Source organism: Melitaea cinxia, chromosome 19 (genome assembly GCF_905220565.1).
Source record: "Melitaea cinxia chromosome 19, ilMelCinx1.1, whole genome shotgun sequence".
In the NCBI taxonomy this organism is placed as follows: domain Eukaryota; kingdom Metazoa; phylum Arthropoda; class Insecta; order Lepidoptera; family Nymphalidae; genus Melitaea; species Melitaea cinxia.
This window is the reverse complement of record NC_059412.1, coordinates 6,814,685-6,886,773: the sequence shown is the minus strand read 5'-3', so window position 1 is coordinate 6,886,773 and position 72,089 is coordinate 6,814,685. Positions and strand designations below refer to the sequence as shown.

Genomic DNA, 72,089 nt, shown 5'->3' with positions numbered 1-72,089 from the left:
TTCTGAATCTCCAAATGGATGTGCAGTCCCAAATGATTCTCTCTCTCCTAACGATAACGTTATTGAACTTCTTACTTCTCTCCTGATCAACTTGCTTTCCCGGTTCAGTGATTCCGAGCTACCGAACAATATTCACAAAAACTTAACTCAGCTTGCAAACCTCATTCCCAACAATGGAGCACATCATCCTACAGTGGAACTGTCGTAGCGTTAAAAACAAAATCCATGAATTATTATATTTAATTAAAAAGCACAATCCATTAATTTTTGCCGTTCAGGAGACGTGGCTAAGACCTGGTTCTCATTTTAGGGTCCCGGGCTATACATGCCTCCGGGACGACAGGTCTGATGGCAAAGCTGGAGTAGCCATACTGGTCTCCAGGAACTGTATATATTCTTCCGTTTCCATTCCCTCACACAGTGACTTAATCAATATTGTGGCTGTCCGCATTTTAAACATTACTTTCTTCTCTGTGTATATACCTGAACCCAATATTAATGTCCTGTGTGAATTCTCATCTATCCTCTCCTCTATTTCTCCCCCTATTGTTGTGTTAGGTGATTTTAACATTCATCACACATCTTGGGGTTCCTATTATTGTGATTATTTGTCCCCATATTTTTTAGATATCTTAGATGATTATAACCTTGTTATGTTAAATGATGGGTCCCCCACTCGCAGAGTCTCCCCTCTACAAAACCCAAATAGTGCTGTAGACTTATCATTCTGCTCTGCATCCCTTTCTTCCCTATCCTCGTGGACCATTCTCCCTCATTCTTTTGGCAGCGATCATTTTCCAATTGTTATATCACTATCATTCTCTTCTAGACCTACTGTTATCCCTATTCCCCCTAGATTGAAATTTAATGTGGCCAAAGCAGATTGGTCACAGTTTGCAGTAGTTACGGATAATGAAGTCAGTCATATCCCTCCTGTCCAATCAAATAACGTCCACCTAGTATATAATTATTTTAAAAATGCACTCTTGCAAAGTGCTGAAAAGGTAATTCCTTTAAAAGGGTCTGGCACTTTTAAAAGGACATCCCCTCCTTGGTGGGATGCAGATTGCTCAAATGCATGTAAGCGTCGCAAAGATGCAGAGCGACAATACTCTCTTTCTATGAGTCTTGATAATTATTTAAATTATAAAAGAGTGGCAGCTGAAGTGAATAGACTGCTCTCTAAAAAGAAAAAGAGTGGCTGGTACCACTTTTGCGAAAGTTTATCCCCTGCCTCTCACCCTTCTATTGTTTGGAAAAACATTAGGAGATATAGAGGAACACTTTCTGCTAGTGATAACCATCAGTCCAATGATACATCTACTTGGATCAATGCCTTCTCGCAAAAGTTGGCACCTCTATCAGTCCCTTCATTGGAAGAGTGTACAACGTATATAACCTCAAATCATATCCCATCAAATCAATTCGATGCCCCCTATTCTATGGAGGAATTTCAACTGGTTTTGCAGTCCTTAACAGACTCCTCTCCTGGTGAGGATGGGATTCCTTACTCTTTTATTGTCAAGAGTGGTCCAGCTACTCAAAAACTTTGCCTAGATATTTTAAATTATATATATCAATCGGAAGTTCCTCCAAATGAATGGCGAAGACAAATAGTTTTGCCTATCTTGAAACCGGGAAAACTTAGTACAGACCCATATGGCTACAGACCAATAGCATTATCGTCCACTATCGCTAAGATCCTTGAACATCTTATTAAAAACCGATTGGAATGGATTATGGAAAGTGGAGGAGTCCTTTCCAAAACTCAATTCGGTTTTCGAAAAGGCTTTAGTACTATGGACAGCCTTGGGATCTTCATGACAGACTTACGCATTGCATTTTCTAAAAAAGAAACAGTTGTGGGAGTATTTCTTGATGTGGTATCTGCATATGATAATGTTCTTCTTCCGGTGCTCAGGCAGAAAATGCTAAATCTGAGTATCCCTGTGAGGATGACAAATTTTATCTATATCTATTTTTCTTCTCGCTCTATTATTATATCTACAAGACATTCTTCTTTCCCTCCAAGAATGGTGTGGAAAGGACTCCCTCAAGGCTCTGTTTTGAGTCCTCTCCTTTATAGTATATATACTTACGACTTAGACCTCTCAGTTAATTGTTTTTGCAATGTCCTTCAATATGCAGATGACCTATCACTATATATTTCCTCCAAAGACATAAATGAATGCACTACTCGACTTAACTCTGCCATTGCCTATTTGAATGATTGGTTAGGTAATCATGGGTTGTCTATATCTATTGAAAAAAGTACTGTAGTGGTTTTCTCTCGTTCCAGACTTGTTCCTGACATTAATATAACTAGTAACCAACAAGTTTTCCCGGTTAAAGATAGTGTAAGATTCTTGGGTGTTTATCTGGACTCAAAGATGACCGGTATACATCACATTAATCACATAAACCAGAAATGTGAAAAGAACATTAATATGTTACGGTCCCTTTCAGGAGTATGGTGGGGCTCCCATCCTTATTCCCAGAAGCTACTTTATAATTCCCTCGTCCGTAGTCATTTAGACTATGGATCTTTTCTCTTAGAACCCTGTAATAAATTATCTTTAAAGTCATTAGACAAGATCCAGTCCAAATCACTACGAATCATTATAGGCGCCATGCGATCCTCCCCAGTTAATGCTCTCCAAGTTGAATGTGTTGACCCTCCTCTTCATCTTCGTAGACAATACCTATCTGATAGATTCCTTTTTAAAGTCTTTCAATCTCACTATCACCCACTTATTAGTAAACTCCATACTCTTTCCCGACTCTTCTCTTCCTCTAATTATTGGTTGCACAAAGATCCCCCATGCCTCTTAATTAGTTACCAAAAACTGACTAGTCTCCCTTGCCCTATCTATCAATGCCGACTTAATCCCCTTTTTGATACTCCTTTTGAATCTCTTATATTCCCACCTGACATCATCCTTAACTTTTCTATTGAAAAAGGCTCACCTATTGCTAACATTCAATTTAATCAAATAATAAACGAACAGTTTAAGGACTGGATACTTATTTTTACGGATGCATCAAAATTTTCTGTTCATAGCTGCGTTGGTGTATCCGTCTGGATCCCTAAAGTAAATGTGATTTTAAACTTTAAATTACCTGCCATGTCTTCAGTTTTTACAGGGGAGTCAATAGCTATTTTAGAAGCACTTTCTTTTATAGAATCACATCATTTAGATAAGTCTATTATACTGTCAGACTCCAGAAGTGTTCTTCAAGCTATTGTGTCAAACCCATTTCGGTCAAAAAACAAATTTTCTTACATCCTGAAAATAAGACAGTTACTTTTTAAATGCCACTCACAGAACATTCGGGTTGTGCTTGCATGGATTCCTGGACATAGTGGGATTGTAGGTAATGAAAGTGCAGATGCTTTTGCTAAAGAAGCTACAATATCTGGTATCCTTAGTCAATTTAGAGTACATTGCCAGGATCTCATCCCATTTGCAAAGTCCCACATGATGACTAAATGGAATAACCTTTGGTCTCAGTCAAGCAGATCCTGTGGCAGATATTATGCTGAAATTCAAGACTCCATCCCTCCTAGACCTTGGTTTTTCCAATACCGTCAAGCTTGCAAATTTGTCTGTTCAACAATATGTCGCCTTAGACTTGGACACTCATGTACTCCTGTATTTCTTGCAAAGATCAGGATCAGGGACAACTCCCTTTGTGAATGTGGGATCGACGAAGGTACCCCAGAGCATATCTTTTTCTGTTGCCCAAAGAATTATTCTTCTCTCTATGACCTACTTCCTCCATCTATTCCCCGTCCTTGTAATTTCAAATCTATTTTATCGTATGTACATACCCCTTTTATTGATATTTTATGTTCGTATATATCAACTAACAACATTAAATTGTAATGTGATGTCTATCTAATAAATTAACAATTTGTGTTTGTGTTTGTTTTAGGTAATTCAACAGTGAAAATCTGCCACTTTAATACCGTATAAATATTTAACACTTGTACTCTCATGACACCAATATTCTTAGCAGAGCATTTACCCTAAACATAAAATCATAGACTCACTCTGACATTGGCAAATCCTCACGGAAGCCATTATACAAGAAGAAGAAGAAGAACGATCATATCTCATGGTTGACAATAATTAACCGATAATTCGCAATGTTGCAATGGTTGATTAAACTTCAAACTGTACTCAATATAGACGAGGTCTAGCTGTAAGAGTCTAGTTCAATAAATAAAGATTGTTCAAGCAGCAATATATATTTTAAATGATGATACTACGACGCAATACTGTTTTTATAAAACATATTGACCATTTTGATTTGCCTGCAAATATTTATTATGATTTTACATAAAAGTGTATGCATCTATTAGTGACCATAAAAATATTTTTTGTTCTAAAATAAAATATAATATAAAGACGCGTTAATTTACTGGCTTTCGATAAGTTCCACTCATACACATCACTTTTTAATTTAGTTCTACTTTTAATTTTTGAGATTTAGATAATACGAAACCACCTAAAAGTATATCACACACATAATCAGAGCGATAATATCTTAAGTAATATTTTAAATGTTTGTGTTGTTAGAACAAATGATAACCAAAAAATATTTATTTTTTTACGAAAACAAACCTGGATTGTAATTATGTTAGTAAATTTTCTTTTATAACAGTGACCTAGTTTCGACCGTAAATCTTTGGTACCACATGCTTTACTTTACTTTACATAATTTTTTTTAATTATTTTGCAACTTGCTAAAAAAATTTAGTAAATTATATTCAAATAATATATATTTTACATTTATCATATATTCATCGGTTTTATCGGTTTCTCTAACTTTTCATAGAAAAATGTATTTTAATTACACATAATTAAGGCGAAGGAAGTGTCTGGTCCAGTGTGGATGAGAACAGCGAGAGAGAGAGGCCTCTGTCGAAGAACAAGTTTTTTGTTATTATTATTATAAAATTTGCTGAGTGGTTACGGCATCAAAGAATATAGCCACCCCCTCTCTTCCCGTGGGTGTCGTAAGAGGCGACTAAGGGATAACACAGTTCCACTACTACCTTAAACCGGCCGACCGACGGCGGGATAACTATCCAACTGCTGGCTTTGAAAAACACAGGCCGAAGATGGGCAGCAGCGTCTTCGGTGCGACAAAGCCAGCCCTGCGGCCACCAACCCGCCTGCCCAGCGTGGTGACAATGGGCAAAACATATGAGTTCATGCCATTTTTGGCGTGAACTTGTGCAGGCCTATGTCCAGTAGTGGACTGAGAAAGGCTGGTCTGATGTGATGATTATTATAAAATCCAATTATTTCTAAACATTATGGAACAATAATAAAGGGTTATTATTTATTCTTTTAATAAAGATTACATACTACATACTTTTACTACGATTTACATACTTTTGGATTCGGAGCGTTTTGAATACAATTTATACTAACGAACTTATAAACTAACATAATTTAAATTTAAAATAATAAAGGACATGAAACCGATTTGGTGGTTTTAATGTATCTAACTTAATTTTTACTTCTCGGCCTAGTAGATGTCGGGGGGCGCCGACCAGAAGCTGTGTTTGCGTCTCTTGGTTATTCTATGAATCTTATTTTATGTGTCTTAATCTAGGGCGGATAGACAATTCTTAATTATAACTACATTGTAAATATTATTATTATTCACCTGATTCCAAATTGATTGCAATCTTACGTCAATCTTTATCAGTATTTAACAAAAATGAAAAAAATATATACAAGATTACTTATTGCGCATTTCATAACCAACAAAAAATAGCAAGGTAACTGAAAAATAATGTATTTCTGCTTCATATTGTAAATAGCTTGCCGTTGTAGACGTTGCAAGGAATCCAATACGGGAATTAGGAAAACGTGCTCTGCCACGGTCTTATGAGGCTTAATTGTGAGATAAAACTATTTATAACGTTTTATGTTTAAGACACCGTCTTCTATGAGTATAGTGTAGAAATGATTTCCTTCAGTATTACTGACAAAGAAATGAAAACAAGATTGTCGCAGGTTCACATTTAGCTTGTACAAAGCAATTCGATTTCTCGTCAATGTTTTGATATATACACGTGTATATTCTTCTATATATAAAAATATAGTAAAACGTCGAATGGAGTAATTGAAGTGGATTACATTCCATTCCATTTCCATTTATAATAAAGAGCTCTGGTATCAATAAGCAGTTTACAAACTATCATGATCAGTACACTAGTGTGTATTTAAAAAAAAAAATACTACTTGTAAGCGACCGGACCAATAAGTTTTTTTTTTTCATTTTTTCTAATAAAATTGCAACTACACGCGTTTAGCGATAACATCTGTCGGATTAGCTAGTTAATAAATAAACATCATACAGTTTAAGTGACGACGCGTTTGCACAACGGTCTCAGCACTGGTCTGTGGCTGTTTCGCTGGCGGTTGCAGGTTCGATCCTCGTACATGACAAACATTTGTATTGGTTATACAGATGTTTACCGTGATCTGGGTCTTTGTGCAACCCTTGTGAGTCTCGTGCCTTGGAGAGCACGTTAAACTGTCGATCCCTGTTATTATCATCTACACCTGATAGCGATCGTTACTCATAGTAGGGAATATATCCGCCAACCCGCATTGGAGCAACGTGGTGGATTAAGCTCTGATCCTTCTCCTACATGAGTAAGAGGCTCAGCAGTGGGATAATACAGGCGTATACAATATATACCTACGTCTATATATCGTCCATTGTAACATTTAAAATGTAATTACCGTCATCAACATATAAGTAACAATAATTTCTCAGAAGTAAGCAAGTTAATCCAAACTTGTAAACTTAAATAAATATATATATAAAGTAAGCAAAACAAATTGATGGCGATAAATGAAGAGCCAATTAAATTTACAAAAGTGTCTTGCAAATAAAATACGCGTCAATTAATTGAGAAGAATACTTTGTACTGTACTTATTTATTAACTTTAATTGGCTCCTTTGTAATAAATAAGCCTTATTCCTTCAAGCATCGATAATTGTTAATTATTTATGACTTACAATAAATAACGTACAGTTGTTCGAAGTTCACTTATTATTATTAATTATAAAGTTGAATAGTGTATCTGATTATTTACAAGCACATTAGTGCTACTGTGTGTACTTCTTTGTCAATTCTTGGATAAACTCTTTATAGGTTAGGTTGTCTGTTTTTATATGGGTACATAGAACATAGATTTATACCACACCATAATACCCTGGAGTGGTTTACTCATCCACGTATCTGTGCACGCCCAAAACAAATGTCATTTGTTACGGCATCATTCGAAATCCTATACGAAATTGGATACGATTTTAATGGTTGTGATTCTGAAGATATAATTTAAAATATGAAATTTCATATTGACAAATCGTTTAGTTTTTATAGTAGTTATTGCAGTTCGATCGTAATGAAGTAAATTTGATGATTATTAATAAAATAGTAAACCAAACTTGTTAAAAAGTCATTCTTATACAATCAATTGGTAAAAGGTGTAAACTTAGTTAATACTAAATCAATTACGAAGTCAAAACTCAATTTATAATATTTGATTGCAATAGGGCGAGTACAGTAAACTTCCTAGCTTCGACAAAAATATTTGGCAAGATATTTTGAATAATGTTTTGTCATCTATATTAGTTTTAATTAATAAAGATACTTACTATATTGTTTTGAATTAATAGAATTCTTCATATATAAAAACAAAACCAGTAAGCTCGACATCTGTATTCTTGACCTACTTCTTCGAATAATAAATAAATTTTATGAAAACAGACTTTTCCAAGCATTTTTTTCTAAGCTAAGCTAGAACCAGATTAGTGTATACTGAACAGAAACACGGTTATTAATTATAATTTGAATGAACTTGCTATAATTCTACATCATCAGCTACTACAAAATAATAAAGACTTTGAGGGAACTTGGTTCTTTTATAAATTACTTACTTTATTACTTTATTTTACTTATTTACTTCGTAGATTTATTTTGTATAAAGAAAAACAGCAACTCACTATGGTGTCATTCCTCTCTAGGAGCAATTGACGTCACTTCAAGCTAGTCGACGATATTTATTACCCCTATAATTCGTTCCTCGTTGGGTCATAATTTACGACTGCCTCATTTTTTATTAAATATCATGATCATGTTTCCTTATACACAAAATAGATATGGTAAAAAGATACACGTGTGTTTACAGGGAGGAATGGTAAAAAATCCAAAAAGTAAAGTGAAGAAGGCGGAAAATGGCACAAAGTACCTATTTAACCTGTTAAATAACACAATTTATTATAAAACTGCTGATGGTTATACGAAAAATAATTTAAAGTTATGACATTTATTCTTTTAAATTTGAATCTATTTTCTTTGTGTTACTTCCTGTAAGGAAGAAATAAAACAAAATTTTTAATAATCTGACTCACTTGTTTAGTTTTATATACGTACAGAAACAAAAACTTTTTCTAAAGTTAAACACATACATGTACCTGTACCTGTACCTGTGTATTGGACATGTAATAAATTTAAAATAATATATGTAACTAAAAAGATGGATTGTAGATATGTACTTACATGTACTTACAAAGTGTATTTTGAACGTTTTTGATTTCTTTTTTGCGTCCGATCGAGATGAAATGTAAACAATATTATAATTACACTAATGTAAAATCGGTCTGGCACAAAATTTAAGACCAGCAGCACTCTAATTTTTTTTTTTTTTTGACGAGGAGAATGACATTAGTTCATACACTAAAAACATTTTACTAGTCAAATCATTATCCAATGATTTAAAAATCAAAAATATTTGTCGTTATAGACTTTGAAGATCTAAAATTAAACTAAACGATCTTGTTACATCTAGTTAGTGCGACGAACTTGATACTTTAAGTGCTCGCCTTTGGCTGTAATTTATTATGACCTTCGCTTTTCTTGAATAAACTATAGACAAAGTAATAATACACTAGTTATAAGAAGTAATTAGTATAATAACAGGCTGTTTAGTAAATGTTACAAGTATAATTATCCTATTATAGTCTAAAATAGACGAAATAAATAGATAAGAATAATAACAGGCATAAAGTTACAAAATTCTATATCTTTATTTAATGTTTCCTCCCCTCCCCCTCTCTTCCCGTGGGTGTCGTAAGAGGCGACTAAGGGCTAACACAGTTCCGCTACGACCTTGGAACTTAAAAAGCCGACCGGTGGCGGGATAACCATCCAACTGCTGGCTTTGAAATACACAGGCCGAAGACGGGCAGCAGCGTCTTCGGTGCGACAAAGCCAGCCCTGCGGTCACCAACCCGCCTGCCCAGCGTGGTGACTATTGGCAAAACACATGAGTTCACGTTATTTTTGGCGTGAACTTGTGGAGGCCTATGTCCAGCAGTGGACTGTATAGGCTGTAATGATGATTTAATGTTTGTGCTTAAATTCTTAGTTTTTTTTTTTTATTTGGATAACAACACTCGGATATCAATTATTTAAAAACGTATTTAAACGAAATTAAAAAAAAATATTATGTGGCGTCATGGGACACCAGGTAGGAACGAAGTTTCGCTCGGATAGTATAGAAGCAACACAATTTGAAAAAAAATGTTGAATTTTATATATATTTTCTAGTTCTTGATTTTTTTTAATTTTATTGATTGGTTTTTAATTAAGTACATAAAAGTATTTAGGAAATTTAGTATTTTAGAAAATAACAAATACCGTAAAAAAACAAACAAAATAATAATTCAAACTATTAAGTGAAATAAAAAAACATGTTTCTTTATTTTTTCGACAGTATAAAATTACATAAATAATTTTAAAAAAAGTTTACTAGTAATATTTTAGTTTTACAAACGTCATATTATACAGTCGTGTGACTGATATTACGTCACTTCCGTTATATATTTTTCTTACGGTTTTAGTATCACATTTTTTTCAGTTCGGTTGCCAAGCCAAATTTCAAGCCTGCCGTAAAGAGCTTCGTTCCAACAAGTTTCTCTAAAAAAAGGTTTGTGACCAAAGTGACAGAAAACTTATTTATTTATTTATACTTTATTGTACACCACAACTACATTTTAAACAATAAACACATTTAAAAAAATATTTACAGACTGTGAAGTAAAATGGGCGGACTTATGGGTATTTAGCCATTTCTTCTAGACAAACCAAACCTTAACTTTTAACTTAATAAAAGCCCATATGGCCAATACCTTAAAAATGTTTGTCTTTTTTATGTTATCTTATTGTTAGTTTGGACTCGAGATTTAAAGTTTTAGCTTAATTAAATGTATTAAAGAGACTGTAAAACACAAAAAAATTAAAAACAAACAAGTAAAACGGTAGTGGTACGTATGAAGTTCGTAATGAATTCTCAAACCTATTTATCAACAGACGGTCCGAGTTAAAAGGAATTTAAAAACTAATATACTTCTTATTCTTAATCTAAAACTAAATTAGTAAACGTTTTATTCGAATATCAAAAGAGGTTTATCAGAACGAACACCGGTATTATAATTCAAACTTTGCAAATTATTTCCTACAATTGTTTTCGTAGAGTAGAGCTCTACAGAATCTCTAATTAGTTTTCTACAATGCTAGGTTGCATTAATTGCGAACCTTAAAAATCCAACCACAAAACGAATCCACCGAAAAAATGAAAATGAAATGAAAAAATCATAAAAGTAAATCTGTATTCAAATAAAAATTGATTACAATGAGAAAACTGGGATAGTAAGATGTTCTTAATTCGTGAATTTTCGGTATAATTATATACGCCTGAATTAAATGAACGCAATTTATATGTATCCCTTATCTGAAAATATTTTACACCCTGACGACACTAAAAAGGATAAAGTCACGGTCCCTCGTCAAAATCTGTGACTACGTGACAACACGCTATTAAACATGAATTTTCAATGAAAATAACTAAGAATATATTGTATTACACACTGTATTCTCCTAACTTTAGAGTATATTCTCCACTGGACATATCATATTTCAGTGTTCATTCATTACGATGCGTTCATGAAAATCGCCCACGTGACAGATTTATGATGAAATATGTCACGATGGAAACAAAAGCCATTGACATCAAATATAAGAGTTATTTTTAAAATATCTTCAATGTGAGATCACTTTGCGGAACCAGATTTAAAAATTAGTTTCCACTGCGTTTTGTGTTTCCACCTTTATTAGATTGGAACTAGCTATTCTACTGCGTTCAAATGAGCCATAGGATGGATTAATCAAAGCCTGTAATTATCTTAAAAGTCTATCTGTATAAGTATTTGAAGAATATACCTTAAATAAAAATAAAAGTCAGTCTTGTAACTTCTGAGATACGTCCATTAAAATCAATTTAATAAATTCTGAATATTGATTATACTAGAAGAATTAGCTATAATTACAAATAGAGATATAGATTCCTGATAAGTATTTATTACAAACTAGCTTTTACCCGCGGCTTCGCCCACATTAAAAACTATTAAATAAGTATTAGAGAGAGATTTTAACTTTCTCATTTTTTTAATAAAAAGTATTCTATGTTACTTCTAATACCTCGAAGAATACGTATCCAAAGTTTCATGATGATCGATTAAGTAGTTTTCGCGTGAAAGCGTAACAAAGAAACTTACATTCACATTTATAATATTAGTAGGGATTACTTATAAACACTACTTGTAAAAGTTAATACCACATGCAACATAAAAAGGAGTAATTAAAATATTATTATATAATTAAAAATAAAAATAAAAGACCAAAAAGAAAAATAGGATTAATTGAATATATCTTAATTGCGCCAAAAAAAAGTTAAGGAATAAATAATTTCAATATAATCGACGTACGGAACTTAGTCGAAAAATAACCAAATGAGTTCAGAGAGGCAAATCGCTTATTGTATAAGTACACAGTGAATAAGTAAAGTAGTACTGTTATTGCTTCCATTTTAAACAAAAATGTAATATCAATAAAATGAGAACTCCCAGAAAAGAAAAAAAATATCAACCACACAAGACTATTACAATTTCGCTACTTATATAGATTTCGTAGAGCCTCTACGGTAACAGCTACAATGGTATCAATCGTAGCATGTTTGGAGTATAAATTGCTATTGCAGAGTATAAATTAGAATAAACAACATTGGTTGGATATTTATTTTTATTATATTAAAACAACCTACGCATACAACCATCATAAACTTCACTTAGTATATCTGTGTGTGGCCTGTAAAGGAATAATTGAATAATTGTAATAAATAGATAAATCTTTATAATCAATCAACTTTTTTGGATTTTATCGTGGTTTATTAGACCCGACGTTTCTGATACTTTACAGCAACCATGATCACGGGAGGACTGAGGTGTCAGACGTCCAAATACAAAACAAACATACTAAAAAATATAACGATTTAGTTTACACAGCTGCATTAAAAGTTGCATAAAATATTACGAAATGCTTATTACCAGATTCACTTAGCATTATTAACTTTTAATACTTATTTCATGGTACCTTACTGAACATTCTTACTTAGACTATAATATAGTTCAGTTTGCTGTTTTAAAATAGTTATAAATTATACATATCTTTTTATCACACATCATACATAAAATAGGAGTAGTATACATAAAGAATATAGCGAAACCATTGTCTAACTAGTGAAGAGGTTCCATTAAATGCAACGTTTTCTAATGTAAATGGTCGGGCCGGATATTTGAATTTGTGCAAATACTTGTATCCGGTCTGGGTCCTTGTGTGTCTCTACATTATGGCTCAGAAGAGCTCAAGAAGCTCGGTTATTTGACAATCAGATTTCGTTTTTTTTTTTTTTTTTTGGTTCGTCTTGGCGGGGGCACTACCGTGCCCCCAGATGACAAAGGCGCCTAATAACGATCATATCTCATGGTTGACAATAATTAACCGATAATTCGCAATATTGCAATGGTTGATTAAACTTCAAACTCTGCTTAATATAGACGAGGTCTAGCTGTAAGAGTCTAGTTCAATAAATAAAGATCGGTTAAACAGTAATATATATTTTAAATGATGATACTACGACGCAATACTGTTTTTATAAAACATATTGACCATTTTGATTTGCCTGCAAATATTTATTATGATTTGACATAAAAGTGTATGTAGCTATTAGTGACCTTAAAAATATTTTTTGTTCTAAAATAAAATATAATATAAAGACACGTTAATTTACTGGCTTTCGATAAGTTCCACTCATACACATCACTTTTGAATTTAGTTCTACTTTTAATTTTTGAGATTTAGATAATACGAAACCACCTAAAACTATTACACACATAATCAGAGAGATAATATCTGAAGTAATATTTTAAATGGTTGTGTTGTTAGAACAAATAGTAACCTAAAAATATTTTTTTAGAACAACAAATCTGGACTGTAATTATGTTAGTAAATTTTCTTTTATAATAGTGACCTAGTTTCGACCGTAAATCTTTGGTACCACATGCTTTACTTTACTTTACATAAAAAATTTTTTAATTATTTTGCAACTTGCTAAAAAAATTAAGTAAATTATATTCAAATAATATATATTTTACATTTACCATATATTCATCGGTTTTTTTAAGTTTTGTGCAATGTGTTACGACTTCATTTCTAGCGATGATGACGCTAATTCACCGTCAAACACGATTTTTATGACTTCTAGTGTGATACTTTATTAAGAGTTAAAAATTATAAAAAATTCTATCATCTGCTTTTTATAATTCTGTAAAAGACGGTACGGATGGTAATCTATGTAAGACGGTTTAAAGAAGGTACTCCAAAATGATTTCTGAATTCAGAACTACGATTTGATTGGCGAAATGAAAAAACAGTTTAGACAACTGAACAGAGTATTATTATATTTAAATCTATCTTCATTGCAAATATTAAAAACGGTCGTTTACTCCGAAGTTTCTGTAATCCCTCATAGTTTTGCCAGTATTGACAGTAAAAGTTTGATAGCAAAAGTTAGAGGAAATCCTCACATATATTGGGTAAAAACTGAATAAGCCAGATGTGAAAGTGTAAGAGAGTTCATGAACATTTAGCAATCGATAAAATTATCTAAAAGCAATTAATATCAACTTAATTAATATTATAATTACACATTATTAACATGAAACGACTTAATATTTTGTTTTCAAAATGTGTCCAAAACTCTTAGTGAAGAACAATATAAAATTTAAATTGTCATCGTGTTTGCACTGTTATCATTTTTATGCTTATATTCGTATAATAATTGATCCTTTCCCTCCTGTTTTTCCTCCTGTTTTTCTCTCTGATAAATATAACAGTATTGAATGTGAAATGTGAAAGTTTTTTATTGGGTTTTATAACAATCAAATTTTCGAAAAATTTTGACACCCTTTTCAAATATTGTCATATGTCGAGACAAAATCTAATGAGCAGACTGTGCAAAAAATACACATCACCAAACAGTATTACAATATTCGAACTCGCCAAGAGTACCTTTGGTATGTTATATCTCTGGCTACATACCTAAAGACGTAAGTAATAAAATATATTTCGAGGGAACAAATATGATAGTAAATATAAATAAAACTTTCTTCGTTTAATATAGAAACTGATATTTGAACTGCTGAAAGCTGATGGCTGATGGACCTAAGCGTCGCTTCATCGATCGATGCTATTTTCAGACACAGAAATCAATATGTACAGTTAGGAGGAGTTCACTTAATGTCAATTTATTTCAAGGTTGTTATTATGAATATCATCTTATCTATATTATAATAAAAATGAATATTGCTAAGCTCATAACTCGAGAATGGCTCCACCAATTCGGCTAATTTATTTTTTCTGTGTTAGTTAAGGCCCACGGAAGGTTTTAATACAAAAATAAAAAATAAAAAAATAAAAAAAATTACTATTAACTTTTGACAGAACAAAGTCTATCCGAGCAGCTAGTCTATATAATAAAAATGAATGTTGCTAAACGCATAACTCGAGAATGGCTCGACCGATTCGGCAAATTTATTTTTTGTAACAGAATGGATAGTAATATATACTTAAGGTCCACGGAAGGTTTTAATAGTAAAAAAAAAAATAAAAATTTTTTTTTGACAGAACGAAGTCTGTCCGGGCGACTAAATAAAATAGAAGTAACAGAGTGGATTAAAATGGTAGGAAAGTCAAAACTGTACATTGAATATTTTTTTAAAAGAATATTTGGGGTGTGATCTACCATCGATACCGAAGCCAAAAATATAGTTTTTAGAATTTTTGTCTGTTTGTCTGTACGTATGTCCGGGATAAACTCAAAAAGTACTGCATGGATTTACTTCAAATTTGGCACGAATATTATTAAGAATTCGGGTCAACATATAGGCTACAAATTATCACGCTATCACCTACGGGAAGCGAGCAGTGAATCTTTATTTCTTCAACGCATTCTATAACAACGTGTAATCTAACGACGCATATTTGAATGTTGTTATTATAATAATAATAAATAACTTTATTGCACACAGTGACATATAACAATTACATAAGTATAAAGCTTAAAGGGAAAGAAAAAATAATAATTACGTCGCATGCAACGGGCGGTCTTATCACTAGATAGTGATCTCTTCCAGACAACCCACCAGAAAGGAGCTTGTTGAATTTAAGGGCTTGTGCAGCTTAAGAATATAATATAATATATAATTAAATAATATATACAATCCATATATTATACGTATATCCACACATGCGCAATACTCACGGTATTAAAAAGTATAAATAGATAAAAAATAATTAAATGTATAATATAATAAATAAATAAATAATAATAATTAAAAAAAAAATAATACTTAAGTGGGTACAACTATAAGTCGTTTTGGGAAAATAATGGCGAATGTTGCGTGTAAGAAATCAAGTCATAGTTTTGTAAAAGTTCTTAACTCGATTTTTGAAGACAGATATAGTAGGGGATTGACGGATTTTAGAAGGAAGGGCATTCCACAGTTTTACCGCCTTTACAGAGAAAGAGCTGGAATATGTGCTCGTGTTATATTTAGGTAAACTTAACTTGTTATCATTTAGAGAGCAAAGATTTAGGTGAAATGTAGGGTTACCTAGGAAAGAAAAGCGCTCTTTAAGGTATAGCGGGGAAGACGTACGAAAAAGAATGGAATAAAGGAGAGTTACGACATGGAGGTTACGACGGTGCTTTATTGGGAGCCATCCGAGTTTTGAGCGGTACTGCGAGACATGATCGAATTTTTTGAGTCCATATATAAATCTAATGCAGAGATTTTGCAGGCGGACAAGCTTATTGGTCAATTCTTCCGACAAATCAGGATAACATGCATCTGCGTAGTCCAATATAGGAAGCATCAAACTATTCACAAGAGATATCTTTGTCTTGATAGGCAAGAAATTTTTCCCACCTCTTGAGCGAGTGAAAGGTAGCAAAAATCCTTTTGCTTACCTCAGCGACGTGAGGACGCCACGAAAGAGAACTATCAACAATGACACCTAGATCTTTTACGACGTTGGAATAGCCTAAGATGGTCCCGTTTAATGTAACGTTCGGTATGTTACTAAAAGGAATTTTAGACAACTGCTTAGATGTCCCAATGATTGAGAGCTGTGACTTGCTGACATTGACTGACAGACCAAAAGACTGACTCCAGTTTATAATGGTGTTCAGGTTAGTGTTTAATGTCTCTACGGCTTTTACAATGTTCTCAACTGGCGTTATCAATTAATAAATCTGCAGGTCATCAGCATAAAGGTGAAAGGAAACAGTAAGGAGTTCGGTGACAGTATTTATGAAGATAGAGAACAAAAGTGGGGAGAACACACTACCTTGGGGAACACCAGCACTGAGACGGCAATATGAGGAATAACGATCTCCGACAGCGATGCGCTGTTGACGTCCAAACAGATAGGAATGAAACCACTCTACAACATTGCTGGATATATTTATAGACTCTAGCACAGCTAAAAGGATGTCGTGATCAACGGTATTAAATGCGTTGCTAAAGTCTAGTAATGCCAATATGGTGACTTGTTTATTGTCCATTCCAAATCGAATGTCGTCAAATACCTTTGCAAGTGCCGTCACAGTGCTGTGGCCCAGTCGGAAGCCAGACTGGAAAGGACTCAGAATATTGTGCTTAGTTAAGAACAAGGTAAGCTGGAAATGTATGATACGTTTGAGAATTTTAGATAGGAAAGGAAGAATAGATATAGGCCGATAGTGTGAGGGTAATGAAGGCTTAGAAAGTTTAGGGATAGGTATAACATTAGCAAAACGCCAAATATTAGGAAAGGTCTTGGAAGTAAGGGAGAAGTTGAAAATATGACAGATGATAGGCATAATCTCATTCAGCACCAAAGTGATCATTTTGCGACTATTATGTTAATAACCATGCTATAAGCTAGCTTCATACTATAAATAAAGATATTCTGTAGTATATTTAGTATTCGCATTGCACCCGTGCGAAGCCAGGGCGGGTCACTAGTACTAACATAAAGATAAAAAATATATTTTATTTACAATTAAAACACAACAAAGTTTTATCTTTTTCAAAAAACGTCAAAGCTCAAACCTCAAAGCTTTGCGATCTTATGCTATCTATCTAGTGCGATCTTTCTGTTGCATATTTCTACTAAAGGCGTTTCCATAATCATATCTTACAATAAAATTTAAGTGTTTGAAATTTGATTATGTTTTTTCTTGTCGTAGATTCAAATTCGTATTGTTATACAGAATGAGCTGTATAAAAGTTTTATATTAAGTATTTAAATATAAATTACTGTACAATTTACAAAATTATCGTTTGATGGGATTTTCTTATGTGTGTCCGTAAACGGAGAAAAAATATATTATTTATTACATAAACTCTTTTTTATACAATATTATATTAATAATCACAAAAAGTTACATTAGAAAACAAACAGAAGCAGATATATTACATTAAGTAAATTCACGTATAAACTTTATTTTAAATTATTTTTGTTTGCAGATTTTGTAGTATGGAATAACCCTAAACGATGTTTCTTCATTTGCGCTACAAATAGATGTCATTTAAGACGAATGAACCGATGCTTTCTGTTACATTAAATCCTTTTCCGACACCATTAATGTACTTAGATTTATTTAGTAACAAATAAATATTTTCACTATTCCGTGTATACACTATTTCTATTTATTCTTGATAGGCAAGCGTAAGAACCATCTAGATCAGGGAAAGGTACGACCCAAGATCGCAATGTGTCACAGAAAGAAGAATCATGACTTCACTCGATTCCTCTACGGAAGTTTTAAAATGTGCACACTACATTTTTTTTTTTAATTTAAATCTGGCCCACCCACATTTTCTAATCTAAATTTAATATATAGCCCTCTGTAAAATTGAATTTGACACCCCCAATCTAGATGTATCGTGATTTGAAGTTTTGCTCTTTTAAGACAAGACAAGATATTTATTTGTTATAACACCTAATAAGATTTACTTCTCAAATATTTTATATCAGTAAATGAAGAGTTGACATTTTAAATATTATTTTGTAAGAAGCTAAGATGATTAATATTAAAAGTCATTGTACCAAATAAATTATTTAATATTAGTAGATATAATGATTAAGATATTAATACATTTATTCATTAAACCTGAGCATTAAACATTATACATATTTACATATACCCTATAAAAGTTATATAACGAAATAAATATATCATATAAAAAATTATGTGTAAGCAAACGAATGCGGTTCTTTTATAATAATGAAATGTCAATCTGCGTACAGTCTGGATCGAGCATAAATATACACTCGCCGGTAAATAAGCGGTACACGACTTGAATAGATGAATAAGAGATATCATGCACAACTCACCAGGCTCAGCAGGAACGGAAGACGGGAGTGATTCTTGACAATATTGTTGCGACTTTTAGGATATATGCCGGCCGTCCACGTTTTAATTTTCAGTTTCAACGAACGCAATGACGACGCGTGCCGTTAGATGGTAGATGTCGTAGTTGTTGGTCGCCGCGGGCGCTGCTTTCTTCGTGAGGCTCGATTGCGCATGCGCGTCGGTGATTCTGGCGCTCTCATTGGTCAAATACACAAAGGTGGACCGTTTGAGACGACATTTTGACATTTCATTGGTTGAATTAATAAGCGCGCTGAAAGTTCAAATTTATAGAACGTTTAACGTTGAAAACGGTTAATTAATATAATATTTTATATATTTAACTGATGTAGAAAAAAATAAAATAGTAATAACAATCCGTGCTGTGTGGCTACGGCACTAAAGAATTTAGCCACCCCCTCTCTTCCCGTGGGTGTCGTAAGAGGCGACTAAGGGATAACAAGGTTCCACAACCATCTTGGAACTTAAGAAGCCGACCGATGGCGGGATAACCATCCAACTGCTGGCTTTGAAATACACAGGCCGAAGACGGGCAGCAGCGTCTTTGGTGCGACAAAGCCAGTACTGCGGTCACCAACCCGCCTGCCAAGCGCGGTGACTATGGGCAAAGCACATGAGTTCACGTTATTTTTGACGTAAACTTGTGGAGGCCTATGTCCAGCAGTGGACTGTATAGGCTGTAATGATGAACAATCCAAGTTTATTTTGCAATAGGACAGTAATATGATATAACTTTCGACAGTTACTAATAATTCCCACATCCGAATACAATAACAAACCTCATATAATTCATGATCATATCAACTCCGTAAGTAATAGAAATATTTCGAAGGAACGTAAGTGGTTCTTAGAGGACGGTAATTTCAGAGTAACTCCAAGTTCAGATAAAGTCGATAGATGTCGTACCGGAACTTTCTCATCTTCAACTTTGTACTAACATTCATTTATTAATTTATTTTAAATTACTTCGTTACACTTTTACTTAAAAATTACAGATCCTATATATCGTATCCTGCATATATTTGTATATGTATAAAATACTATATAAAGTATAGTATTTCTATACATAACTATGCTAAAGAAGTTATTGTTAGTTTCTGTCTATTTGTTTCGCTTACTTGTTTTCTAATAAACTGTCAAATAATAACTGTTTTGGATATTTTAAATTTTGCAAATAGGTTTTTATATTTTTGTATCAACCTGTTTGTTTAATACACTTCCAAAAACTCACAAAAAATGTTATCAATTTAACGTCAACTTATATTACAAATTGTTTTATATTACTTTTCTTTATGACATCATACCGTAATAAGATGGCGCCGCATTCTAGTCACATTTTAGTGACGACCGCTCTGGTCTAATAATGCTTGCGCCTTGTCAGCGGTGCATAAACACCGACGGTGGCGGATTAGATTCCCGTTTGGAATGGATAATAAGTGTTTATACAAATATTTATTTCCGGTCCGGTTGTTAGTCCTTGTGGGTCTCCCCACCGTGCCTCGGAGATATATCCGCCAACCCGCATTGGAGCAGCGTGGTGGATTAAGCACTGATCCTTGTCCTACATGGATAAAGAGGCGTATGCCCAGCAGTGGGATATTAAAAGCTGAAGCGTAAGCACGTAAGCGTAAGCATTTTAGTCATTAACCAAAATCTCACATAAAATAAACAAGTAAAATAAGCCTTATTAAGCCTTTGATTATTATAAAAATTAAAAAAAAAATCATAAACACACGAATATTTTACGATTAATCAGTGTTGTATATTATATTAATTTATTATGTACGATTTTATTTTTGTGTTACCATTATCCACACATTAGGGATTCTAAACATTTTTTGAATATCATATCAAAAATTGACCGCTCCAGCGGGATTCGAACCCGCGTCTCCGACTGACCGTGTCGGCGCTCTAGCCAATTAATTTATTAATTATATATTTCTTACAGAATTTCCTCAGTAATTTTTGTTTAATTATACGGTAATAAATCTAAAATATACACTGAAATACGCAACTCATAGTCTGAGATTCCCCATTGAAATATTTTCCGTGAAAACTTAAGACATTTAGGTGCTAACAAATCGGATCCACTGTCGAACCCATCGAAATCTCCTCCCGGATCTCGATAATGGAAATAACACGTGCACAGATTTTCACTTTATATGATAATTCGGTTAAACATTTGCAAATTTTTCAATGTCGAAGTTTTACTCGTCGTATAAATGGATATAAAGAATACTAGAAAACTCACATGTTTCAGTTTGGTATTTTTATAATCTATGTCTGCTTTTAAACTGAGTAAAAAATATTGTAAGTCCAAAAGATTCAAAGATAATTACAAAATATACCAATAAATTCTTACATTTTAACATAATTCTGGATTGGACTAGAGTAAAAAATCAGTCCATATAAAAAACGTCTAAATTCTAATGAAACAGAACGCTTACTAATGGATTAGTCAGTAAAAAATCAAAGCGATACTGAAGATCGCAAGCCACTACATTAAATCAAGCTCGTAAAACGGTAAATTGAAGGAATGAAAAATTCTTATTCACTGAAAGCGCAAACAGGAGAGACTGAATGTCTAGAGAAAAAGAATATTATGTAGATACACCGCAACAAATAATACGTAAACGAATGTGCGTAAATAAAAAAGCAATGCTAACAATTACTGTCTTTAACTTCTAGAGTATATAATTCTTTTTGGCGAAAATTTGAGATTCGTTGATCTACCCATTTATTAATTGAAGTATTGTGTGTATTGTATCGAGTCGCTATGCAAATCTCTATTTTCTTTATAGAAGACAGTGCAGAATTAGAGAAGCAGAATAACATGATGGATATTGCGAAACTACCGCTTGGCGAATAATTTCCTCCCGGGAGTTATGATCGTTGTCAGTTTTACAATAGCAAGTCGTATCTCTTGGTGCACTTCAAAGCACTTTACACAAACCAACTAGGACAGCACTAGGACCAGAAACTGTTTGTACGAAAGACAAATATCAGATCTAAGTCGAAGAGGAAATCGAATAAGTCAACGAGTCAACATCAACATAATTTTTATTACAACTATATCAGATATACAATACGTGACCGCGACTTCGTCCGCGTTAAATTTAACAAAAATAATTATTGTTTGGTTCGCAGTTATTAAAAAAAAAAACTTAAATATAAGTAGCCTTAGGCTACTTATATTTTACTCAACTGCAAGTGAAAGTCCCGTCAAAATCGATCCAGCCGTTTCAGAGATTAGCCGGAACAAACAGACTGACAGACAGACAGACAAAAATTGTAAAAAATGTTACTTCGGTCAAAACGGTTATTTCAATATTACAAACAGACACTCCAATTTTATTTATTTGTATAGATTATATGTGGATACATTTCTTAATATTATTATTTATACTAACATTACAGGGCTTATGAGTTTGTTAATTTGCTTGAACGCACTAGTCTAATAGATAGTCCATTTACCGAGGAAGGATACAAGCTATATTATGTTTTAGTACGTTTTTTCTTCGAATTAACGCGGGTGAAACCGCGGGCACAGCTTGTATCATATATTTCACATTACCTATATGTTTAATGTGTTCAAAGTAATTTATATTCTTACTTTTATTGAAATACTAGCTGTGCCCTGCACGCGTTGCTACGCATTTTTTTTTTGGTCGTACCAAGTCAGACGCCTTTGTGGGCTCATGGCTCAAAAGATCATGACATGATCAAAAGCATAGTCTACAATTATATAAAAGACATACAGACAAACATTCATTTTTATATATATAGATATATATTATTTCAACATAATGTAAGCTTCTAGACTGATAAGAATTTATACAATTCAGACCCCACTCAACTTAAACAACCACGGTCACGTAACATACGTAATGAATACAGAGAATGTAAAAATAAAACACACGTCAAGAAAATATACTCGCACTCAAATGAATTATAATAAACAAAATACGGTGATAAAATACTTTATACTTTCTTTTCAACCTACCTAATTCAATTCACATCATCATCATCACAGCAGCCTTTCGCATTCCACTTCTGGACATAGGCCTTCACAAGTTCGCGCCAAAAATGGCGTGAACTCGTGTGTTTTGCCCATAGTCACCGCGCTGGGTAGGCGGGTTAATGACCGCAAGGCTGGCTTTGTCGCACCGAAGACGCTGCTGCTCGTCTTCGTCCAGTATATTTTAAAGCCAGCAGTTGGATGGTTATCCCGCCATCGGTCGGCTTTTTAAGTTCCAAGGTAGTAGTGGAACTGTGTTATCCCTTAGTCGCCTCTTACGACACCCACGGGAATAGAGGGGGTGGCTATATTCTTTGATTGAATTGAATTAAATTTAATATTCTTTATTGTACACCAAAATACAAAAAAACACATTAGCAAATAAGAAAGATGTACAAATGCCTGATATGTATTTTTCTTTAGTTCAAATTTATAAAAACAATTGTAAGCATTGTTGTTACATTTTTTAGTATTTCATATTTGTACTATAGTATTATTATTTAAATTGTCTTCAGATATCACATAGACTTTAAAATTTATCCTAATATAACCGTATACACCGTATCTTACGTACAGTACCGAACCGTAAGCAGTAAGTACCAATGTGGAATAAAAAGATTAGACTTTAATTAGGTATTACTAAACTAAAAAACAATACCTCAAACTTCTCAGTAAGGAGTCAATGACCCGATTTCAACTTACGATGGTCTTATTTTGAAATTACCGTCGTCCGCAAATTCGCAATTTTTCACAGAAACTTTTAATTATGGATCGAGCTTTATAAGAATCCCGTAGAGTTCATTTGATTTATGCCTTCATTTTCATATTTTCTTCCATGTCGAAGTTCATAGAGTTAATGAACGTTCATTAATTAAAGTTTTCAATGTTTTCTTTTGTTTTTATTTGTGTTCAAATCAACTTTACTTTGAGTCAATTTTATACATAACGATACTTTTTCATTTCCATATAATACTAGCTGACCCCGCAAACGTTTCTTTGCCATATATGTTATTAACCCGCTTAATCCCCCCCCCCCCCCTTATAACTTAGGGGTATGAAAAATAGATATTGGCCGATTCTCAGACCTACCCGATATGCCCACAAAATTTTATTAAAATCGGTCGAGCCGTTTCGGAGGAGTTCAATGTTTAACACCATGACACGAGAATTTTATATATTAGATGTAGTTGTGACAGCTACTGCATGTTGAGCTAACATTCGGAAATTCGATCGCAACTCAAGATAAACAGTTGTATAAGTATTCAAGTTTTTCGTGGTCTAAACATACGTGGAATACTAGAAGCAATCGAGTATTAATACGAAATAACCTTTATTTTAATTATAAAACTAAAAAATAAGTAAACAAAAAATACTTTGCTGCAGTAAGGATATATAAATAGCTCTTTATAAGCAACGAGATACCTATAAAATAAAAGTATCCATCAACACCGAAAGTATTTACTTATAATACCGTTTTATTTATTCTTTTACATTATTTGTATTCGGGTTTCGGCGTAATCTTGAAATTTCTTTTTATTCATTCCGCCCTCTGAAATTTGAAGGGCTTAATTAATCGAAACAAACTTAGTCCTCGACCCACCTTTTAACAGGGATTAGGAAACCGTAGAGATTATGTCTATGGAATAAAAAACAATTCTCATTTAAAATTATTAATTATCTTTTTTTGCATTGTAGGTACATAGTTTTTGTCAACTATTTGATTTATACTGTAATGAAAACAAATTAACTACATATTATCAAAAATGCATACTTAGGGAAAAATGACGGCTGTAGGCCCGTGGGGTGCCAAAAGTACCGCTGAGAGGACAAGGTGCAGAGACCTGCGCAAGCTGGTGACAGCTGACTGGCGCTAGACAGCTCTAAACCGGAATCGCTAAAGATTTGTGGTGTCGGCCAAGATCCACTACGGATCGCTGAGCCAGAGGAGTAAGTAAGTATCAAAAATGAACATAGAGCTTACTTCAAAATAACGGAATAGAAAATGAGTCCCTTCATGAACGACAGAGAAGAGTTGGAACATAATTTGTCACGCTGCTTTACTCCAGGTTTACGGATAGGCTGGTTTGTTCGCAATATTTCCATAACCGCCAACCACTAGATGTAATTAAATGCAAATTTAGCTCTTGAAAATTAATTAGTGCCAATATGGATCTAAACCAATATTACGTGTTCTCAATTTAAACATTTAGCCCATCACAACACACTTATAAAAATATTTCGTAATTAAATGTAAATAAAACGACGGCTGATAATGAAACAAAGGTTGGCATCTCAAAGTATTTTTCCCGCAGCTCATAATTTGAATTTCAAATTTATCTTAATTTACATACATAATAAACCAGATTCCGTAACGTGTCTATGTATTCGGGCTTCATTGGCGATACTTTACACAGAAATAATACATATATTTTATATAAACTATTAACGTAAGTATAAATTATTTTATTTTACAATTATTAACTTTTTTTACTGAGACGTTCATAAATAATGAATCCTTGTACAACGTAATTTAGTAAAAACTTACGTGTAACAGTTTTACAGTAGATAAATTCAAAGTTCATAAACTTCTTGAGTCAAAACATTTTTTGGTACAAAATTATAATATAAAGTCAAAGTTAAGTTTCATTTTATATTTAAATATTAGTTTTTTCATATAAACTTTTCATAAAAATTAAAATTAAGTAATATTTTTATAAAAAATATAAAAGGCACAAAAAATAAAACATTTTTCATACTAATCCTGTTATATTCCTATGCTGTTATCTTTGACCTTTGCATTTATTTACGCGATTTAATTCCGAATCCGTTGAAATAATGAACTGTAGCTCACAAAAGCTTATCACAATTTAAAAGCTGCAAACAGATTAAAATAAATACATCAGGTGATTCGAATATCATCAGTTAATTTTTTTTTCTTAAATACTAGGCTAGCGCTTAACTGCGATGTCACCCGATTGTAGAAGATGCCTATTCACTCTTGATTTGTTCTTTTCTTTTTGATCTCTATTGTTCTCTAAATTAAAAGATAAAAAAGTGACAGAGTGATTTAAAAAGCTACTTAAATATTTAATTGATTTAACTATTTTTATCGAACGAATTTAAATCCTAAATTCGTTATTCTATTTAGGTATTATAATATACTGAACTTTTTTAGTTTAGCGGAATTGTACTGTGAACTTAAATACATACAAGTTTAATTTTAACATTATCATAATTTTAAACGAAAACAAAAACCGACTTACATCAACTAGTAATACAATGTAGTAGTCAAGTAAATACGCGTTATCTAAGATAACAAGTCGTCATCAAATCTCGATCAAATTTAAATGAAATCACAAGACAAACATCAACATTTTATTAAAATAAGAATCATAAATATCAACCCAGTGAAATGTTATGAGGTAACACGTGGTTCAATAAGTCCCGAGACTAAGTACTAAAAAAAGGTCTTTTTTATAAAATTAATTTTTATTCATCAACATAGTCTCCTCCAAGAGCGATACAGTCCCTCCAACGCTTTTCTAACTTTTCTATCCCATGTGTGTAGAACGATTTGTCTTTGGCTTCAAAATAAGCCTCCGTTGCTGCGATAACTTCACTATTTGAGTCAAATTTCTTACCCTGAAGCATTTTTTTGAGGTCTGCAAACAGCCAGTAATCGCTGGGGGCCAAGTCTGGCGAATAAGGGAGATGAGGAAGCAATTCGAAGCCCAATTCGTTAATTTTGGCCATCGTTCTCACGGACTTGTGACAAGGCGCGTTGTCCTGGTGAAACACCACTTTCTTTTTGTTCACGTGAGGCCGTTTATCCGCAATTTCGTACTTCAATCGCTCCAATAAGCACATGTAATAGTTACTATTTATATTTTGCTCCTTTTCAAGGTAGTCGATGAAAAGTATTCCATGCGCATCCCAAAATATAGACGCCATAACCTTACCGGCCGATTTCTGAGTCTTTGGACGCTTCGGGCGGCTTTCACCAGCCGCTCTCCACTCCGCTGCCTGCCGATTGGATTCCGGAGTGAAATGGTATATCCAGGTTTCATCCATTGTTACATACCGACGTAAAAAATCCTTTTTATTATGATTCATCAGCGCCAAACATCGCTCTGAATCATTGATACGTTGTTCCTTTTGATAAGTTGTAAGCAAACGCGGCACCCACTTAGAAAAAAGCTTTTTCATGGCCAAATTTTTATGTAAAATAGTGAAAACACTACCAGCTGAAATCTTCACTATCTCGGCTATCTCTCGCACTTTTACCTTCCGATCTTCCAATACGATTTTGAGGACTTGGTTAATATTTTGTTGAGTCACTGCTTCATTTGGACGACCTGAGCGTTCCCCATCATTGGTGTCCATGCGACCGCGTTTGAAGTCGGCATACCACCGACAAATGGTTGCTTTAGAGGGAGCTGATCCTGCATAACATTTTATAAGCCATTGCTGTGCTTCAACGGTATTTTTTCCCATTAAAAAACAATGTTTTATCAACACGCGAAACTCGTTTTTTTTCCATTGTATCGAAATTACAACCGTAGCGTCACTTAAATGTTTCAAAATCAATAATTTTATTGTTCCATTTTTAAAAATTTGACACATATTCTTGTATTGATAGCCAGTACTTTTTAAAAATCAAAAGAGTTTTTAATATATGCGCCATTTCCAGGTTAGTCTCGGGACTTATTGAACGATCTAGTATATATAAAGACTAATTTTTAATTGGTCATTTTACAACGTATAAAGAATTCTTTAATTAATTATAGTGAATGAGATGCTACCAACATGTGAAATATCTCATGTGAAAACTCAACAGTAGTAAAACTATAAACACTTTAATTAGATTACGTAAATAATAACTATTATATAACCAATAATATTGAACTTCTTCTATCTTATATAACACCCCTATGTGCTCGTTCGTATGCAAACTATCTTCCCTTAGCAACCTGAAGTGTAAATACTATCACTCAATTTCATCAAATTGCTAGTCTCAACTGTGTAGACAACCTACATCATTAATTAGAAAGGTGAAGCCGGCTATAACGCCTCCCCTAGTGGGAATGAAAGTGCGTAAAATGAGACTGTGTAAATACGTATCAAACGTAAGATCAACGTCAGACACTTCGATTTAGGCCAGGCTGTATAAAAAACTGTTGGGTTTGCGAATACGACAAAGAAATTAGATGCCTCTCAAATAAAATTTCAAAAAGGCTTGATTCAAGTGGGTTTCCAAAACACTTTTGAACCTTGTTTAATAAAAAGGAAAAAAAAAAACAGGGAAACCTTTATAAATTAATCTTTATTTTATTTGCGTGTCAAATAGTAGTGTATTTTACATTTTATTATTGTTTTGCCTTTGGAACAAAGAGAGCATAGTCTTTGTTTACCAATGTTATCATTTTATATCAAGTTTTTTATGCGATCTCATCTAGTTTCATCTCCGGTGGAAATTTGCGACCAAATGGTTTTGAAATATCAATGACACTTTCTGAATCTAGATTTACTATTTAATGTTGGAAGTTTATAGTACTACTACTATTATTTTTATTTTTATACATTATTTTTATTTTATTTTTTAATACTCATTAAATATTGTTCTAACATGTTGGTGTCTCAGAGAGGATTCAAAGCCGGTTAATATATACTAATAAATAAATTCGTACCTAAAGTGTAGGCTTAAAATGCATATTCTATGTAAATATTATTTCCTGTACTAAATATGACTTCCCAATATATATGACCCAAGCTCGGGCCAAACTTCAAACCAAATACGTATTCTTAAAAAATTTAGATTTTATACTACGCACTAACTTTTTGATTTGTCGAGAACGGAAATAGTTTCACATTTTTACGTGAAATAGGAAATTAATCTTTTGACACCGTCAATATGTATGACATAGCAAATCCTATGACGCGGTTATTCTGAGATGAAATTTCGAACAACATATATAAGCAACAATATATTAATAGTAAAGTAAATAAGTAAGGAATAATTTAAAATAGCATTTTATAAACATTTCATTTTCACAAAGAAACCACCCGGATACAGATTTTAATCTAAATAGTTTACCTTTCGTGTCCTTAATATTTCTAAAGAGCAGAGTTGAATTTCATTCCTCTCTGTAGCTTAAAACTAAAAAATAAAATTTCAAATTAAGAATAAAATGGAAAGAAAATGCTATAAATGTTGGCATCGAATAATTATTTTGAAACCATAATTCTGCTGTTACGATTGTTTCACAAATTTCCGTCGGAAATCGATTACTGATAACGTAATTATTGTTTTTATCAATTTAGGTAATCGAGTAATTTAAAACTTTAAAATGGAGAAATAATAAGCTCCTGTAAAATTCATCTTTTCGTCATATAACGCATTGATATTTCATTGAAATGTTGTTAATAACCAGGGTTGGATTTAGAGGTGGGCAGCCGCGGCTACAGCTTCTGGGCCTCCCCAAAAGAGGGGCCCCACACAATAGAGACTACGGAAAAATAATCAAATTCAGACTAGTAAACAGTAGCAAACAACTTTTCTTTCATGTTTTTTTTCGCGTTTTATCTTTTAAAAATTGTTCATTTTATTTGAAATATTATTTGGGCCCATTGGGCCTCTACTCCTTTGTTGCCCTGAGGCCTCCAGACCTCTAAATCCGGCTCTGTTAATAACAGTTCATATTGACGACACGTTGGGGTAACTGTCACAGCACTGGTTTGTAGCTGTTGCGCTGGCGGTTGTGGGTTCGATCCTCGCACATGGCAAACTTTTGTACTGGCCATACAGATATTTGCCGTGGTCTGGCCGTTTGTGCTTGTGTATTGTGTGTGTTTCCGGACCCCCGACACAGGATGCTGGTGGGGGCCGTTGAGTGTGTGGCATTTATTTATTTATTATTTTAAAATACCATTTTTATAACGCTTTCCGTACATAGGGCCAGTTTCACCTCAACTAATAAACAACAATTTTTACTCCACAAGTTACAAATAGACACATCTACAGATACAGTGAAATTTGACAGTGATTACGAAAAATGTATGGTAATCTTTTATCTGTCTAATACTGTTATAAGTAAAATAGCTTTAACAGTAAGCGGTGAAACTAGTCATTATTCTAATAAAATTGTTACACTTCAATCAACAACCTCTGTTGCTAGGCCGCCAATCAACAATATTGTCAATTCGGCAAATTACAAACTGTTGGCATGCTGGCGATAGAGTTGCTATAGCACAATGTTAGAATTGTAAATTTTATAGAAAAAAAAACTGTATTTAAGATTAGACTTAAAATGTTATACGTTGATTTAAATATCACGTTACAAAGAAAAAAGTGAAAGGCGTTTTTATTAACTACTTATTGTTTTTCAGTTTAACTTTCAACTCTAAATATTTTTTACAAAACTTAATACAACACTAAAATAAATTATTTTCAACGTAAAGGTTACGATTACATTACGTTATTTTACATTTTACAGTCTAATTAAAGTTACGCTCGCGTATTGTTTGTTTAAGAATACCAAAAAGATAATAAAACGCTTCAACCATCTGGACGGGAATCATTTGTATGCGCAGTAGTCTTGCGGTAAACAAAATTAACAGAACTAAACATGTTTTTAATGGCTTTTTTTTTTCTTTTGTTCGTCAGATATTTATTCCTTTCCAGTGAGTTAATACTTTTTAAACGTGCTCGCATTTCAATGTTGAAAGAAAAATTTGAATAGAAAAATACTCTCCTTGCAGGAAATTCTTTGAGTATTTTTTAAACTACGGAATCAAAATAATAAACACCATTTGAACTTCTTCCTTTGAAAGAGCATTTGATCGCATTTCTTTGGTCTCAATATCTTCATTGAAAACAACAAATGCTACTTTTAAAAGAAAAGGTTCAAGTTGATGTACGTTTATTCTTGTTTTTATGTAGTTATAATAAAGTAACGAAGTACAATTGGTTATAGCTAGCTAGTTGGTATAAGCATATACTAGTATAAATATCCCTTTAATTTAATATCGAAGATTTGTCTCATTTATTTACATTTGTCACTGGACTGTGTACTGCTGTGTACTGCCGTGGCTATCAGGAATCTATATATCTATAAATAAGAAGGAATCGCTAGATATATGTTAAAAACCGTCATTTCTTTTTGATATATATGACATATATTTACATATACTTCTTCTATTAGTGTTACTGGAATTATTACTACATATTATCTATTGTAAATACCAGTACCATTGCAATTGCTGCTGCAACTGTTACTTTAACAGCTACCACAGGTACCACTGCTACAAATTTAAACTAAAATTTAACAGAAATCAATGAACTTGCGAATGGATAGACGTTTATACTTTTCTCTTGATACAACTACTCAACCGTTTGAAGTTAATACTAGATATGAAGATATATGAAAAATCGAATTTAATAAAAACATCATTTTCACCTCAAAATGCTTACGGCATCTTAAAAAAATATTTAAGTTAGTCGAAGCTTATCACTTGCAGTTTAAATATTTAAATACTATATAATAATAAAAAATACAAAACATTATTGTAATTTGATATTTTGTACAAAATGTCAATGTCTATTAAACATAATTTCATTACCATTAGTTACGAAATTACCTTATCTGTAATTGTTATCTACATAAAAATAAATACAATGTGCCGTGTCTACGTATAATGCGTTTTTGAACATACAAACAACGAGCAGCAACATGAGTAGAATATTTGTTATAATTATGTGGTTTGGGAGAAACTTTCTTCTCGTAAAGATTAATATCTGTAGATACAAAAAGCTTGTCAAAACAGACAAAACTTAATAATATATCACATAAATAAAAGACTTATGTGGTGACAACTTATGTGATAAATAAATGAAACAAAAAAAAATAATAAAAGATTTGAATGTAGAACGACCAAAATATTATTTTATTGCGATGCCTTTACAAAATTACACAGATATAAAATTTTAGTAAGATTAAAAACTCAATGAATAACAATATAGCTAATATGGATACTCGATTAAGTTTAATTGTGTTTGCTCACAAACGAAAAAAAAACTACTTTAATTACATCGACGAGTAATACAACGTAAGTAGACGAAAAAATAGTCAGTAAATACGCGCTATCAAAGATTACTCAAAAAGTAGTATTCAGATCTTGATCAAATTTAAACAAAACTACATAACAAGCATTAGCTTACGATTAAAGTAAGAATCAACAAAATCGATTAACCCAGTGAAAAGTTGTGCGGTTTAATACAACGTCGGGGGACGAAAAAGCAGTCAAGTAAATACGCAATATTAGATATAACTCTAAAAGTACTTGTCAGATCTCAATTAAATTTAAATAGGACCACATAACACGCAAAACCTGTCGATTAAAATAAAATTCATCAAAATCGGTTCACCCAGTCAAAAGTTCTGATGTAACATGTATAAAAAATATAATTCGGTTAAAATATAGTTTTCATTCAATCATTTAATGTACATTAATGCAATTCAATGTACATTAACTAGTTAAAATAATGCGAAATCATATTTGAGACGGGCATACCAATTATGTTTTCTTTTTTTTCTAATCAAATCAATTATTTCCGTCTTTTTATTTGTATGTTCCAATAATATAAATATAGAAACTGACTCCTTGAAAACAAAAATTGTAGAAGCAGCCAGTTGCTCTTTTAGCGTTTTTTTTTTTTGCATTCCCTATGAAATAACATGTTTTTTTTTTGTATAAAGGTAACCACCGTGTTTTCAGGGTCTTAAGCTACATTCATACAAAATTCAATGAGCAGTAGTCAAACTGATGAGCCGAGAAAAATAAACAAACTCACAATCAAACAAACTCAAATTAAGTTTTATAATATACAATAAAAAATTCAGAAGAAACATTTAGCTGCGCAAATTATTTCACAGTGAAAGCAAAAGTTACATTTGCGACAAAGAATCAAATATTTTTCTGTGGTATTTATAAACGACATCGTTTAAGGCTTAAAATATATTCACGGTCTCTTCGGAATATTCTAGGAATATCTGCAAAACGTCAGATGAAAGAGGAAATTAGAGTGTCGTCCGAACGAAATTTAATTATAAAGTACTCAGAAATAGATTTAAACTATATTTAAAGCTTACAAATATTTACCTACATTTTGATATTTTTATTTATTTCAGATAATAAAACGAAATGGTATATTAGTATAATATTGGTATAAAAAAAAGGTTAATTTTACCTTAACTTTTTAAAAACTGTTCCGTAAATATTTCGTGGACTTCAGTTTGGTAGTTTAGAAATTATAAACGTCACAACCTTTAGTATAATTCTAAAATATCTTAAATGTCTAAATGTACGGAAACATTTGTACGTGCGTGATATCCTTAGTTGACATACTTAATTTATCTTTTAAGCATAATGAGAAATGAAAAGGTGCAGAAAGTCGCTAACACAACGATTATTAGATTTTGGACGTGTGTACGTTGCACCTATTATGTAACAATTTACTTGATCACACTTTACAATACTTTAAAGTATGTTACGAAAGAATGTCGTCCATACCTCAATATCAGCTTTAAATAATAGCTAATAAAGGTTACACAAATATATTTCTAACGAAATCAAAACTACACATTAGTTTCATTTATGCAGTGTCACGTAACGACTTCGTCACTTTCAAATAGCCAATTATTAGTTGTCTCGATTCCCGATCTTTGGCAGCAACACAAAGGTAGGCGTTATTGGAGCGGTGAGCAGAGCCAATCTACGGGATACACGTCGTCTCTGCAAACAGCTTTATCTCATGTTAGTTTAGGATTCTCACGTAAACCCCCACACCATTAAGTATAAATATAAAAGGCCCAAATATCAGTGACACGTTAATTTTAACTATTTTCACCTGTAAGTGGGAGGAAGTGAAATATTTTTTAGGCTTTTTTTTATTCTTGTTGTCTAAAAAATAAAAAATTATAAAAAATTTATTTTAGACATTATTTATATAATCTTATCTATCTAATATTATCTGCTTAAAACAGTAATTTGTGCTATTAAGAAGCACATAGTAGTCGCATTTTTTTTTTCTGTTAAAAGGCGATTGAGCTTTTGGGATTTTATAAAAGCTTCAACATCTTATTAGCTAATCTAATCTTTTTTGAGTTGTGTGAGACATTTGATGAATGATTCCTTGTAACACGTATACATTAAATTTAGCAATTAAAATACAATATAATTAAACAACAACACACAAATTAAAAAATAAAAGTAGCTTAAATGAAAGTGATATTTTTAAATATTGTAATGTCATGGATGTATTTACCGTTGGTGAAATTCAATGTCCTAAATGAAGTTAATGATCCTTTTTCATTAATCGAAAAATGTAGACCCAATTAAGAAATATTCAAAGCTCAAAAAAATTTGTTATACCGAATGCTAGAATTTTTTACGGAGCTAGAATGTTAAACACCGTTATACCCGCATTCGTTAATGAACTTCCCGAAGATCTACAAAAGTTATACCTGGACAAACGCAAATATAGAAGATCTCTAAAAGAACATTTATTGAAATCTTTAAGCGTTTAATAGTCACAAGCTTAGTTTAGAATTAGTTGCTATAATATGGTACAGTACGGTAAAGATATTATATAATAATATGGTATGCGAAGCGGCGGCTTGTCCGGATAAATTCTTATGAGTTTTCGTGGCAGGCTTATGAATAAGTGTTAATAATGTGTTTTTTGTATTTTTAAACAAATAATAAATAAATAAAATTACTTGGACTTTCTTACTATGAAAGAGTGTAAAAAAACAAACAAAACTATGATCTATAATATACATAATACATCAAACTCTCTTTCTCGGTGGAACTTCGTATTAAAAAATATTTATTTTTGGAAATTTTAAATTTTCTTATAAACGAATGATATACGGAGTGTCCTGAATAAAATTTTTAGAATACTATCCAATTGAGTGCAATCGTTTGAAAAGTTACATGTGTACCTACATTTCAGCAAATAATTTTTATTAATGCTAAAAACATTTAAAATCCATACATATCTTCCATACATCTTTAATGGAAATTATTATATTTAAATAACATTTGTTTCGTTAATTTTTAATAAATACCATTGAAATTGTACTTCAATATAAGACGGTGTATTAACAATTAATTAAAATCTCTCGCCCAGCTGTAGTTAAATTAATTAAGTGTTCATTCGTAGCGAGTGAGATTTTATTTCTGAATGTTCAATAGAAATCCTGAGCTTGGTTGTGTTTTCTATTATTTATTCATTGTTCTGTTTTTTACCCTGTACTTAAAAAATATGAAATTATTTCTTAAATTATTGCATCGAATTCCACTCTATTTTTAAAGCAAACAAAATTTTTATTATTTTTTAGATTGAGGATCATCTATCGGACCTTTACCTGGAATAACAAACTTGGCACACGCGAACATTATTTGAGAAATATACATTTTATGAAATTTACTTATTGTTCAACATATGAGGACAAAATATTTTATCATTATCAACATCGTGGCCGTAAATCTTGTTTCTCATATGCATTTCTAATATGTATTTATCCGATACGACAATCTTTAGGTGATCCTAATTTATCTCTTATTTCCTTGACGTAATGTAAAATCGTTGGTTGGGGACTAATCTCTGGACGTTTTTTCTGCATTACAAGTATATTGTTATGGTTATGTTGCTATTCAATATGTTAATGTATACCTAGAAAGAAAATAATCGTGATCATAAGTACCAAGGTGACTTGTTAGCGATCGAATCAAGATAGGTGGTGATACGAAGTAGCATGATGATACTTACATCTTTATCTGACATTTATCGTGTGCTTTATATGAAAGGTACTTATTTATAAGACCTGACATCGCTCTGGCCTAGTTGTCTGTCCTGTCTAGTTGTCCTTCCCACCGTGCCCCGGAGAGCACATTGGTATATACACCTGACAGCGCCAACCCGCAGTGGAGCAACATGGTAGATTAAAGCTCCGACCCTTCCACTACACGGAAAAAGTGGTATATGCCGAGCAGTGGGATGTCATAGGCTAAATTGTATCCTATAAGGCTGATCAATTCTCCCGTATCAATGTCCGATATATTTCCGAATCTAAATCTTGCTAATTTTTTTTTAACCGTAGTTAACCAGAAAAAGTTCTAAACAAAATGCTGCGTACAAATTGTAGTCATAATTGTAGTGATTTATGTCACTTCGTACCAATTTGAACTTAAAACTCAATCTATAAAAGCAACAATTTCTACTTAGACGGTTTTTTAGTATAGCAATGAAGTTATTTAAAAAAAAAACACATGACCTGGTACGGAAATAGGTTTGTGATACTCCAGGTGTTGCATGCATCCATAGGTTACGGTAACCGCTTATCATTACACTCCGCTACATCTACACTACTGCTGAGAATCTCATTTCGTTGGAGATCAATAAACATTTGGCGCTCATTACAAGTATTTTAAACTAAACCATTTCTTTTATCTAATATTAGATGTGACCGCGACTTCGTCTGCGTAGAATAAAAAAAAAGTATTATTCAGTTCGCAGAGTTACAAAATAAATAAATTTCTAAAACAAAAGTAGCCTAAATTACTTCTTATTACATCAGCTATCTGACGGTGAAAGTTCCGTCAAAATCGGTCCAGCCGTTTCAGAGATTAGATGGAAAAAATAAACAGACAGACATACAGACGACAAAAATCGTAAAAAAAAATATTATTTTGGTATATGTACCGTGTGCATACATATGCATTTAGTATTAAACGGTTATTTTAATATTACTGAGAATTATTTCGCCTTATTCTATAAATTAACAGGCGCAAAGAAAATATACATTGGCACTTGGTTGACCGTTTATTCACACTCAAATAGCAAGTTCTTAATACCCCCCCCCCACCCCACCCCCACCCTATTTATACATATAGAAACAATGTTTCTACCTGAAATCTACATATATTATAATTACAAACAGACACTTCGATTTTATTTATTTGTATGGATTGTATAGATCCGAATAACAGAAATATTTTATTTATGTCCAAAATGCATATGTCTATATTTTTGATTGATTTTACTCACAATATCATTATGGCATCATAAATCAAATCAATTTAGGTGCTGGTAGCTGACAAGGGCTACGGTTACGGTTATAAATTGCTACATTTCATCTCGCAAAATGTCAGGAACCCGAATAGGGAAATGCAGGCGGTAGTGTGAGAACATCAATGTTTATGAAATAAAGATCAATTAATCATTGTTTAATCTTACGTAATTTACTAGCTGTGAATATCGGTTGGCAACGCCGCGTTGTCGCAACGGTCACAGCCATGGCTTGTACCTGTTGCGCTGGCGGTTGCGGGTTCGATCCTCGCACATGTCAAATATTTTTATTAGCCATATAGAATATATGGGCAATATGCCGTGGTCTGGGTGTTTGTGCAGTCCTTGTGGGTCTCCCCACCGTGCTTCGGAGAGCACGTTAAGCCGTTTGTCCCGCTTGTTATCATGTACACCTGATAGCGATCGCTACTCATAGTAGGGAAAATATACGCCAACCCGCATTGGAGCAGCGTGGTGGATTAAGCTCTGATCCTTCTCCTACATGGGGAAAGAGACCTATGCCCAGTAGTGGGTTATTACAGGCTGAAGCGAAGCGAATCTTGGTTCCACATGAATAAAAGACTTGGTTGTACTACTTATATGCGAACACAATCAATATTGAGCCTGTAACTTCCCACAGCTGAACATAAAACCTTTTCTTTGTGTAGTAGAAGGATCGGAGCTTAATCAACCACGCTGCTCAATTTATAAGTTTAGCTTTTATTTTAATTTTAGATATTTAAGTTATAATATTTAGTATTCTTTTGATAAATATAAGTTACAAAAGAAATTCAAAAGTTTTACCGACTCAATGTTTTCTGATTTTATAACTTAACCAGTTGTACACCGCGCGCGTTGCTACGCTTTTTTTTGGTCATACCAACTCAAAACCCTTTGTGGGCTCATGCACAACACTTTGCTGAAGATCATGACATGATTAAATGCATACTTTACGATTCTATAAAGGACATACAGATAAATAAGACGATAGCCACTATAAATGTTGACTAAATTAATGTCCTTTCTAATACTTAAAATATCAACGGCGCTAAAACATCCTTGAAAATTTTAACCTTTGAAATTTCGATGAAGATCACGTATTCAAACCAATGGCCTAGTGGCTTCTTTTATTATAAGAGCATATATATATTTTTTTCTTTACAATGATATAGTGAGTTTTAAAGTTCCAGTTGTTCTAACAATTTAAAACCTACACCTTGAAATTTCTATCCAGCTGCGATAACAATTGTTTTCCGTTGTTATCGAAACTATGAACAATAGCGATTGTTTGACAAATTTTGCCAAGTATATAAAATATTCCCCATTAGAGTTTAGAAACAATATTCTTGGTTAACGCCAAAACTTTCAGTTGGTGATGTAATATACCTATGAAACTATGTCTGATTTTAATGTATAAAATTAATGGGTAAAGAATCATAGTATATAATAGGATTACATAGAAGTCACAAAGAAGTATGGAAAGTAAGTATTTTATGTACACACATTTTTTCATACTTACGTGTTGATACTTTATATTGTTGAGTTTTAGAGCAAAAACATAAACTACTATGTTTGTGTAAGAGAATACGAAGAGATATGGAGTGAGTTTGAAGCAATTCCTTGCAAATTACTACATGTGATAAAACTTTTTGTTAGTATCTTTTCATATAACTAAGAATAGTAAATATTAACAGTTTTGGAAAACGAAAAATCCCAAATGTTCTTCATAATATAAAAAATATAAAAAGAAAAAAAGATCACATATAATATAGTACGTCATAAAAAAATTAAAGCTTTACAAACGGTTTTTAAATACGTGTTTTACGACACACGCATACCACGTTATCACGTTTTACTGAACGCTTAAAATTATAAACGCAATATATAAGTGCATAAATTTAAATACTACTCCGCCGAAACTCATTTGAATGTTTTAAAATGTATGTTTTTTACTGTTCTACTGAATGTATATTATAAAATTGTTCCGTATACATTAAAAACTTCGTTATATAAAATTGTTTGCTGTTTTTGATTAGAAATATAAAAAATAACGTTATAACATCTTTTTATTATTCGAATATAAATTGTAAATTTAGAATCTAAATTTATCACTATACTACTCTATAAAATGTGTTATTTTTTATTGTTTTATAATATTATCACTACATGAATTGCGGTGATCATAATAAAAACACTAACATATACAATACAATACATGAACATAATTTATTTTGGAATCGCAAAACTTAAAAACTTATTAAACTATTTACAAATAACTGTACCTACTAATAATAATTGAAGTTGATAAAAATTGAAACGCGATAGAAACATCATTTGTTTCCTAAATATATTTGAATTAAAATAATAGCATTTTGAGAACAATATTTTAATATTTTTGAACTAGAACAGTTTGTTACCGTAACGAACAACTCCATACATATGATTTAGAATTCATACTTAAATATGAAAAGTGACATTTTTATCTGCTAGAAAACTTATGAGAATTTTATTTCAAATGCTCCATTATTTAAAACAGAGAAAAAAATTTTATTTTTATGATTCCACTACTATTTGTACAACTTCGTCCCTAACTTTGATCGTTTCAGTTCTACGCATCCTCGCAGTTTTATCTTTAGGAATATCGGTGAATACTTACCAACATAAGTTCTTTTCCCAAAGTTTGGATACTGAACCATCGCTATCGATTCAATACGCTCGCGACAAGACAAGTGACGTCATAACCCAGGAGTGCCTCATGGAAATGTACCCGCGCAATTTATATAAATATCCTCTTCGTATTGACAGAAATGATATACCGTGCATCATTCATTGTGTGCTAAAGAAGTTTGGTATCATGTCGAACGATGGTATAATAAATATACGGAACTACTACAAGAGGGTTCAGGCGATACATAGGTATGATCCGAGGATTTTGATATCGGATGTCGGCGATACATGCGCTCAAAATATAAACGGGATGAATTTGGATCACGATGTGTGTAAGAAGGCGAAAGTTTTTAATGACTGCACTCAGCTCTATGTGATTTCGTACAGAGATCCGGATGAATAGTATTCTTGTTTTGTTTGTACTTTTGTATTCTATTTGTATTGTTTAAAATTATTTTAAGGAAATATAATTTAAATTGAACTTTCACGATGTTTGTCTTGTTGTTTTTGCAACATATAAAACCACAGTAAAATAATTATTTACTATCTTTAAGACTTTTATCTTGACTTTGTGATTTTAATATAAAATATCCAGTGACTGACGTAAGACATTAAATAGTATTGTGATAATCAAGATAGATATTGATCGCTTATTTATATATTACATTAATTTATTCGTTTATTATGATTAATGACTTTAAACGGTGCCAGATTAGCACGGTTGGTTTCGACAACATCACATAAAATACATACAACACATCCTGAGATTGAATTATAAAAAACTGTCAATTGTTTCGTTCAGTTAGTACGTAGATTGCAGAAAAATTATTAATTCAACTGCAACGACTAAATACCTTCTTCCGGTACTACCCACCGTACGGGACATTGGGAAATGATTTGTGTTCTTTAGTCACCATCGAAGACCAATAAACTAAATAAATTAAAAAAAAGTTACACTAATTACATATATATAAAACATTTCATTCTATATTTAAAACATGTAAATTTATTTAATTCTGATCTAAATTTAAACAACAATGATAGGGAAGTGATGTACGTAATCTCACAGTAATTGCTCCGATAAGAGGCATGAATTACAGTGCGTCACGTTTGATGCGACCATTCATCACGTCTCACATCCCATCACAGGGTTATATAACGCACAAAATTTATGACAAATGGTCTATGACTAGAATGTGTTTTATGAAATAAAATATATCGCTGCCTGTATATGTCAAATGTTTTAATGTAATAAACATATATATATATATTATTTATGTATATTATACTAGGCGTTTGTAGCGGTTTTATCCGCTTAGCATTTTGGTGCTTGCCCATGCTGATTACTTTAAAATACAGTAATAATGTATTACTTACAATATTTTTCATCTGAAACTTCCTGTAAATGTCCCACTCATGGTTGAGAATAAACTACTTACAAAAAATAATCTCCCATATAAAAAAAATATTACAATAAAAGTTTTTTTTTTATATATAAATATAGGAAAGAATAGGAAAAGTAGATGAAATAACTTTTTGTTAAAAATTATTTTTTTTCCGAGAAGAGATGGAATTGATTATGATTGTTACTCATACTTACTACGCTGGACAACTTTTCTACCAGCAAATGTAACTAAGTAATTAGTTTAAGTAATAGTCGGGACCGACCACTTTACGTACACTCCATAGCCTGGAGTTCATATCTATAGACAAGAACAAACAATCAGTCTAGAAAAAATAATCTTATAGATTCAAATAACTTTAATTTATAACTCTGCTTTTTTCATTTTTTTTATTGACCAATAAAGTGTTTCAATAAACAAATACTACGAGTATTGGTACTAAAAAACTCTCTCTTTCTTTTCTCTTTATCTCAAAATTTGTACAGCTGTACATATTTCAGACAAAACTTTATTATTTACTTTTAAACATCAAAAATGTATACCCATATACGCGATAAAGACGTGCCTTTAAATACTAAATAAACTACAAATAAGAGCGCCTATAAATAAGACTCAATAGAACATGAGACAGCGAAAAACATGCGATGTACTGGAATTATAAAATATAGTATAATCTGTACAAATAAATAAAATTGAAGTCTGTTATATTAGAATAACCGTTTTTTACTAAATGCTTATATGTATGTATACGCGGTATATATACCAAAACAACATTTTTTTAAATTTTTGTCTGTCTGTCTGTTTGTCTGTTTGTTCCGGCTAATCTCTGAAACGGCTAGACAGATTTTGACGGGACTTTCACTCACTGGCAAATAACTGATGTAATAAGGCGTAACTTAGGCTACATTTATTTTAGAAATTTATTTATTTTGTAACTCTGCGAACTGAACAATTTTTTTTTCAAGTCCACGCGGACGATGTCGCGGGTACAGCTAGTTTTTTTTTCTAAAATTTAGTGTAAACGAAATTAACATAAAAATTAACATTTAAAATACTGAACTATGCATTCTTCGTGTATACTGTATCAACGCTATTTCTATTTTCTGAAAGTTAAATATATATATTTCAAATATCTACATAACATATAAAGGCTTGTAATGCCCTTTCAGACTTGCTGACGCTCACCATCCTCTTGCTGCCGTGCACGCTCGCTCGTATCTCAGTAATGTACGCACACGAGAAGATGTCAGACATTGTAGCAGAGCAGTGTCTCAACGTGATGTTCTCGAAGAGCAGACGGGTCGAGCTCCAGGAATCAGACGAGCCTTGTATTATCTACTGCGTGCTGAGAAAGTTGGGCATTATGAACAGTATTGGGCAGATTAATATTGATATTTATCGGTATGAAGTTAAATAACCTTGCAAAGACACACTCATATTATTTAACGCGTTGACGCAGCTGTATAGAACTGGCTGTGGCACTGATGGTGGCATATTCGATCTGTCTTCGTGGCTAACATTTGTATAGGCTATTTAGGTCTTTCTCGTGGTCGAACTTTTATTTCTTAGCACGCAATGTGCTGTTTATTTTTACATAGGAGTAAATTTTAGTAAAGGTCATTGAGTGTTGTATTTATTTTTTATTCTTTAACATGACTCTCCTTCTCGCTCCGGGGTTGCGAACTCGATTTCTGAATAAAAATAGCAATACCAAGAAAAAACAAATTTTAACGTAGATTTACTTATAATGTTTGATATGAGTCCATAAATCTCAGTCGTTGACAAAATATAACGCAGAAAAAATATGAAAGGAAAAGAAAGTTGTTTAGTAGTGTTTACTAGTCTGAATTTAATTTTTTTTCCGAAGTCTCTATTGTGGGGGCCCCTCTTTTGTCGAGGCCCCGGGGCTGAAGCCCCAGTTTTCCTCCCTTAAATCTGGCCCTGATACATAGCTATCACTTGCTGGTGAATCAATACTATCTTTATGTAATCTATCTTAATATCGCCAGCAACACTTTGAGACTACAAAAAAGGTACTTATTTGTATAAGATTTATTGTACACCACAAGTAAGTTATTGATTCCTTACAGATATTAGAAGGTACTTTAACGGGTGGATTTATGGCTAATTAGTAATTTATTACAAACAACAAAAATAAAAGAAAATCACATTCAATTATCAATGTAAAAAAAAAATTGTATAATAACGCATATTGTACAAAGATTTTAACATAATGAAATGTAAAATTTTAATTAAGGTTAATACTTATTATACTAAAATAAATCAACATGTATATACCGTTTTGGTTTACTAATCCCAGGGTACTAATGCTGGTGGTATTAATATTTTATTTCATTATACCTTATTAATTAACAGCCTACCTTACAGTCATTCAATTCGAAATCCATTCAACTTATTTCAATTCATAAGCCAAAATATACAAATAGAAAATTATTTCGACGCCCGACGACAGATTAATATCTTTTAACTTCAAAGTCTAATTAATATTCTCAATTTCAACTCCAGGAAATTTTTCTTAAGGATTAAATATCTTGTTGTATAATTTAATACTAAACTTATATAAAATTAATATTCTTTTTTTATTTTCACTACTCGAAGTATATGTACAAGAATTTAGCTGTAAATTATTAGTAGTAAATAGAGCTTATATGTCTGTACTCAGCTCGATTACGACTGAAGTATAGTTGGTACCACACTTCACCACTAGACTACGATGTTCATGCAACTACCAATAAATCAAAAGCTGCATGTTCATTAACTCCCTTCCACTTACATTCTTTTTTCAAGTAAAGCATTTATAACTACTCTTTTGACAACAGTGTTGATGGTGGCAATAGCTTATTGTCATAGATAGGATGTTACTTGTTATCTCCATTAAGACTTATTCATAAATATTGATGAGCCGTCAAGGCTTCATAGAAACAATTTATAATTGAAAAAGTTAAAAAATATTTTACTGGACTAATTTAATAGTCTAAGGGCCTGTTTTACCAGTAATGGAAACCGCTATTTGACGGACGATGATATCCAGCAGATAAAAGTTTGTTTGTATTATTCTTTTACACCATCAAATTCCAAACTATTTACGAGATATTTCTGTTCACAAAAAGGAATCTAAAAGCTGTAATTCATTAATTGAGATGAAACAGGTCTTAATGGCCTATTCCACCTGCTACTGTTTTAACAGTGCTTTAACTTTGGTCTAATCGTACCTTATTTGCGGGATAAACTTTAACCACCACTAGTGAAACAGGCTCTAACAGTCATAGTATTCGACGTAGCCCATAGAATTTGCAAGTTAAAGTGGCAGTGGGGTCATCTGTTCGTGTTATGAGACGTGTCCTGGAGTGGAGACCGCGTGTTGACAAACGCGACATGGGACATCCTCCGGCCCGCTGGACCGACGATCTACATAAGATTTGGAGGCTGGATGGGGATTGCGGAAAACTGGGATATTGGCGTGAACTTGGGGAGGCCTATGTCCAACAGTGGACTGCGATAGGCTAATATGATGATGATGATGATGATGATGATGATATTTTTTAAATTGAAACGCATTTCAAGAAAAATGATAGATTTATAATATTCGTATATTTTCAGGAAACGAGTCCAACAAGCACATCAACTCGACGGTCATACAGTAATAAACGACAATGGCAGTTCGTGCATCGAGAGTGCTGAGGCTACACAACACAAACAAGATGTGTGCAAGAAAGCGAAGGTATTCAATGACTGTACGCATCTCTATAAAATACTTTTTAAATAAAATACTTAACAACTTAATAGATTTTTTATTTTTGAATTCGGCAAAGATCAGTCTTTTGCTGAGCGAGTTATAACAACGCGACCCGTAGAAGCGTAGTTAAAAATATTTGAAATTCTGTTTCACGTTCCTCTACTGTTTTAATTCATATTGTCTATGCGTTGTGGTATACATGTTACTAAGCTAACTAGCATCGTTTCTTTTTTTTACAAAACACTGTAGGATTAAAAATGTAGTAATAAGTAATAAAGTTTAAAGTGAAAACAAACAGCCAGAGGATATATAGACAAAGACCTTTCTCCATACAAAAGACACTTAAAGGCAATGGAATGAAACTCCGTGCGCAACGAGTAAGTACTCAATTGCTAGAATGAACTCTCTTACAAAATATACTGTTTGAACTCAATAGCATACTTCTACAATCAGGGTTTCAGTATTTAGCTTAAAATCCAAGCTAAAAGGCATACAACGTATAACACAGTGAAACGATGCGACCAAGCGAAATCGTTTAATGATTTAACCCAGATTTGTGAAATGAAAATACGTCAAATTTTTTCAACTCAATCTCGACTATATTTGGACTATATAGTTTTAGACTTAAGAAATTATAAATGTATTTTCTACGGAATGTATTCTCAATTAGAGATTCCATTTGTAATTTATTCTAATGTTAAAAATGTTTAATTGTCATCAAATTGGATACGCTACTAAAACTAAGGAGTAGGTAATGTAGGTGAATAGAATGAAATATTTGTGTATACCTTAGTCACACATATTTTACAAGATTTAAGACTATTTAAATGAACACCGATGTACATCTGCGATTGATTTAGAAATATGATGGAGAAATTAACAGAAATTAGGAATTCTTGGACCTCCTAATATTTTAACATACATAGGCTTCCACAAATTTGCGCCGAAAATGGCGTGAACTCAAGTGTTTGCCCATAGTCACCACGCTAGGCAGGCGGATTGGTGACAGCAGGCCTGGCTTTGTCGCACCGAAAACGCTGCTGCCCGTCTTCGACCTGTGTATTTAAAAGCCAGCAGTTGGATGGTTATCCCGTCATCGGTCGGCTTTTTAAGTTCCAAGGTGGTAGTGGAACTGTATTATCCCTTAGTCGCCTCTTACGACACCCACGGGAAGAGAAGGGGTGGCTATTCTTTGCCGCCGTAACCACACAGCCCATAACTATCATCTTATATAAATAAAAATAGATCGCCGATATTTATGTACTTTAATAACTTTCGAAATCTGCATCTTATTCAACGATATTTTCACGATCATTATAAGATCCACATGACTTTCGAATTATAATGAAATAATTATTGTAAGAAAAGTACTCATAATAATGAAAGCTTAAAGAAGTTATAACTTACGCCAAATTTGAATAAATATACAATGCGAATAATATTCAACTTTGCTTTAATTATTTTTCTTTTTAAGTGTCATTTAGTAGATTATTTCGATAACGTACTGAATAATTTGAAACGCGTCAATAATATCTCATTTATTTACGCGTTACTGAGAATAGTGAAATTTATTTTTATGACAACAGTCCGCAAACTGGATTATTAACTGTAATGTTAAATTACTAGTACTGCTCATAAGCCTTTACTGTACAAAAAGAGAAATAAATGCGCTGCTGAAAACTGAAGTGAATTTAATGAATAGGACAGATTTAACATTTAAAAAATTCGAAAATATTAACTTCTAGCTCTACCACTAACTAACAAGACGAAACGCATCTGCAGTGCCTAACTACTTTAAATCGAAATTCTATTAGTGTGTGGTCCTCGATCGATCCATCCGCAAACGAACTGTGTCACCGTTTACCAGGCTCGACTTATTTTGGCTAACTATTTACTCGACTTATTTTGACAATTATCAAATAACGAACCCAATAATAAATAGTAAATTCTATTGGAATGGAAATCTATAAAAAATACTGCCATAAAATTTATTTTTAAATTGTATTCTAACATTATACAAGTAATTTCTGTGACAAATTGCGCATTATAAAACTTGGTGTAAGCAATGCGTTATCCGTAAGTCTATCACCACTAGAATTTAATTAAGTGCATAGCAAAGTCTCATAAATGCTTTAGTATCTACGTATAATGTTTTGTGGTGACTCTATGATAACCGTAAAAATAAAATAAACATAACAAAACAAACAAGTGAAAATCGTCACAGTGGTTTATTCAAAATAATTAGTTGCCACTTAGAAGTTGTGAAATAACAAACATAACGATCTTCTGTATCCAGCACCAGATGGAGCAGCTCCTCTTCTGCGGTGCTTCTTCCTCTTCTTCCTCTTGAGCAGTTGTCGCAGGAGTTGTCGACGCATCGTCTTGACAGAACGCGTACGACGTCAACGAAATGAAAAGAAATATAAACACTACTTTTAATATAACTTGTTTCATGTTTAATGTAATTTTATTTTAAAATTTTAAAGCGTCTATGCTTTCACAAATCGATGACTGAAATAATATTATCATGACGGATCAAACAGAGCTCGTAGCGTTTTAGATTTTTATCTTAATGTTATTATGATTTGGGTACGTCAATCTATGTCTCATTATTCCTTTGTTGTTGGAAATAATATTGTGCTCGAATTATGATTGCAAAATTTGTATTGTATGGTGTCATTTAATGAATTGCCCTAAAAAACTGAAATAAAGCAAATTATGTTTAAAATTGAAAAAAAAATATTAATATTTTCGAATGTTTATATCTAAACAGGAAAAAAATTGTGTCCCTGATGAAAATATCTTATCAAAGGATTGTAATAAAATTCGACAAATTTATTTTGAAAAAAATTTCGAGAACGTAAAAAATTTCTTCACATTTTTAACCCAGATGTGGTAAATATCTTGTCAAAGAAATGTAAAAAAAAATTCGACTTTATTTTGAAAAAAATTTCGAGAACGTAAAAAATTTCCAAATTATATTGTTACCCATTTATAAATTATTACTGTTCCACGAAAAATATTTTCCTTTTGATTCGTTGATAATGAAGTTATAAAGTAACAAAAAAAATACAAGCATTTTAACATCGTTTAAAACAGAATAATCTGAATATTTTTAAAACTCCTCGTCAACAATAATTATTTATAATTAATTATAGAATATTCATGTACATTGAAAGACGCTATCCACTTTAGATATTTGAATTTAACTTAAATACAGAAATGCTTAGAATTGCATCAAAAGCAATTTCGCTGCGGAGACCTTTTAGTGAAAGTTGGGAACCACTTTGAGTCGACTACAACATAGCAGAAGTTACAGTCATATAAAGAGCAAGCGGATCATTTTAGACCCAAGATTTTGCAACGACCCAATCTCGTCCAATAGCAGTCATGCCATTTTTAATTTTCAAAATGTGTTCTTGTATACTCGTTACACAATCTGCATCTATTGTGTACGGATATTATGTGTTTCATTTCCAACTTTTACCTTCAGAGTAATTTAATTTTTCAATATTGAAGGAAAACTGATTAAACGCATATAATATGTCCTATATATATATATATTATCTATACAAATAAATAAAATTGGAATGTCCGTGTGTAATAATAAAATAACCGCTTTTTACATGCATATGGATGTATACAAGATACATATACCTAAATAACATTTTTCACATTTTTTTTCTGTCTGTCTGTTTGTTCCGGCTAATCTCTGAAACGGCTCGACCGATTTTTAAGGTTATTTCACTGCCAGATAGCTGGTGTAATAAGGAGTAACTTAGGCTACTTTTATTTAAGAAATTTATTTATTTTATAAATCTGTGAACTGAATAATAACTTTTTTGTTAAATTCTATGCGGACGAAGTCGCGGGCACAGCTAGTATATATTATAAATAAATATTTTTATGTCCACTTGCATTTCCTATCTTTCCTATCTTTTATATATATGTCTCAAAAATTATTTCTATAACTTTAGTAAAATAAAACCAATTCAATAATTATTAGGTATATATGTTGCAGTCAAAACTCTTAACCAGTCAAAAGCACTATTGACTAGCAAAATCAGTCAGAAGTACTTTTGACCGTTTGCTTTAGTCAATAATACTTTTGACTAAAATAACAGTTAAAAGTACTTTTGCCCAATGGAGCTGGTTAAAAGTACTTTTGACTAAATGATTCCGCCAAAAGTGGTTTTGACTGGTTGTATCAGTCAAAACTCTTAAAAAGTTAAGGTGGTCGATAAAAATAACGACAAACGCACATATAAACTTTTATATTACTCATAATTAGTGGAGAACGTGCTGATATTAGAACAAAAATGAGTGACTACTTTTTGCAAAGAATTTTAGCGATGGAAGATATGAAAGATAGTCATTTCAATGTGATGACAAAAAAAAAATTTTTCAAAGTTTGCAATGGATGTGGAAGACGCGAAATTTAATGAAAAGGAAACACCATTACAGTACAGTAGACTACAACGCTTTAACAAATTGAAGTTTGTAGTATAAAAAAAATAATTACAAACACAGAACCTGTCAAATATTTTTGCCGGCTGAGGAAATCTACGACATTATTGATGCTGCTCATATTTCTATAGGGCATGGTGGTCGCGATAGACTTAAGAATGAAACGGTAAAAAAGTACGCTAATATTACAAAAGAAATGATTAATATATATTTATCAATGTGCGAAGTATGCCAAAGGAAGAAAAGCAAGAAAAGGATGGGTCAGGTTTAGAAACCGATCCTGCACACTGAAATGAACAGCCGCTGCCAAGTCGATCTGATTGACATGAAGTGGCAAGAAGATCGTGGGCATAAATTTATTATGATTAATCAGGATCATTTGACTAAATTTATTCACATCTAACGAGTTAATAGTGCTTTTGACTGACGCTTTTTTGCAGTTAAAAATACTTTTGACGGAGAGCGTCAGTCAAAAGTATTTTTAACCGCGAATTTGCAGTCAAAAGTACTAATAACCAATAATTTTCAGTCAAAACCACTTTTGACCAACTTGTCCAGTCAAAAGTACTTTTGACTGATTTCGCTAGTCAATAGTACTTTTGACTGGTTAAGAGTTCTGACTGCAACATATACATTTTTCCTCATAATTTATTAGTCGAAAGTGTGAACGTTGACATTTACATTTCACTACTCACGCTAAATATAATCTATCGTAGAGCATGTCTCTTGAGAGTTATGAATTGAAACTAATTAATACGTAAAACTGAAGTAAATAAATAGACAATTAATGTTAATTTAGTGTGGAGCTGTCATTGTATCTATAGATAGTCTATTAGGACCTAGTTATTGTTATTCAAAATAGATGTAATGGATTCTAAATTCGAATTTGATAATTCAAATTTGATAATACTTTTTTTGTTGGATAGGAGATATCCCTAGTTTGGTACCATGATGAGGAAACCAGGATCTGATTATGGGATCCCAGAGAAATCGACGGAAACTCTCGAAAATCCGCATAATTTTTTACTGGGTGTACCTGGGTGTTTGATGATTTCTAATTTAATCTAAAGCCGATGTTTATCATGTGGTCACTTTTCATCGAGACCTGATTACAACTTTTGAGTTTGATAATACGTATTTACTTGACTATTTTTTCGTTTATCTGCGTTGTATTACTTGTCGATACAAATGAAGTCGGTTTTTCTTCGTTTGCCTGCAAACACAATTATTACATTTTTCATTTAGAAAAACTTCGCAGAAATCACCTTTAAACTTCCATAAAATAAACCATCCTCATTTCTAAAAATAGAACCTTGAAAGGACTTCCTAAAACAAAGTAACGATGTTTATCGTTAGAGTATTTTACGAGATAAAAAATTTATCCGTCGTTAGTAGGGCAGAGCACGTCTCAGCACAAAGTAGGGTTCGTAATACTGGCCACTATTGTACTAAAAAAACAACAAACAAACGGTATTTTACCATTATTTGGACTTATAAAGAACCATATTTTATTTTAAGAAGACAAATTTTTCTTAAAAGCTCAAATGGTTGAATGAATTCAACCAAAACACATGATTTCAACCAATGCTGTGTGCTTCAACAAGTGCTGAGTGGTAGTGTTGCTAATCAACCAAAGCTGTCCAACTTTTGCAGATGATTGTGTGCTTGCAGCAGATTGTGTGTTTGCACCTTTTAAATCAATAGTCATACTTGTAGGTGCCTTGGCCCGCTTTTCTGCTTAACGCTTCAATTCATTAAATGCTCAGCAAAGGATAAGTAATAGAGAGTGAAGATTTTTATCTACTTTAACTACATCATTACATCAGTTATAATTAAAAACTTTATATAGTCTTTGTAGTATACATCTGTTTAAACCTTAACCTTGGCAATTGTAGAGAATTACTAGGATTTTTTTTTTGCTTCAGCCTGTAATATACTACTGCTGGGCCTGCCTCTTTCTTCATGTAGGAGAAGGATCAGAGCTTTATCCATCCATAGAATATCTACTGTAGGATATGATGCAATGTTTCTCACTTCTAACACATCCCTACTAATATTAAAAATGTGAATGTAAGTTTGTTTGTTACGCTTTCACGCGGAAACTACTTAACCGATCATCATGAAACTTTGTACACATATTTTTGGAGGTATTAGAAAAAACATAGGATACTTTTTATAAAAAAAGAAAATTCAACGCGAGAGAAGCCGGTGGTAAAAGCTAGTATAGAATAAAGACAAATAATTTTCATAAGCTAACTACCAATCACATTTTTTAAATTATTTAAAATATGTAGCATTTTACCAATACAATATTAGCAGGAAAAAAAACCTTCAGTGTTTATATTCAAAAATATTAAAGTTTATGTTTAGTACCTTGCTATTACAGTATAAATAATAATAATATTCTTTATTGCACACCATTAAAAGATACAAACAAGTAGTATAATTAGAGGAAGATGTACAAAGGCGGTCTTATCGCTAAAAGAGCGATTTCTTCCAGACAACCTTTGGGTTATAGGACAGCGCATAGAAAAGCAGTTAGGAAGTGTACAAATAATTGTTATAGAAATTACAATAAATTACAATAGAATATATTGTATTACGTAAAAACAAATATTTTATTTTTATACAACGTGCAGCGTACGTTTTAATTATCCAGACCTAGTTACTGTAGCCGTTTAAGAGCTAGCAAGAATCTGAACAACTGGTTTTCAGAAAGATTAATTTAGTAACTAGCTGATATATTTTTGTTTTCTTTTTTTATCTTAAGCATGTTGTTACATTTATTTCAATTATAAATGTAATAACATTACATTTCATTATTATAGTAGTGTAAAAACTGACAGACGCAATAATATGGAAATAGTATCGAAGAGAAAACAATGTATTCAAAAAGCTAGTTCCGATTTTCTACAACACGCTTGGCAGTTTAATAAAAGGTAATTGACATGACAATTAGTCAACCTTTTTCGGTAACTTACAGCTTTGACTGTTACTACGACATACTTTCTCTAGTTTGCTACATATAAGCTTCTTAGAGTGTTAAATAAAGCTAACACTTTCTAAAACTATTTCTACAATATTTTGAGAAATTTAGAAATATAGAGGATTTAATTCTAAAACATGAATGTATCGTATTCTATCTGCTCTAGGAAATATCTTATCATCTAGCAACTTTTTTTTTAATCTTTTATTTAATGGGAGTTTAATCACTTAGTGATTATGTCACCCCCGTAACATAAATGATACAAAATGACAACAACAAAAACATAGCCATATAACAATAAGTAACATTATACTTAGTTAAAAAAAAAGATAATAATAATAGGCCACGGACCAAGAACAAAGCCACAGTTATGTGTGATTTGTTCTTGGTCCCCCGCATATCCTAACTTTTGACACAATATGATTGATCTAACCTTAATTATTCTCTTAGATATACAGCAAATAACATCCTGCACAGCACCATAGCATCCTCCGAAAATCTAGCAACTTTGTAGTAGGAAAACGAAAAATCTATAATTGCTAGTCTTAAGCAAAAAATAGAAATTTGTTTAAATTAAATGAACTTAAATTTCAATGAACTTAGATTTTAAAAGCCATAAATAGTTTTTATACGTTTTTATTAAGCTTACCTCTTTAAACTGTAAATGGATTTCAGTAAATCTGGTTTTACAATTATTCAAAAGCTTTTATTTACTTTCTTTGAACGTATGAGTTAGGAATTTTCTTCTTCAAGTAGTTCTTCGACTAAAACTGCCGTGTTATTAAAGTTAACTAATAAATAACAAAACAAACGCAAACTATAAGTCGGTAATAGGTGTATGTGTACTTATGTACGCATGTAAGAAGTTATACTTCATTGGCTAGCTAACTTTACGTTGCTAACTTCTTCTTCGTTGACTAGCTAACTTTAAGTTTTTCGTGACGGTGTGCGCGAATCTCGTACTTCTCGTTACTCTCATCATTTTTCCCTAACGCGCTAATAGAAGTATAACTTCAAAAACAATTGAAATTAACTACCATAAGTATTATATCAGAGCAAAGAAAGTGATATATTAAATAACAATTAAGTATATTAATAATGTACTTTTCGAGATTGTTAGCTCTCAGATTATAACCACATTATACAAATACCAGGGCAAATTGAAAATTTTCTCTTTCACTTCGACGTAAACAAATTATCTTTTAGTCAAGTATATCTTTTTGTGCGACACTTTGTATAATTAAATAATAAAACCGAATTACTTTAACGCCTAAAACATACAAATTAATTTGTTTTACTTGTTTGATATTTATTTAATCATGGAAAAGAGATATTACAAACGAAACGATTTATTCGTGTTTTATTAAAAAAGAATATATTTTATACATTTAGATACTTCTAGCTTCACCCGTGTTAATTATTTTCAGAAGTATTAAACTTAATTAGCGTATTCTTTTACTTTTGTGTTTGCTTGACTAAAAATGTTATGATTGATATGATATTATATGATTCTTTTACTTTTGTGTTTGCTTGACTAAAAATGTTATGATTGATATGATATGATATGATATTACATTTAGTTAGTTAGAAATAAAAAATATGCTATTTAATTATTTCATTGCTAAAATAAAATTGATCAAATTTTTTAAAAATATCAAAAGCTATTTACTCACATATATGTATAAAATTTACGTAATACTGAGTGCTTCAGCGATGATATTACCTAAACGCAATATAAAACAAGAGTCAACAAACGAGCGAGTTCGTTACGTATTCGCTCTTATCTGCATTGTGGGGATAAGTTAAATGAATGGAAATTTTCAAAACAATGAGAATTGTTACCACCACAATTAGCTAGCTCGCTTTTTATAAGTGCAGCTGGCGGTGATCGTGGAAAATGCAGTGAAATCTTCGCAGCGAACTGAATGCACGGTGAGTTTAGAATTTAAACGAATTTTTTACATGCTATCTTATTTACGTAAATTAACTGTGATAATCTTCGCGGGTAAATTTATGTTGCTAGTTCAGTTTTTTTTTTTTATATAGAAACGTGTCTTTATGTTTCACATTGTTTTCTCCTATTCATAATAATGAAACTGAGTCTAAATTCAATCTCATATCCCAAATCCTTGTTTTGTCAAATATATAGGGTTAGTCATTTACGACAAATGTAAAGATATTATTTAATTTAAATTTAATTGCAAATACATGTTACATGTGTTACTGCGTATATGCGATGCGTGATATGTTTTAAGACGGTACTGTATGACATGCACCAAGAACCACTTCTGCAACGACTAACGATCGACCAACTCTCGACTAACCCTCATTAAAAAAAAGACGGTTACCATAGCCTATACCTTCGAGTATATGCCTGTAGAAACAAAAGTCTTACAAGCGCGTTGTCGACCCTACGCATTTCAACCCAGCGCATCTCACGCAAGCTCGGCTACCTTAAGACTGGTACTATTTGTTCGTGATATTCTCATTAAGGCTATTTCAGGTTTAGGACAAAATACTTCTTGCAATAACCTGAATTTTTTTTTTATTTTTACTTGTTTCCATTTTGTCTATTTTCAACGAGTATCGGTTAAAGGTTCATTTAAGTACATCATAATACATTTGTCTTTAACAGAACAATGTTGATCATCATAATAGCTTGTTTGTTTGGAAACTCCTTCGCCGCGCATCCCCATGGCATATCTGGAACATTAGTGGACTTCACTGACCCTAAGGTAAGCTTGATACTCTTATGTATGTATGTATCTACACAAAAAATATTATATTTATACCTACATCAAAATTATGAAAGTGGTAATTTTGTGTCGATATTTGTCTAAGTTTTTAGGACAAGCTTTGTGTGGTAAATAATTTAATGAGGCTTAAAATATGTAATCAAATTTCCTATAAAAATGTTTTTCGATATATAAAATAGCCGTAACATTAATTACTATTTCTAAATAAAGACGTACTTGCTACATAAACTGTTATACACCACAGACGAAATACTGATAATAAAGGCGACTTAAAAAATTACTATAATAGTAAATAAATAATTTATTACGCGCTGTAATGTTTCTGTGCTATGCTATTGCGGATAAAACAATTTGAAAAATAAACAAAATATATTTTGGAACGAAGTTCCTTACGGCAAGGCTTGACAATATTTGGCTGGGCGACCGAACTGAAAAAAAATGTGCTACTAAAACCGTAAGAAAAATATATGACGGAAGTGACGTAATATCAGTCACACGACTGTATAATATGACGTTTGTAAAACTAAAATATTACTAGTAAACTTTTTTTTAAATTATTTATGTAATTTTATACTGTTGACAAAAATAAATAAAGACATGTAGTTTTAAAATAACAAATTATTATCATTATTATAGTTATAGTTAAGTTAAAAATAAAATTGATATTTATTTTGCATTAACATATACTCGTAGTTACAATGTTTTTAGTCTGTTTATATATGCTTTTCATAACCGATAAGTGACTAGACAACGCTATGTCTATTATACAACTTCGCAGACTGTTTTCTGTAGAGTTATATTTGCCCATTATAAAGTTCAGGAACCGCCAATAGGCAATCCGAGAGAACTATGTCTAAAGGTTGTATGCAATCCAGCTCTGTTGAATATCCAATTCAACTTACTACATTTCAAATTTATATGCAAGTCATAATACTAACTTTTTTATATTGATAATTATGGTTATTAATGGAATCGTCCACTTAATTAAAAAGCAGCCTTAATTTCAAAAAAAAAGTATAATACAACGACTTTTTTTTTTTTTGCGTAAAATGTACAGCTCGCTCGTAACTATACGAAGATTACAGTTATTTAAAAGTGATCATAATAAACATTCCATCAGTCCATCAATCTGTAAAGCCCGCTAAGGTATTACAACCCTATAAACGTTAAAATCAGTATCAATAATTTGTCAATCGTCATTTAACAAATTATACTTATACCAATCTTCAATATATTGATTACTAGTGACCCGCACTGGCTTTGCACGGTTGTAAAAACTATCAGTCTTCATCTACTATATTATGCATGTATTTATACATATAAACTTTCCTCTGGAATCATTTACTAAAGAAAACCGCATCAAAATCCGTTGCGTGGTTTTAAAGATCTAAGCATACAGACAGCGGGAAGTGACTTTGTTTTATACTATGTAATGATAAATATTCAATGTGATACCACCGCCAAATTTGAATATTGATTCTGCTGAGAAAAATGGCTGGAACTTTGAAAAACAAGAAAAAAATTGTCATTTTTTATAAATTTTGTCGTATCAACTTTATCAACAATACAATTTTCTAACGACTAAGATGCTTTAGATATCAAATACTTTTAATCTTTCAATAAAGGTCCAAGGACACTTAGACGCGCTGGTGCGAATGGCACAATCTTGTGTAATTAAGGTGCGAGCTTCACCGAAGGACGTCAGAGCATATTTCACCAATTCACCACCTATTACAAGATCTGGACAATGTTTTGCGGCGTGCATGTTGGAACAGAGTGACGTCATTAATCATGGAAAGGTATCTTAAGTTAAAGTAATGTGATCTCTCAATTAACAATAGGTTCGTAGTGATATTACAAGAATAGATAAAATTCATATTGTTTCGCAATTTTGGTATTATCTTAAATAAGACATTCAACTATACAATTTAAATATATCTTCCTTTTATAGGTTTGTAAGTTAATAAACATAATCATAATCTGACAGAATTAATAATTAATTGCAGGATCACACTTGGCAAATAATCCACAATTTGTTAAAGATTTTTTGCATAATGACCCAAGAACTTAAAAACAATCGCAATTAGCGTTTCTTTATAAATGATATCAATAATGAACCGGATGTCATAAAGCACAAAAAAAAATCTTTTATCATATTTTCACTTCTCTTCATCTCTCATCTTTCCATTTTTCACAAACATTTAAGTGATTAATTCAAATTAAGTTTATTTTTTAAATATTTGGGCTAACCATTCTTAAAAAAAATGTTTTTATTCAAATAAAAGGTACAACGTGTAAATGTACCAGTTCGCCTGTTCAGTTGAAGGGAAGATAAGGAGATTATTCCGCCGTTTTGCTCTACTATAGACCACTGAATTTACATGTCTCGATACCCTCGCTACGTACAAAATTACTCATAATGTGTTCTTTCTCCGCGATTTACAAGAGGAGTCAAAATAATTTAACACTTATTATTGAATGTTTTCTTACTAGGTAAACCGTGATCTCCTCGTACATCTAGCCAGCCTGGTAAATGGCAAGAATTCTCGAGTGGTTCGTAAGCTTCAAAGTATTTCGAGGCTCTGTCTCGACAGCATTGAAGGCATGTCGGATAGATGCCAGCTCGCCTCAACCTATAACGACTGCCTGAACGAAAATATGATCGAGTTTGCTTTCCCCTTGGACATAGCTGAGGAAGCTGTAAGGAAGATGCCATTCCATTTAATACAACCAAAGTAAGTAACAAGATGAACCTTTAGTGGCTAAGAAGATACATGGACTAAATTTTCTTATTATGACTATATTTAACCTTACAACGTAATAACGTACGTTACTATAGCGTCATAATTAAGTAGACTATTATAGTAAAAGAGTGAACTAATAATACACGTAGATAATATGAAACGTTGAAAGAAAAACAGTGACAAAAGAAAGTGGCTCAAAGTATTTATGCACTAAATCTCCAGCAAAATATGACACAGATATTACCGACAAAAGAAAGGCTCGAAGTGGCATCTTTATCCTGTTACTGAATGATTTTATTTTGCCATTATAAGAACAACATAAAAGAAAACATTTTTAATATTATCACACTCGTAATGTTTTTGGCAAAATCAGCGGAAATAAATAATACTCGGGTTTTTTTTTCGTCTCTTCAATTAATATCAAAAGAATCATAGTTGTCATTATTGAAAAAAAAAACTAAAGAATCAAAATTACATTTGTTTATTTTCGATGTCAGTAACATTGTGACGCTACAAGCTTCTTAAAAGAATCGTTCAATAGTCGTATTATAATCGATCGTAGAGTGTTAATAGAGCAAAATGATTAATATACGATTCTTGTAAGAAGCTTGCGGCGCTTCAATGTGACTGACATATTGAAAATAAACACATATTTATTACAAGCAATAGTAGTTAGTAATCCTAATTCAAGAAGTGAGAAGTTAATAATCATAGTACTCATTTTCTTTCAGCTTACCACAGGAGATAAGACACACATTCTAAGAAGGTTTATTTTTATTTTTATATTTTTTTATTAAAATGAAAATCACTAACAAAAACATTTTTTTATTTAACTGCCCATTTCATCGTGTACATCCATCGTTCATAAAACTGTTATCGAAAAAGCAATTAGCTCATCTCAAACTGAACATGAAATCTTTTGAATGTAGATTTCCTGAAAATTGTTACTTTAAAATTCCTACATTTATCGTGATAAAGGAGAGTAAATTGTGTCATATCGTACTGGATATGATTTTGAGATATTAAATTCAATTATGAAAATGAAATTATTCTAGGATACCCAATTATTTTAATAAAGAGGTACGACATTCGTTTTTCTGTGAAGCAAGTGCAATTGGGTTCATTGAAGATAATTTTAAAAAAATCGTAAAAATACGCTTCTAAAGTATTTTTTTTTAATCTATGGCTATCTGTCTATCTAAATTATTTGATTACGCTTAGTACCATAACTACTAAATAACTTCAAATGTAATTTAAATTAATTAATTAAAAAATTATTATATTCCCATTACCAACCTTTCTAACGGTAGTCTGAGGGGAGAATTTTAACAACAACACAAAAATAATGTCCACTAACTAACTAAGAGAAAGGATCGCTATCCCCTTCTAAATCTATGATTAATTTATAACAACCAACAAAGAAAAAAGTTACATTTTAATTTTATTTATTCTCGCGCAGCTTAAATGGAATTTAAATATTATTTACGTTTGTTATAGATTCTGAAATGTTGATAGAAAAATTTGAAGTCGTTGTCGACAATAAACGCGAAACAAAGCTCATCGGTTTTATTTTCTTATTTATTTATTATCCAATTCCAAGTTCTCAGTAAGACTTGAGACAAATATAAAAGTAATGAAAACACAAGTTTCAATTTTCTCACAAGTGTGCTATAAATATTAAAGTGTTTTCCTTTAATACAAGGTGTCAAACCCTCGTAACGTAGCGCTATAACCTTTGAAGGCAAATCGATTATAATACAATAATATGCTTTTGTTTGCTTATTCTCACCACAACATAAATATTTGCTTATATTTACAAATACAATATAAACAATTGTGTATATATTAAATTACTAATTACTGTAAGAGGTTCAATTAAGTAAAACAATAACCTATTTTAGTTGCTTATCTGAATAAGTCTTCATTTATTAGAATGATTAACACACAAGGGATTTGTCTCTTTCAATCCTGGATCACTACTCATATAATGATGCAAAAATTAAAATGATTCTATGATTTGAAACTGTTCGTATGTTTTGTTTGAATGTAGCTATTTACTTATCGTCTTCTACTTCACTATGATATAGACCAATATTTTCATAATAAACGATAACTGCACCTATTATATACAAAATAATGTAAATAGTTATATTTACCTGACAAAGCGCTTCCTCTCTAAGAAGAAGAAGAAGGAGAAGGACAAGAAGAAGAAGAAGAAGAAGAAGAACAAGAAGAACAAGAAGAACAAGAAGAACAAGAAGAACAAGAAGAACAACAAGAACAAGAAGAACAAGAAAAACAAGAAGAACAAGAAGAACAAGAAGCAGCAGCAGAAGCAGCCGTAGCAGCAGCAGCACCAGCACCAGCACCGCACCACACCGCACCGCACCCCACCCCACCGAACCGCACCGCACTGCACCGCACCGCACCGCACCGCACCGCACCGCACCGCACCGCACCGCACCGCACCACACCGTACCATTATTGCTTTTGATTTTGTAAATTAATTAATTTAAAAAAAAAATTATGGTTTTAATTTTAAAACAACGCCAACATGATTGACAGTCGGTAAATTTATCGTTAAACACTTTTGTAATTTTGTAAAGTGATAATTAATATACTTATTTTGTGCGAATTATTCGCACGGGTAAAGCTACTATCTAATAATGCATATTATTACTTAACTACATTTTACTGGATTTACAGATTTTGATGATTTTTACATTAATCGAAAGGTAATACAAAAATAAATAAAATAAAAATAAATTTTATTGGTAACAAACAATAAACACTGCTTACATAAGTTAAAATGGAACAATTTTTGTTTTGATCTTAATATAAAATTTCAAAGCTATATTATATAAAAATAATGTTTGTCATTTAGTCTCATATAAATCAACAAAAGCTAAGACTTTTAATGTGGTCCCATTTAAATATAATGGAGATATAATAAGTACTTTTTCATGTAGTCTTTGATGACGCGTATGTAGATGAGGATTGCGGAAAACCGGGATGTTTTATATATATATCTCTATTCTCTATATATAATCTTAATATATATAAAAGCGAAAGGTCACTCATCACGAAATCTCCGAAACTATAACACCTACAAACTTAAAATTTGGCAAATAAGCTCCTTATAGGTCGAAGACATCTGCTAAGAAAGGATTTTACGAAATTCGACCCCTAAGGGGATAAAACGGGGGTTGGAAGTTTGTATGAATGTCCTATGTTTTTGAAGTAAGAGACAATACAACACGCCAATACGCCAACACGCCAACATGCCAAAACTCCAACACGCCAACACTTCAACATGCCAAAACCCCAACACGCCAACACGTCAAAACGCCAATACGCCAATGCGCCAACACGCCAACAGTCCAACACGCCAACATGCCAACACGCCAATACGCCAACACGCGAATACGGCAACACGCCAACACGCCAACACGCCAACACGCCAATGCGCCAACACGCCAACACGCCAACACGCCAACAAGCCAACACGCCAACACGCCAACAAGCCAACACGCCAACACTCCAACACGCCAATACGCCAACACTCCAACACGCCAACACTCCAACACGCCAATACGCCAACACGCCAACACTCGAACACGCCAATACGCCAACACTCCAACACGCCAATACGCCAATACGCCAACACGCCAACACGCCAACACGCCAACACGCCAACACGCCAACACGCCAATACGCCAATACGCCAACACGACAATACGCCAATACGCCAATACGCCAATACGCCAATGCGCCAACACGCCAACACGCCAATACGGCAACACGCCAACACGCCAACACGCCAACACGCCAACATGACAACACGCCAATACGCCAACACTCCAACACGCCAATACGCCAACACGCCAATACACTAATGCGCCAACACACCAACAGTCCAATACGCCAACATGCCAACACGCCAATACGCCAATACGCCAACACGCCAATACGCCAATGCGCCAACACGCCAACACGCCAATGTGCCAATACGCCAACACGCTAACACGCCAATGTGCCAACACGCCAACACGCCAATGCGCCAACACGCCAACACGCCAACACGCCAACACGCCAACATGCCAACACGCCAATACGCCAACACGCCAATGTGCAAATTCGCCAACACGCCAACACTCCAACACGCCAATACGCCAACACGCCAATACGCCAATGCGCCAACACGCCAACAGTCCAATACGCCAACATGCCAACACGCCAATACGCCAATACGCCAACACGCCAATACGCCAATGCGCCAACACGCCAACACGCCAACACGCCAACACGCCAACACGCCAACACGCCAATACGCCAACACGCCAACACGCCAATGCTCAATCACAAACCTGTTTAACAAACCTGTTTAAAAACGAACCGTTATTTATGATATTATATATGTCCATGTCCGGAAGAAGCCACTTCGCCATCTAAGGACATCGTGGCAGGATAGGAAATTGACTTACCCTTTTTGCGCTTGATAAAGCTCCAAAAAAGTTTAGGGTTGGAAGACAAAGTTGTTTCACTGTTGTCACTTGTTGTTGGCACTTGTAATTTTGTCATAGTCAGCTTGGTAGAAGCGTAACCTAGCCTCAATACAAGATTCGAGCTTTTCCTGAAAGTTAATTTTAATGGAAAACTCAATAGGAGGGTGTAATGGTTCTATCCCGGAAAGAGGGTCCTTGCTTTCGCTCAATTGGGAGATAACCAGAGAGCTAATTAGTAGGTCTAAAACGCGATTTTTATTATTTTTACAACAATTATACTGTGTAAGAGCATTTATGGACATTAAATCAGTAATAATGTTATTCAACAAATTATTCGTTGTTATCGGACTCAGTGCAGGGCCAGTCGTCTAGTTCCAACATAGACCACCCAAGTTAAAATCCCCAAGAACGATTATGTTAAAGGAGCTAAGTTTATCAATTATATGATTTGTATTTAAAATGAAGTGTTCCAAGATATGTTTCTGTACCAGAGGGGGAATATAAACGGTGCAAATGTACAGATAATCAGTTTGACCATTGGTATTTAGCAGTTCAAGGTTAACCCATAAATCCTCACAGTGCGATATACAATTTATGTGGAGTAATTGTGAGATTTTTCCCAAATAGGAAGGCAAACATCTTAACCTAAGTGTATTAATATAATATACTAGCTGTGCCCGCGGCTTCGCCCGCGTTGAAATCAGTGTGACACAAATTTTTTCCGGCAAACTTCCAGTGAAACTCTCATCATAATCGGCTTAGCCGTTCCATAAGCCTTCCTCTTGGAGCCGTCTCTCCATTGATGAAACCGCACGAAAATCCGTTCCATAGATTTTGAGGGAATCGATCACATACACTTTTGGGGACTATGTTTTATAATACACTAACTGTTGCCCGCGAGTACGTGCGCGTGAAGCGCGCGTCGCGTTTAACAAAATGGTTCGTTGAATTCATCAGAATTGTGGTATGAAATAATGTAGTAATAATATAGTATTGTAGTGTAAATATGTTTGAATATACTGCATGCAATTCAGTTTTTAATATGGTTCTACGTAACTATATGTCACAGAATAGCGTAACGCGCGCTCCTCCGTGACTTCGTGAAGACAGGGGTAAATAAAACGTATTCTAGTAACGTAAAGGTTGGATATTGTAAAAAATATATTTTTTTGTACTACTTATAAGTGATCAATATAAATGTTTCTTGAACACATAGGGTTGCAACGCGGTTATTTTGCTTTAAAACGACCCTGCTGTATAAGTTTCATACAAACTATAAACCCCAATTAAACCCCCTTAGCGGTGGAATATCGCAAAATCCGTTCTTAGCGGACGTCTATTAATTATAATCTACCTCCCTGCCAAATTTCATCTTTGTCCATCCTGGATGAATGGACCATCCAGCAGTTTTTGAGTTCTCGTGATGAGTGAGTCAGTGATCTTTCTCTTTTATATATATTATTGAATATTTGTAGGAAAGTGGCAACATTAATATTTTAATTATAATAGTTTATTGGTTTGTAATTTAATTTTAAGTATAGCAATTCTCTCTCTCTGTGTGTCCGCCGGTCAAGGCGATCATCCATTTTGTGTGTTGCACCGAAAGTTAAAAAATAAAACAACGCAATTAATCCAAAGTTATAACCTTTTATTTCGCTCCATCCGCTGGTAATATACCTGAAAAGGTTATGGGCCCAGTCGCCCGGAGCGAAAAATAGGAGTATTGCGGTGCAGCTGTGGTAAAACGGCGGTGTGGTACTGTGGTCAAGCAGAAAACGGCGGTGTGGTACTGTGGTCAAGCAGTCACGTTCGGTGCAAAAATGGACGGCGAGGGCGATATCTTTGGGGCGAACAATCGCTTCTTATTAGAAAATGCCGGTAACTGGCATACATGGAAATTCCAAGTAAAAGTCATACTAAAGGCGGTGAATGCCTATGACTTGGTAAACGGCTTGTTAAAATGCCCAGAAAATGACAACACAAAGTTAGCGACGTGGAAGAGATTAGATGCGAAGGCTCAAGCAGTCATCGTAGGCAGACTAGGCAGCACAGCTATGCTGCATGTACAGAATTGTGAAACAGCCCAGGAGATATGGGACAAATTAAATACAATTTATGAACAAAAATCTGATGTGTCACTCCACATATTGCAGCAGCGTTTCTTTGAAGAAAAATACAACGGTTCAGAAGATGTATCAACATTCATAGCCAAGATAAAAGCAATCGTGACACAAGTAAGGCAAGCAAAAGGTGAGATTTCTGAAAATATGATTATTACAAAAATTATAAGTTCGCTAGGTGAAAACTTTCGACATTTCGTCTCTGCATGGGACTCCGTTCCAATAGAAAAGCGAACCCTGTCTGAGTTGACAGCCAGGCTCATTATAGAAGAGCAAAGAAATAAAATGTACCAAGAGAGTGGAAGCAGTAGTTCCACAGCATTCAAGACTGACACAAAATCAAGAAAGTGCTTTATCTGCGGTAAAGTGGGGCATTATAAAAAAGACTGTAAAGCTAAAAAGTCTGAAAAAAGCTACAAGTTTGAAAACATTCCATTTTGTAAACAATGTAAGAAACGTGGACATTCAAAAGAAAAATGTTGGTACAACAATGACAAAAAACAAGAAAATACAAATAATAAACAAAACGCGTTTGTCATATCAGCGTGTGGACTTGCGTCAAAAAGTATAAACAATGAGTGGTTCTTAGATAGTGGTGCTTCCGAACATATGTGTTCTACAGTGGACAATTTTATAAACTATAAAAAGTTGTCAGTGCCTAAAGACGTTGTTATTGGGGATGGGACAATATTAAAAGCATTAGGTTATGGTGACATTAACCTTGAAGCATATGATGGTCAACAATGGATCAAAACATCAATAAGCAATATTTTGTATGTGCCGAGCATCAAGATGAACCTATTTTCCATGAGTGCTGCTCTGGATAAAGGCTACAAGCTAGAGGCAACTGCTACCGAGTGCCAGTTTATAAAAAACAACAGTGTCTATGCTATAGCGAAGAGACGTGGTAAAATGTATACAATGTTATTTAGACAACCCGATGCTTGTGCCATGGTTGGAAAAGTGATGTCAAATTTAAGAGAACGGCATGCTAAACTAGATCATCAAGACATTAACCAAGTGAAAAGCATCTTGATGAAACAAAATATTAAGTTTGAAAATAGTAAAGAAGAAACCTGTTTGCCATGTTTGAAAGGAAAGCAACATAAGTTTCCCTTCCCATCGAGTACCCATAGAGCAACAAAACCAGGAGAGGTTATCCATGTAGATATTGGAGGTCCAATAGAAGAAACTTCACTAGGAGGGGCAAGGTTCTTTCTACTCATTAAGGATGATTATTCCAAATACAGAAAGGTATATTTTCTGAAGAACAAAGGTCAGTCTATAGAATATTTAAAACAGTATTTGAAAGAAGTACAAGTTAACCCCGGTCACGCAGTGAAATATATAAGAAGTGATAATGCAAAAGAATTTATCAGTAAAGAAATGGAGAACTTGCTAAAGTCATATGGAATACAACACCAACAAAGTGTAGCTTACACTCCACAACAGAATGGTTGTGTAGAGCGCGAGATGAGAACGGTGGTTGAGTCAGCACGAACTATGCTTCTAGAGAGCGGCCTTAACAAGAATCTGTGGGCTGAAGCAATCAATACTGCTGTCTATGTCATCAACAGAACTGGTCCAAGTCGAGTGAGGGATGTAACTCCATATGAACTTTGGTGGAATAAAGATTTTGATGTCAACAACCTACAAGTCTTCGGTAGTCAAGTATCTGTACATATTCCTGATCAGAAACAATTAAAATTTGATAGCAAAGCAGAATTAGGGTATTTCATTGGATATGGAGAAAATACAAAAGGATACAGAATATACTTTCCTGAAAGAAACATAGTAGATACTAAGAGAGATGTAATATTTATAAAAAGGTCTGAAGAATACAAAGAAAGAGACAGAAGACAAGAAAAAGAAAATTACATAAATTTTGACACTCAAGAAGAGACAGGACAAGTATCAGAACTAGAAGAAAGCCAATATGAAGATATTGAGAACCCTGAAACAATAGAAAGTGAACATGAAGAGAACTCAATTCATTCCTTTCATGAGGAGTCGGCTATATTAGAGGAAGAGATAGAAGAAGAACAGGAAACTTTAGAACAGACAGAAGAGGTAACCGAAAGACCTAGAAGAGCGAGGAAAAAGCCAAGCTGGTTTAAAGACTATGAACAAAGAGAGGAAAATATGTTCCTGAGTTACAGCTGTGATGAACCTATTTCCTACCAAGAAGCTATGAAGAGACCCGATAAAAGTAAATGGGAAGAAGCCATAAATAAAGAATTACAAACACTGGAGGAAAACAATACATGGGAGGAGGTGGCAGAAGTTCCTGACGGAGAAAACATAGTAAGTAGCAAGTGGGTATTTAAACTCAAGGAGGCAGAAGGAAAAGCTTTGTATAAAGCTCGCTTAGTGGCCCGAGGATTCGAGCAGAAGAACTGTGATGACCAGACATACTCGCCTGTTGCTAAATTAACCACTTTCAAAGCCATGATGGCTGTAGCTACCCAGAAAAGACAACCAGTGTACCAGATGGATGTTACTGGAGCATTCCTTTATGGTGACAGAAATGAGACAGTTTTTATGAGATTACCAGACAATAAAGTATGTAAATTAAAAAAGTCAATCTATGGTCTTAAAAAATCGCCTAAATATTGGAACACAAAGTTTAATAGTTTTATGACAAAAGAAAGTTTTCTAAGATCAAAGAATGACCCATGTTTATATGTCAAACAAATTGGAAATGACTTTATTTATGTGCTATTATTTGTAGATGACTTGTTGTATTTTGGTTGTAATAAAAACCAAGTAAACGACTTTAAAAATTCAATATGTAAAAACTTTAAAATGAAAGATTTGGGTCTAGCCAGTAATTATTTGGGAATAAATATTAAACAGGATCTTGTAAATTATGTAACTGTAATTAATCAGAAAAAGTATTTATTAAAGTTGTTGGATTTATATCAAATGTCAAATTGTAAATCTGTATGTACTCCAATGGAACAGAACTTTAATTTTGAATTATTACAGAGAGATAAAAGTGAAAGTATTGAAATAGAAAAAACCTGTAGAAGTTTAGTAGGCAGTCTTTTATATGCTACTTGTACTAGACCAGATTTATGTGTTGCAGTAGGATTTCTAAGTAGATATGTGCATTGTGCTAGTGTAGCTTTGTTTAAATGTTTAAAGAGGATATTGAGATACATAAATGGTACTATTGATTTATCTTTAACATACAAATATGATAAGGAAAGTAAAAATGTATGTAAACTGCAAGGTTACAGTGATGCAGACTGGGCCGGTGATGTATCGGACCGGAAGTCAATATCAGGACAAATATTTTATATTTTTAATTCCCCAGTTTCTTGGAACAATCTTGTGTATCACTGTCATCTTGTGAAGCTGAATATGTAGCTCTTAGTATTAGTATTATGGAAGGATCTTTTTTGAAAAAGTTACTCAAAGACTTTGGTTATGTTAATGTATATTTTGAAATATTTGAAGACAATCAAAGTGTAATTAATATAGCAAACAACAATGACAGTTATAAGAGATTAAAACATATAGACATAAAGTATCAGTACATAGTAGAAAATGTATCAGCAGGTTTAGTTAAATTAAAATTTGTTTGTAGTAATAACAATGTTGCCGATTTGTTTACCAAACCATTAGGAAAAACACTTTTTGTTAAACTTAGGGATATGATATTGTCATAACTTTGTAAACTAACTTTGTAAGTAGACACGTGCATAGGAAAGTGTTCAGTTAGTATCTTATGACTGTAAAAGATGTTCGATATTCTTAAGTTGAGGGCTCTGACTCTGTGCATTTATTTTGAGGTTATGTTTGTGTTATTAAGTGGGTGCACTACAGTGTCTCAAAATTGTTAAGGGGTGTTAATAAGTGTACTTTAAATTAAAATATACTGTTGAGGGGGTGTATTGAATATTTGTAAGAATGTGGCAACATTAATATTTTAATTATAATAGTTTATTGGTTTGTAATTTAATTTTAAGTATAGCAACTCTCTGTGTGTCCGCCGGTCAAGGCGATCATCCATTTTGTGTGTAGCACCGAAAGTAAAAAATAAAACAACGCAATTAATCCAACGTTACAACCTTTTATTTCGCTCCATCCGCTGGTAATATACCTGAAAATATATAGATTACGATGCATTATTTGAACACCTTCTCACCATGTATAGAGCATACATTTTAAATTTCAAGTCTCTTACTTCAAAAACATAGGACCTTTATATAAACTTCCAAGCCCCGTTTTACCCGTTTTACCCGTTTACCCTTTTAAGGGTCGAGTTTCGTAAAATTAGTTCTTAGCAGATGCCTATGCCTTATAAGAAACCTACCTGACAAATTTTAAGTTTATAACTGTTATAGTTTCGGAGATTTCGTGATGAGTGAGTCAACCTACCATCCCCCGTTTTAACCCCAAAAAGGAGTTGATTTCTAAAGATACATTATTTGGATACCTTTTTACTATCTATACATACATTTTAAATTACAAATCTCCTTACTTCAAAAACATAGGACTTTCATACAAAGTTCCAACCCCCGTTTTACCCCTTTAAGGGTCGAGTTACGTTAAATCAGTTCTTAGCATATGACTACGCTTTATATGGAACCTACCTGTCAAATGTCAAATTTGTAGCTGTTATAGTTTCGGAGATTTCGTGATGTGTGGGTCAACGTAACATTCCCCGTTTTAACCCCAAAAAGGAGTTGATTTCTAAAAAACATTATCAAGTACATTTTAAATTTCAAGTCTCTTACTTCAAAAACATGCGACTTTCATACAAACTTCCAACCCCCGTTTTACCCCCTTAGGGGTCGAGTTTCGTCAAATCCATTCTTAGCAATAGTTTACGCCCTATAAGGAGCCTACCTGCTAAATTTAAAATTTGTAAGCATTATAGTTTCGGAGATTTCGTGATTAGTGAGTCAACGTAACATCCCCCGTTTTAACCCCAAAAGGGAGTTGATTTCTAAAGATACATTATTTGAACACCTTGTTACCATCTATAGAGCATACATTTTAAATTTCAAGTCTTACGTCAAAAACATGGGACTCTCATTACTACTTTTTACTATTATTTATTTACTATCTATACATACATTTTAAATTACAAATCTCTTACTTCAAAAACATAGGACTTTCATACAAACTTCCAACCCCCATTTTACCCCCTTAGGGGTTGAGTTTCGTAAAATCCGTTCTTAGCGGATGTCAACTTCCTATAAGGAGCCTACCTGCCAAATTTCAAGTTTGTAGGTGTTATAGTTTCGGAGATTTCGTGATGAATGACCTTTCGCGTTTATATATATTATAGATGATATGTTGAGAGCCAATTCATTGACGAAAGCAATCTATAAAATATTACGCTACAACGATTAATAAAATAAAAATATTCCAAAATCCAAAAAATGTATCTCTTTTCGTAGCATAACAGATGAGATGATATAAAAAAAAATTATCCCAACTGGCACCAACTTCAAAATTATAAAATATTTATTTAATCATTTCTGATTAACTAAATCAAAATACGAATTACTTTGTACTAAGTAAATTTATTTTTCACTTTTTAGTTTCCTTTTTGAAGTCGGTTTTTTCTTTGTTAAAAATTATTTTATTTTACAATTTTTAGTGATGGGTAGACCTAACAAGGATGCTTATTCTCTTATGTCGGGGGTTCGGAAACATACACAATACACAAGCATAAACACCCAGATCATGACAAACATCTATATGGCCAATACAAATGTCTGTCGTGCGCGGGGATTGAACCCACTAACGCCAGCGCAACAGCCGGTGCTGTGACCGCTGCGCTAACGCGTCGACATACTATGAGTAAAGTTCGCTATCAGGTGTACGTAATAACAACCGGGACTGACAGCCTAGCGTGTTCTCCGAGGCTAGGTTGGGAGAACAACAAGGATTAACAACTAGACCGAAAATAAATAGGAATAAAAACTGCGACCGTCGGTGTTTAGGCGCCGCCGACACGGCACATGTACCATTATATCAAAGCGGTCGTCAAACAGCAAAAGGTAACTGCTGTAAATTGTTGAGAAATTCCCTCGAGTGTTTATGGGCTCCATCATCAAACCTGGTCCTGCGACACAGATGATCACACAGCAGGTAATTACTATAAATCGTTAAAGAGTTCCCTCGACTATCTTTCGTCTCCATCATCAGACTTTAATGGCACTTGTAACTCATATAGGTGCAAAGTTCTCATCAATAGAAACGAATTAAGTTCAAACAGCAGGTAATTGCTATAAATTGTTGAAGAGTTCCCTCGACTATCTTTCTTCTCCATCATCAGATCGACTCCAGACCTTTATTAAATAGTAGTGCTTTATAGTACTTAATGAAAACATGATTAAATTTACTAGTCACCCTTACGATTTTTGAAAGTTTCCCTCGATTTCTCTGGGATCCCATCATCAGATCCTGGTTTCCTTATCAAGGTACCAAACTATGAATATCTCCAACAAAAAAAGAATTATCCAAATCGGTTCATAAACGAAGAAGTTATCTCTGAACATACATAAAAAATATATATATATATATACGGTCGAAATGAGTAACCTCCTCCTTTTTTTGAAGTCGGTTAAAAAGGTCCAATGAAAAAAAAATTCATTTAAGTTGTTACATAGCGAGCAATGAACACTTTGTGACTGTCACAAACAAAAAAAGAACTGTATAATTATTATTTTATTTATTTATTGACAATTGACTTATCTCATATATAAAATTCTCGTGTCGCGGTGTTTGTAGTTAAACTCCTCCTAAACGGCTTGACCGATTCTCATGAAATTTTGTGTGCATATTGGGTAGTTCTGAGAATCGAACAACATCTATTTTGCATACCACTAAGTTAAAAGGGGGGGGGATTAAGGGGGTTAATAAAATATATGGCAAAACAACGTTTGCGGGGTCAGCTAGTCTATATATATAAAAGAGAAAGGTCACTGACTCACACATCACGAGAACTCAAAAACCGCTGGATGGTCCATCCGTCAGAGATGGACAAAGATGAAATTTGTCAGGGAGGTAGATTATATAGTTAGTAGACGTCCGCTAAGAACGAATTTTGCGATATTCCACCGCTAAGGGGGTTTAATTGGGGTTGATAGTTTGTATGAAACATATACAGCAGCTATAAGTTTGCCTGATAGGTTATTTATACAGCAGCCTGAAAATAAAACTGAAAATGTGGTGTATAGAGAGGTTTTATAAAAATAATTATTAAATTATACTAAATTGTGCCTTTGAAAAAGTTACTTAGAGTGATAAGCATTTCAAGTGACTGAAATAAAAAAAAATTTGCGTTAAGCATCGTAATAGTAATTCATATCTTCATTACCACGCGGACGTAGTCGCGAGCAACAGTTAGTGTATTATAAAACAAAGTCCCCAAAAGCGTATGTGATCGATTCCCTCAAAATCTACTGAACGGATTTTCATGCGGTTTCACCAATTGAGAGAGGGCTTCAAGAGGAAGGTTTACGGAACGGCTAAGCCGATTTTGATGAAAGTTTCACTGAAATTTTGCCGAGAAAACTTTGTGACAAACTGATTTCAACGCGGGCGAAGCCGCGGGCACAGCTAGTATATATATATATATATATATATATATATATAT

General features: G+C 32.9%; 3 protein-coding genes and 2 long non-coding RNA genes across 5 annotated transcripts; 4 read left to right on the top strand and 1 right to left on the bottom strand.

The window, feature by feature from the left end:
- The first annotated feature begins 3,450 nt into the window (after window positions 1–3,450).
- On the top strand, window positions 3,451–4,089 carry LOC123662885. Its single transcript, XR_006744561.1, has 2 exons — window positions 3,451–3,714; window positions 3,937–4,089. It is a non-coding gene; the product is annotated as an uncharacterized LOC123662885 (long non-coding RNA).
- Window positions 4,090–39,668: 35,579 nt separating this feature from the next.
- LOC123662603 lies at window positions 39,669–40,209 on the top strand (the record flags this gene model as incomplete). Its single annotated transcript, XM_045597423.1, has 1 exon — window positions 39,669–40,209. A coding segment is annotated over one exon (465 nt), but the record flags the coding sequence as incomplete, so codon positions are not given.
- Window positions 40,210–42,301: 2,092 nt separating this feature from the next.
- On the top strand, window positions 42,302–44,920 carry LOC123662694. Its single transcript, XM_045597497.1, has 2 exons — window positions 42,302–42,534; window positions 44,755–44,920. Exons 1-2 carry the CDS (start codon window positions 42,359–42,361, stop codon window positions 44,918–44,920), a joined length of 342 nt encoding a protein of 113 aa, XP_045453453.1. The 5' UTR covers window positions 42,302–42,358.
- A 2,185-nt stretch (window positions 44,921–47,105) lies between these two features.
- On the bottom strand, window positions 47,106–54,144 carry LOC123662847. Its single transcript, XR_006744548.1, has 2 exons — window positions 54,017–54,144; window positions 47,106–47,271 (listed from the first exon to the last, which is right to left on the bottom strand). It is a non-coding gene; the product is annotated as an uncharacterized LOC123662847 (long non-coding RNA).
- A 60-nt stretch (window positions 54,145–54,204) lies between these two features.
- Window positions 54,205–58,661, top strand: LOC123662846. Its single transcript, XM_045597638.1, has 5 exons — window positions 54,205–54,275; window positions 54,979–55,078; window positions 56,725–56,898; window positions 57,593–57,834; window positions 58,575–58,661. Exons 2-5 carry the CDS (start codon window positions 54,983–54,985, stop codon window positions 58,603–58,605), a joined length of 543 nt encoding a protein of 180 aa, XP_045453594.1. The 5' UTR covers window positions 54,205–54,275; window positions 54,979–54,982; the 3' UTR covers window positions 58,606–58,661.
- The last annotated feature ends 13,428 nt before the right edge of the window (window positions 58,662–72,089 follow it).

Bases quoted from the DNA above. Each gene is read 5' to 3' on its own strand.
- LOC123662694 (XM_045597497.1), top strand. From the start codon at position 42,359: ATGTACGCACACGAGAAGATGTCAGACATTGTAGCAGAGCAGTGTCTC. The intron at 42,535-44,754 runs GTATGAAGTTAA...GTATATTTTCAG, and splicing joins ATTAATATTGATATTTATCG to GAAACGAGTCCAACAAGCAC.
- LOC123662846 (XM_045597638.1), top strand. From the start codon at position 54,983: ATGTTGATCATCATAATAGCTTGTTTGTTTGGAAACTCCTTCGCCGCG. The intron at 55,079-56,724 runs GTAAGCTTGATA...CTTTCAATAAAG, and splicing joins TGGACTTCACTGACCCTAAG to GTCCAAGGACACTTAGACGC. The intron at 56,899-57,592 runs GTATCTTAAGTT...TTTTCTTACTAG, and splicing joins ACGTCATTAATCATGGAAAG to GTAAACCGTGATCTCCTCGT.